This window comes from Microcaecilia unicolor, chromosome 2, assembly GCF_901765095.1.
Source record: "Microcaecilia unicolor chromosome 2, aMicUni1.1, whole genome shotgun sequence".
Taxonomy (NCBI): Eukaryota; Metazoa; Chordata; class Amphibia; order Gymnophiona; family Siphonopidae; genus Microcaecilia; species Microcaecilia unicolor.
The window spans coordinates 53,050,936-53,123,024 of record NC_044032.1 but is presented as its reverse complement, the minus strand read 5'-3'; the positions used below and the strand labels follow the sequence as shown (position 1 = coordinate 53,123,024).

At 41.5% G+C, this 72,089-nt stretch overlaps 1 protein-coding gene across 1 annotated transcript; it reads left to right on the top strand.

Moving 5' to 3' along the window:
- Positions 1 to 25,071: 25,071 nt before the first annotated feature.
- On the top strand, positions 25,072 to 53,454 carry LOC115462888 (RNA-binding E3 ubiquitin-protein ligase MEX3C-like). Its single transcript, XM_030192952.1, has 2 exons — positions 25,072 to 25,844; positions 50,606 to 53,454. The coding sequence occupies exons 1-2, from the start codon at positions 25,334 to 25,336 to the stop codon at positions 51,811 to 51,813; spliced, it is 1,719 nt and encodes a 572-aa protein (XP_030048812.1). The 5' UTR covers positions 25,072 to 25,333; the 3' UTR covers positions 51,814 to 53,454.
- Positions 53,455 to 72,089: the final 18,635 nt, after the last annotated feature.

Here is a 72,089-nt window from a genome sequence, read left to right as displayed (position 1 = left end):
TTCATCGCCTTCAGATCCTCAGATACTATCACCCCAAGATCCCTCTCCCCATCCGTACCTAGCAGACTCTCACCGCCTAACACATACGCCTCTCTTGGATTTCTACTCCCTAAGTGCATCACTTTGCATTTCTTCGCATTGAATTTTAATTGCCAAACCTTAGACCATTCTTCTAGCTTTTTCAGATCCTTTTTCATGTTTTCCACTCCCTCCGGGGTGTCCACTGTGTTACAAATCTTAGTATCATCCGCAAATAGGCAAACTTTACCTTCTAACCCTTCGGCAATGTCACTCACAAATATATTGAACAGAATCGGCCCCAGCACCGATCCCTGAGGCACTCCACTACTCACCTTTCCCTCCTCCGAGCGAACTCCATTCACCACCACCCTCTGGCGCCTGTCCGTCAACCAGTTCCTAATCCAGTTCACCACTTTGGGTCCTATCTTCAGCCCATCCAGTTTATTTAAGAGCCTCCTGTGGGGAACCGTGTCAAAAGCCTTGCTGAAATCTAAGTAGATTACGTCTATAGCACGTCCACGGTTCAATTCTCCGGTCACCCAATCAAAGAATTCAATGAGATTCGTTTGGCACGATTTCCCTTTGGTAAAACCATGTTGTCTTGGATCTTGCAACTCATTTTCTTCCAGGAAATTCACTATCCTTTCCTTCAGCATCGCTTCCATTACTTTTCCAATAATCGAAGTGAGGCTTACTGGCCTGTAGTTTCCAGCTTCTTCCCTATCACCACTTTTGTGAAGAGGGACCACCTCCGCCGTTCTCCAATCCCTCAGAACCTCTCCCATTTCTAAGGATTTATTAAACAAATCTTTAAGAGGACCCACCAGAACCTCTCTGAGCTCCCTCAATATCCTGGGGTGGATCCCGTCCGGTCCCATGGCTTTGTCCACCTTTAGTTTTTCTAGTTGTTGATACACACTCTCTTCCGTGAACGGTGCTATATCCACTCCATTCTCAAATGAACTTTTGCCAGTCCATCGTGGTCCTTCTCCCGGATTTTCTTCAGTAAAAACAGAACAAAAGTATCTATTTAGCAAATTTGCCTTTTCTTCATCATTATCTACATAGCGGTTTGCAGTATCTTTTAGTCTCACAATTCCCTTTTTAGTCATTCTCCTTTCACTAATATACCTGAAGAAATTTTTGTCACCCCTTCTTACCCTTCTAGCCATTTGTTCTTCCGCTTGTGCTTTCGCCAGATGTACCTCTCTCTTGGCTTCTTTCAGTTTCCTCCGGTATTCCTCCCCGTGTTCCTCGTCTTGAGTTTTTTTTGTATTTCTGGAATGCGAACTCTTTAGCCTTTATTTTCTCAGCCACTTGCTTGGAGAACCATATCGGTTTCCTTTTTCTCTTGCTTTTATTTACTTTCCTTACATAAAGGTTTGTGGCCCTATTTATAGCTTCTTTCAGCCTGGACCACTGTCCTTCCACTTCTTGTACGTCCTCCCAGCCCATCAGCTCCCTCCTTAGGTATTCCCCCATTTTACTAAAGTCAGCACTCTTGAAATCCAGGACTTTGAGTTTTGAGTGGTAACCCTCCTCTTCAGCCGTCATATCAAACCAAACCGTTTGATGGTCACTGCCGCCCAGGTGGGCACCCACTCGGACATTTGACACGCTATCTGCATTTGTGAGCACCAGATCCAGCGTCGCTCCCTCCCTCGTGGGTTCCATGACCATTTGTCTGAGCAGAGCACTTTGGAAAGCATCCACAATCTCTCTACTTCTTTCCGATTCCGCAGACGGAACCTTCCAATCTACATCCGGCAGATTGAAATCTCCCAGCAACAGCACCTCTCTCTTCTTTCCCAATTTTTGAATATCTGCGATCAGGTCTTTATCTAATTCTTCCAATTGTGTTGGAGGTCTGTAGACAACACCCACGTGGACAGAGGTTCTATCATCTCTTTTTAAGGTGATCCATATCGCTTCTTCCTTACCCCAGGTCCCTGTCATTTCGGTTGCTGTGATATCATTTCTCACATATAGAGCTACTCCTCCACCTTTATGACCCTCTCTATCCTTCCTAAATAGATTATAGCCTGGTATGTTTGCATCCCATTCATGGGAACCATTGAGCCATGTCTCTGTGATTACAACAACGTCCAAGTCTGCCTCCAACATCAGGGCTTGAAGGTCATGAACTTTGTTGCCAAGACTGTGAGCATTTGTGGTCATCACTTTCCATTTACATTTACATTTCCTGGTATGTGTTTCAACATTTGATATTTTGGTGTGTTTTCTGTCTTTGGGTCCCTCCATATCTTTTTGTTCCACCTTAATTTCTTTTGCTGTTTCTTCTGGCTCAGTTCTATTTTTAGGAACCTCACATTTGAGTAAATCTGTTTGAATAGATGGGTTTTCAATAGTTTCCTAAAGGGAAGGTATTCACTAGTTGATCAAATGTATCTGGGTAGAGCATTCCAGAGTTGGGATCCTAGGTAGGGGAAGTTAGATGCATGATATGTTTTATACTTTAGTCCTTTGCAATTGGGAAGGTGCAGGTTAAGGTATGTCCGTGAAGATGGTGACCTGTTTCTGGATGGAAGATCTAATAGATTGACCATGTAGCTTGGTGATACTCCATGGATGATCTTGTGTATTAGTGTGATGGCCTTAAAGTTGACTCGTTCTCTAATAGGGAGCCAATGAAAATCATACGGAGGGGTGTTGCACTTTCGAATCTAGGCTTCCCATAAATAAGTCTAGCTGCTGTGTTCTGGGCAGTCTGAAGTTTCTACATGATTTGGGCCTTACATCCAACAAAGATACTATTACAGTAATCAGCATGGGTGAGTACCGTGGATTGTACCAAATTGCAGAAGGTATTCAAGAGAAGATAAGGTTTCGCACATTTCAACATCCTCATCATGTTGAACATTTTCTTGGTGATGGATGTTGCGTGGTCTTCAAGGGATAAGTATTTATCCAATGTAACTCCAAGGATTTTCAGATTGTTGGATATAGGAATTGTGATATCAGGAGTGGTGAGAGTGGTTGGATGGAATGTGGAATATTGGGAGGAGAGGATTAAGCATTGAGTTTTGTCTTTGTTCAATTTCATTTTGAAAGTGTTGGCCCAAGAAGTTAGGATATTCATACCATTGGTTATTTTGTCGGAAATTTCTGCCAGGTTAGATTTGAAGGGAATAAATATGGTAACGTCGTCAGCATAGATAAAAGGGTTGAGACCATGTTTGGTCATCATTTAAGGAGGAGCCACGAGTGAGTGGAGAAGGCAGGAATTCTGTAAAGGCCGCAGTCCGGGGTCCGAGGTGTGACAATACAAACATATTCTCCCTTGATCCCCTGGCTGCATCTGAATCTTAAGTTCCTCATTTTGCAAGCTGTGACTACCCCATTCTTTCCACCCAGAACCCTTTTGCACAATAGAACTTGCCCACTGGCACTCCTCTCCCCCAACCCACATCTCAAACACAATGATAACCACAAAACACAGGGATCGGATGGTGGGAATTTTTCCTCACACACTCCCAGCTCTTTTCACCTGCCCTACCACTTGCCCAACAAAGACTGCTCACGACCCACCAAAATCACACACTCTACCTCCAACCAATCCATTTCATTAACACAACCTCATCAATCACAATATTTCCCAGCTATCTTTCCCTTCAGCCCTATCACTACCCTTAAACAATAATTCTAAATCACAACTTCCCCACCTCCAACCCCTCTTATTATCCCTCTCTTTTTGCACAGGATCAGATTCAGTCAATGTTATATTGGCCATCCTCCAGCAGTTAGGCATCGAGTCAAATTTTAATGATAGGTTACAGATAACCATTAGCAGGTCTGTAATTCTGTATTTGAATTCTTTTAGAACTCCAGGATGACAATCATCAGTCCCTGGTGATTTCCTGCGATTTAGCTTTTTAATTTGCTCTAATACATCTTCCAATTTCACAGTCATTTGCTTCAATTTTTCTGAATCATTGTCTTCAGAATTTGCTTCAATTTTTCTGAATCATTGTCTTCAGATCATGCCTCTTTGTGCAAGCTTTCTCTGATTTTACTCAGCCTTCCATATAGTGGCCATGATCTTTGCTGATGCTTTCCTGTCTCCTTACCTTGTGCATTCCACTCCTGAGTTTCTGTGCCTTCTGAGACCTTTATTATGCAATGCATTCCTCTCCTCTTATGTCCCCTCTTTTTGAGTTGGTTACTTTTATTAATCTATTGCTTTATACTGGTGATTGTATACTGCCACGATGCTGATTGGTGAATGATGGTATAAAAAACTACGTTAAATAAATAAATAAATAAATAAATTCTAGTGTATCTCCCCAATATTCTCTGTGGTTAATAGTAAAGTCATTTGTTTTTCTATCCAGTTGTTAGATTTTGGGAATTCTTGGGATGGATGTGGATGGCATTGGAGGGTAAAAAGTAGAGATAACAGGTAAAAGTCAAGAAGGTGGAAAGAAGTTGGTATTGAGTTGCATGTGGGAATCTGTATGCTCATCTACCCAAAGAAGAAAAATCTCAACTGGCCACATTAACTGGACCAATTTGGTCTCTATCTGTTATCAACTATTATGTTACTATGAGTTCCAGGAAAAGCAAGGTTTATGGTACAAAACAACTTTAATGAGAAGAACTGGTCAGACTGTTGCTAATACATTTTCTCTGGTGCTAAGAACTTTTCTATTCCAATGATTCACATTTGAAGTGCCTTCCCCCAAGTACTTTCTAAACAATCCTTCTGAAAAAGAGCCAAGAAGTACCCTTAGAATCTTCATTAAAAATCCTGGGCTGTATCTTTGATTCCCAATTATTATTTTCATCTCAGATTTGGACTGTAGCAAAGTCTTGTTTTTGGTGTTACATTCTATCTAAGCCATTCGCTCACTGCTAGATAAATCAGCTCTTGCAACATTAGTTCTTACCCTTATAATTAATGAAAAGAATGTCTGTTTGCCGGCTGTCTGTCTAGGGGCAAAATAACTGAAAATTTAACAGAATGGGATGAAAAAGCTTGAGTGAAAAACCAGTGAAAAGGCACAACAGGTTTGAAAATGAAGCAATCAGATGGGGGGGGGGTTCCAGAGAAATTAGCTCCCCCCCCCCAAAAAAAAAAAAAATGAGCCAATGCATTTCTATGGAAGAAGGAGTTCCAGCTTTTGTAGCAGAGAAGAATTAACAAAATTAGATGAAACTTGGCATGTGAAAAAATTGGTAAAAAGATACATTGATTAAAAATGTCTTCCCCCTCCAAAAATATGGCCCAATGAATTTCCATGGGCGCTATATCTTCTGCAGCATAGAAACTTTAATAGAGTGAAACGTAGCAGTTTAAAAGGTGGTATTCCCTACCCTTGAAAACCCCCAAACTGCTCTAATCCCTCCCCCCCCAAACCACCCCCTTACAACTTCTGTACCCCCAAACTGCCCCACAGCTAAAAAAAATAAACTACCCCTACAAATGCCATCCCACCCCACAAACTGTCCCACCCACAAAAATACCCCCTGCAACAGCCCCACCATCTCAAAAACTGTTCCATCCTATAAGCTACCCCCAATCTGCAAACTACCCCATCCCAAAAAACCCCTGCAACTCTTCACTGCCCCACAAACTGCTCTAACCACAAAAATTACTCCTTAAAACTTCCCCACACCTAAACTACCCTCTGCAATGGTCACCCCACCCCACAAACTGGTACTACCCCAAAATCTTCTACTGCAATTGTCTCACTCCCCTTACCTCCCCCCACAACTGCACAACCCTTTGCAAAGTGCCCCACCCACAATAATTACCCCTCCCAATTGTACCTGCACCCTGCAAATTTCCTCAACCCAGAAAAATATCCCTCCACAACTGCACCAACCCAAAAGATTGCCCAAAATTCCTCACTGATTCCTACAATCTTATGCCGTGGTAAACAAATCATGTTGTTTCAGTTTGACATAGATGCAGATTTTGATGTCATTGATCACTATCAAATGTTAAGTAAACTTATTCTCTGGGCATGGGAGGTAATGTACTGAAATTGTTTTCAGAATTTTAGAAAAAAAGGAGATACTGTTTTAAGCAACATAGGAGGCTCATTGTGGAATTCCGCAGGGTTCTCCTCTTTCGCCTTTGTTGTTTGGTGTCTATATGAGTTCTCTGGGAGAAATGCTGTCTAATCGGGATATTTTTATGTTATCTTATGTTGATGATATTTTTATTTTAAGTCCTGCATATGTGAATTTTGAAGAAATGAATGGGTTTGCCCAATATGTTTTGAACTTATAACCCAGCAGTGTTGTGTTTGTAGCTCTTGATTCTACCCATTGAAGGTCAGTAATGTATCTCACCTGCATTTGTCAAAATTAATTGATTTTGACAGGTGACACACCCACTTCTGGGTTTTCAGCCAATCAAAAGCGAAAGCACGCCCAAGCCATGCACACTCCCTGCCCCATTGATATCACCACCCAAGCCATACCCACACCATGGGCTGTGCCTGCAAGAGCTGGCCCTCTCCTGTTTTCAAGAGACAATTGTGTGAGATTGTGCACTCACACACACACGCGCGTATCCTAGCCTCCTTTCGGAGGGACTGCAGAAACAATTAGCTTGGCTACAGGCTGTTTGATCTTCACAGGCAACCCCTGTATAACGCTATTTCTGCTCATACTATCCCTGTGTTTTAGAATTCACAGACCAGGATATGGGAGGGCCTGGAGGGCATGATCTCACACAGTTGTCTCTTGAAAACAAGAGGGGGACCAGCTCTTGCAGGCAGAGCCCACGGGCTTCTGTCCCTGTGTGAAAAGCCTAATGAATCAGACCTCTATGGTTTCTTATGTAAGCTAAAAGCAAAGAGGAGGATAGTGGGTCTATTCTTTTCTTTTGAAATGTAAAACAGCTGTCATTCAGTAAAAACTGTTTTAAAGCAAGCACAAAACATCCTTTTGAAAGAAAAAAACTATAAGAAAAAGAAAACAAAAATGTCTATTTTCTTTCCTGTGAGAAAAAAAGGTTAAGCTCAGTATGTGCAACCAAATTTTGCCGAGGCTGTAGAGGGCGGCTAGTGGTAGAAACAGGAAGTGACGTGATACATTGTCAAGAAATGTCTAGCCACCGCCCAGGGTTACCCCGTGGCCACTTAGAGGCTCTATCCCCAGCACAGCTGAGGTCCACCTGCACCTGCCACTCGTGCTCTACACTAGCATCCTCCTCCCATTGACTGGGTCACAACTGCTTCTGGGCGAGTCACCCACTCTCAAATTATCCCCAGTGATTTCTAGTTTATGGGAGGCCACACTCCCAGTGGTCCCACAATTCCCAGAAAGCAATCACAGACCCAACACACAAACCACCAAGATTCTTTCTCAGTCCAGGCGAGCAGGGTGAACAAGCAAATATGTTTATTCTCAGAACTTGAACAGTGGAAAAGAAATGTGCAATCAGCAAACAGTAACAAATAACTGAAAAATGGATCAATTAAAAAACTGTCTAAACAGTATCTGGGGAGATCAGGACATATAATTGTTCACAGAGCCTCAGCAAAGAGATCCTGTTCTCTCTTCTTCCTGGCTAAGGCTGGAGCAAAAGTCAGTACATTCTAGATTAAATTGAGCTCCTAGGCCAACCAGAGCCCAGAACAACAACAATCAAAAAAAGATGCTTACATCACTACATATGGTCAATCTCCCAAACACATAATCTTTCAAATATCTTTCTCAACCTTTATCATCATAGCATATCTAATAATGATGGACATATTAGCATTATAATTTGTTATCCGGGGATCTTCAGATATTTAAAAAGTTTCCACCATATGGGACTTAGCCCCAAACTGTAAATGGTGTCCTTTACATCCTCATGGATCAACCCGTAAAACACAATTTTTTCCTTTTTTTTTTTGTGCTGATTTTCTTTTGTTGTTTAAATCTTAAATGACATTCATCTTCAACTGATTTTTCAAACAATATTACATGACTTAACTTAAAGTAGGTAGCAGCAGCGATTTGTCTTCCAGTTCAAACCTCTGCCGACATCACTACAGGCATTTCCTTTATCTGTGTTAACTAAAGAAGGGAAAGGTCAGTTCTTTGTAACAGCTTAAAACATAACATGCATCACCTGCTGGCCAAACTACAGAAATGCACTTCAAGAATCAATAAAGACAGTTCTACAGGCTTAGAACACACTGTTCTGTCACATACATTCAGTAGTGGTCATCATCTTGAAAAAGGGGTGTAGCTGTGCCATCACCAAAAGGGTTGGGGTTTGGGGCAGGGCCATGCAAAAAAGAAGGTAAAGTTAGGGGCGCAGCTGTGCAAATAAGGTGGGGCAAGGGGGTATGGCTATGCAAAAAGGGTGGTGCTTGGGCAGGGTCAATGTCATATCTGGTGATGTCATCCAAGGGAGTGGGCACTGGGGATGGTTTGGGTGGTAACATAATCAAAGAGGCAGGGATTGGGCGTGGCTTTGGTATATCCTTGCTTCTGATTGGTTGAACATCTAGAAGTGGGAGTGTCATCTGTCAAAATCAATTAATTTTGAGAAATGCAGGTGAGCTACACTGCTAAGGTCTCATAGAGGGGCATTTTGCACTAAATGTCCCAAATCCAAATAGAAAATATGACCATTTTGAAAACCACAAAACGTCTACTTTTTTTCCAAAAATACCATTGTAACAAGTTTTTGTGCTCTGTGCATTTATGTTTTCAGGCCCTTTTAAAATAAAAAAAAGTACAAGAAAATCAAGCATTTTTAGTAGACAGGTCCTCCAGACATCCGAACAGAGCAATAGGGCACCCTATGGGGCACTGCTGTGGACTTCATATAAATGCTCCCAGGTACACATCTCACCATTTCTCCCTTATTTTGTATGCTGAGCCCTCCAAAACCCACCCAAAACCCACTACCCCCAACTGTACACCACTGCAATAGCCCTTATGGATGAAGGGTGCACCTATATGTGGGTACAGTGGGTTTCTGGTGAGTTTTGGAAGGCTCAGAGTTTCCACCACAAGTATAGCAGGTAGGGAGAGGTATGGGCCTGGGTCCACCTGTCTACAGTGCACTGCATCAACCACTAGGCTACTCTAGGGACCTGCATGCTGCTCTAATAGACCTGGCTATAACATCTGAGGCTGTCATAGAGGCTGGTAAGTACTATTTTTATACATTTTGGGGGTGGGAGGGGGTCATCCCTGATTCCCTCCAGTGGTCATCTGGTCATTTAGGGCACCTTTTTGTGCCTTATTAGTTCAAAAACAAGTCTAGACCAAAGCATTTAGATTTTCACTCTGGATGTTTTCTTTTTGTTCCATTATAGCTGTAAAACGACCAGGTGTTAGGCATGCCGTAAATCTGCCCTAATCCCACTTTTGAAATGCCCCAACACACTCCCCCTTTTAATTTGGATGTACTGCAGATGAAAACAGGTTTTGAAAATACCATTTTAAACATTTTGAGAAGATATTCATCCAAATGCTGCTTTATGACACTTTTTAAATGTTTTTCTCCATAGTATATCAAGATGAGGTAGTCAGAAGTCCAGGACTAGCCTAACATCTCCCTCTGGAACTAGGCAACTTGCACTATTCAAAATCTCAGCACTGATGGACAGATCCTGATCTTTGCTCCTATTTTGAGAGCAGTTCAGCCAGGTTTTGAGCAACCTGGTCAGTTTTTGATGGGGAGATGGGGACACAGAGAGGGCACTGTTGGAAAAGGGAGAAGATAGGGACACAGAGAGGGCACTATTTGAAAGGGGAGGAGGAGACAGGAACACAGAGGGGCACTACTGGAAGAGGGAATGGGGATATGGGGACAAAGGGATGGGATGGGGACAAAGAGGTAATTCTGGAAAATCGGGAAGATGGTAACACAGGGGTAATGCTGGAAAAAGGAGGAAGATGGGGACACGGCAATGTTAGAAAAAGGGAGACATGGGGACACCAGGAGGGCAGATGCTAGAAAAGGGGGAGATGAGGAGTCCAGGAAGGCTTGTGCTGAAAAAGGGGGGAGATGGGGAAACAGAAAGGGCAGATGCTGAACTTGGGGGTATGGTAGGGACAAAGGACACAGAAGGGAGATGCTGGACATGACAAATAGTGGTGCAGAGGAAAGAAGGATGGTGCACTTGGAGACAGAAGAAATGTCAGATGGGCAGGAAACCCTGTAAAGGCAGAAGAAACAGAGAAAAACAGAAAAGAGACAGTGGGACCAAAGCAATTGAAAAATAAATTGTTCTAACAGCAGTAGAAAAAGGTATTTTATTTTGAATTTGATATTAGGAATATGACAGTATTTGAAAATGCACATCTCTGAAATCTTCAAATTAGCAACCTTGCAGGGGTCCGAGTGCATTTTCTTTAGTCATTTTGGATGTACTGCAGCACATATTTTGATGGGTAGAATCAAGGACTGCAAATCCCACATGAATGTGGGATATGAGTTCACACTAGGACTGGTTGAAAAATCTCCCTTCTGGAACTGGATCACTTGACAGCTCTATACATAGCTATTTGATAGTGGGGACATAAAATGAAAGATCAGTGCCAAATAGATGTAGAGAAGGAAAGGAAGAAGATGAGAAGAGAGAAGAAATGGAAAGTCCAGCCTGGAAAAGAATTTGTAAGGCTGACTCATGGAACATGGAAAAAAAAGACTGGGACCAGCCAAATTCCCAAACAACAAAGGTAGAAAAAACATTGTTTTTATTTAATACTTTGTAAGGACTGAGATGTACCTGCTTTGTAAAATGTATATTTTTTCTATTTTTATTTTCAAAAAGTACAGGAGAAAATGCTTTTCTGTTTCTTTTTACCAGTATTGCACTGTTTATAGAGTCTGGTTTTTTGGGCAGTCTCTATTTCAACTTTTGTTGTTGTTGGGGTTTTTTTCTGTGGCTCCCTTTTCTGTATTAGATTGGTAGAATGGAATGTTGTCACAATTTGGGTTTCTGCCAGGTGCTTGTGACCTGGGTTGGCCACTGTTGGAAACAGGATACTGGGCTAGATGGACCTTTGGTCTGATCCAGTATGGCTACTCATGTCACCTCAAGATCCTACCAAATTAAATCACCTACTGATATCTCACCCCCTTGGTCACCAATCTGCGGTGTACCTCAAGGATCCCCTTTATCACCGATACTCTTCAATCTAATGATGATCCCACTAGCCAAAGCCCTATTCAGACATGGTCTAAACCCTTTCATTTATGCTGATGACGTTACCATATTCATTCCCTTTAAATCAAATCTAACTGAAATCTCTGACAGAATATCTATGGGCATGAACATCTTAACCTCCTGGGCCAACGCCTTTAGGATGAAATTGAACAAAGAAAAAACACAATGCCTAATCCTCTCATCTCAGCACTCTGCACTCCCCCCATCCAATATCACCACCTCCGGCACTACAATCCCCATTTCTGACAACCTGAAAATCCTTGGAGTGACACTAGACAACCACCTCTCCCTCGAGAACCACGCCACATCCACCACAAAGAAAATGTTCACAATGATGTGGATATTGAAGCGCGTAAAACCATATCTACCCCTGAAAACATTCCAGAACTTGGTGCAATCCACGGTACTTACCCACGTTGATTACTGTAACAGTATTTTCTTAGGCTGCAAAGCCCACATCCTGAAAAAACTTCAGACTGCCCAAAATACAGCAGCAAGACTCATCTTTGGCAAATCACGCTTTGAGAGTGCAACTCCTCTTTGTGCAAAATTACACTGGCTCCCCATCAAACAGCGCATCAACTTCAAAGTCCACACTTTAATCCACAAGATATTACACGGCAAATCTCCGGACTATATGATAAATCTGGTTGACCTCCCAGCAAGAAACATGTCAGTATCTTCGCGAAATTACCTCAACCTGCACTACCCCAACTGTAAAGGTCTCAAGTACAAAACTTATTATGGATCCAATTTCTCCTTCCTGGGCAGCCAACTCTGGAACGCACTCCCTAGACCTATCCAAGCAATCCATGACCATTTACCATTCAGAAAAGCACTAAAACCCCAATTATTCAAGCAAGCCTACCCAAAGGACCCAGATTAATCTTATGAACCCATCTATCTAACATATACCGAAGAGACAACGACATTGACCCAGACTCTATCTCCTACCTTACCCCCCTCTCTATCGCCTATCTCTACCTATCCATATACTTAATTTCTTACCTTATCTAAAAATTCTGTATTACCTACTACTGTGTAAGCCGCATTGAACCTGCTTTTAGTGGGAAAATGCGGGATACAAGTGTAATAATAAATAAATAAATATAGATGAGGTTCTTTCCATGTTCTGCATATGCGACTGAGGTGAAGAATTCTGCTAGCATGCAGTGTCTGTGTAGAAATGTGTAACAGTGCAGCTTGTTCTAGTTTCCCAATAGTAGGTATATTGGTGCTCCAGAACCCAGTTAATACATATAGCACTGTCTTTTCATAGGTGGGTTAGGGCTTACAGCCTTCCTGTGCATCTAAATGAGTTTCTTGAAGAAAGCAAATATCAGAGCTTTTCTTTTTCAAATATACTAGGAGTTTATTTCTTTTGATAGCGTTGGAGATCCCTTTAATATTAACGGAAAGTATTTGTAGTTTCGCCATTAGGTATGTAGAAAGTTTGCATCCAGCTAATCAATTCAATGTCAACAGTTATATGCATGATAAAAAAAAATTGAAGATGATTGGCAAGTTTGTATTCCTCAAGAATAGGAAAAAACTGGAGTATAGAGCAAGATGGATAATCTCAGTATATGTGGGAGATAAAAAAAAGAAGAAAAAGGAGAAAAAGAGATATAATCCAAATAAAAAAAGTGGAACCAATTTTGGGGCACATGCGCCCAGAGCAGACACTCGGAAAGAGCTTAAGCCAGCATATGTTAATATGTTATTGAAAAGGCAATACATATAGCAGTAAATAAATTCTGCATCAAGGAGTTTGCCAGAGATTGGTAGTGAAGCACTTATAAGCGTGTTGATCAGCAATAATGTCATGAGATGCCAGAAGCGCTTTTGTCAAGAAATTTCTGGAAATCAACAGGGTCGGTATAATGTTTGGTATTATTTTGGGAGTGTTACTCGCTTAGTTGCAGGATAAAAGAGACCATACTGAGTGCCTATGGCTTTTAGCTTGGGGCGCATTTCTAGAAACATCTTTCTTTTCTTAGAAGTAAGTTTGGAGAAATGAGGAACCAGGAGACTTTTAGCTCCAGCATACATTAGTGGAGATTTCGATCGAGCAGTTGTTAATATGGACATCAGCTGATCATGATTAACAAATTTAGCAATTATAGGACGCGGATAATTTTTTCCAGGAACAGGCCGTGACGCAATGTTGTGAGCGCGTTCTATATCTATAATTGTATCAGCTGGGAGAGCAGCAATTTTTACAAAAAATGTGCGCAGAAATTGAATTATGTCCTTACCCTCCGTGTGTTCGGGCACTCCTAGTATTCAGAGATTATTCCTTCTCATTCTATTAGATAAGTTCTCGATTTCCCGCTGCATGATTTCAATTTTGATCAACTTCAAGGAATTCGATTCTACCATTAAACTGAGTAAGTTGAGTAGAAATTGCAGTTAGTTTTAATTTCAGAGGCTGCGTTTAAATTTTGTTGCATAAGGATATGTAGCGCTTTAATGTTATCAACGAAAAACTCACTTTGTCGCATGGTAGTGGGAATTGCAAGGCCTTCTCAGGCATGGATCAGTTTTGTTCCTCTTCGAGGCAGAAAGAACAGCGAAAGAACCTTCGTTCCTGTTGGTTTTTGATGCCATCCTGTTTAGGCATGGTGGGAGCGAGGTTGCAGTTCGAAAAAATGATAGTGAACTGCTATACTACAATATCAAGAAAGAAAGCCGGCGGGAGAAAAATCTCTAAGCGTCCATGCTGGATGAGGTCGCATGACTCCCCCCCCCCCCCCCCCCCCCCCAATGAACTGATGTTCTAGGACCAACTGTTATATTTAGGGCACTGTCTTTTGATAGGAAGGAATCTTCTTAGTCAGTGCTAACATATTTGCTGTAGGTTCTGAGTGACATTTTTGTAAAGTATTACTTCACAATATACCTTTATGTTGCTGTTAGCGAGATTACACTAGAATCAGAAATTTCTTTAAATGGTGAGTTTTATGGGGAGATGTCCTAGTTCTGTTCTGCGTCTATTGTTGAGGGTGGGTCAGGGGGAGTTCTGTCGATGCACAATTTGTTGGCTTTAATACCATATAGGAGAAGCATATTATGTTGGAGGACTTTGGCTCAATGGAAACTGAAGAATACAAACTTGTACTTGCCCCACCCTCCCCCACACCTCAATGTGGCCACACTGGTCTTCTTGCTGCAATTATTTGTTAGGGGCAGGTGAGGGCAAGAGGTGGATTTTTCTCTTTGAAAATGATGACAAGCTTAGCTCTGCTCCTCCTGCTTGCAGGGTCTGGACTCCCTGCCACCAATATACTGTATCCTTGCCAACTCAGCTCTTATTCTAGGTAGCCAGCTATAGCGTCTTTGTTGTTCGTTTTTTATTTCCAGTCTTAGTTTATTTATTGAAATATTTTCAAACGATGCCTTAATGAGAAGGTTGGTACACAACAACTGGATATAACATACAATATTAAATCAGAGAAGCAATAAAAACCATTGAACCATAAAATCAGAGAAGCAATAACAAAGAGAACACACATCAACTCACTGGTGATATATCAATTAAGTATGGTCTATATAGGATATCAATGACTGCCATTTTTTAGTAAAAGATTGTATTCTGTTCAGACATTTAGCTAAATAAGCCTCATATTTGTAAGTCTGTAAAATGAAATTCCACCATTTATCATAAACAACCATCTTTAAGTCTTTCCAGTGTGAAACAATGATTTTGATAGCAAACAAGATTAAAATAGAAAATAAGGAACAGTCTTCCGATGAAGATAGGTTATGAATCGCAGGATCTTTTTTAAAATAATAATCTTATAGCTAAGTGGAACATTTAAGTGAAAGATATCATCTATTGTAATCCATATGCCATTCCAAAATGATTGTGTATGTTTACAGTCAAATAATAAATGTTTAATATTACCAATTGCCTCGTTGCAGGTCCAGCACACTTTAGAAATATCTGAGCTAATATAGTGGGATTTTACTGGGGTCCAATTAGCTGTACGGTAAATAAAAAAACATGCATTGAGCAAATGAAGATGAATGAGATACATGAAATGTATTGTACCACAACGATTTCCGGTTCGAATCAGGAATTTCACACTCTAAGGGCCCTGTTTACTAAGCCACGCTAGACATACCCATAGGTGTCTCTAGTGTTAGCACTCACTAATTTTTAGTGCGCACTAAAAAGTTAGCACATCTACAGCATGGCTTAAAGGGCATTAAATTAGTAGCAGAAAGTTGTTTAAGGAGGTAAAACTTAGATGCTGCATGACTGCAGTCAGGAAAGGATGACTGATAGATAATATAGAAGTTACAGAAGTTACATATCATTGTATAAAGTAAGATCAATACCTTTTTTTATTGCCAATTTCAATTGTAAACAAAATGTTTCACTCAATGTGGAAGCTCAAACAAGTGAAACCTTTTTTCCCGAGGGAAATATTTTGCAACTTGGTACAATCCATGGTACTAAGCCATCTAGATTACTGTAATGGAATCTATGTGGGATGTAAAGAACAAATCATAAAGAAACTCCAAACTGCTCAAAACACAGCAGCCAGGTTTATATTCAGAAAAACAAGATTCGAAAGCGTCAAACCTCTACATGAAAAACTACACTGGCTCCCAATCAAAGAACGTATTGCGTTCAAAATCTGCACCCTGGTTCATAAAATCATCTATGGCAATGCCCCGGGATACATGACAGACCTCATAGACTTACCAACCAGAAACACAACAAGATCATCACGAACATACCTAAATTTCCACCACCCAAGCTGCAAAGGACTCAAATACAAATCAACCTATGCATCCAGCTTCTCTTATATAAGCACGCAACTGTGGAACGCACTACCAATCGCTGTGAAAACAACATACGACCACCTAAACTTCTGGAAACTCCTAAAGACTAACCTGTTCGAAAAGGCATACCCTAACGATCCAACCTAAATGCCTTAACCCCGCAACACAACAATATAAAAGTTCGTACTGGACATAACCCAACTCTTCCTCCTTATGACCCCCAATGTGTCTATCACACTGATCATTACTCTGCCATAACCTCACATTGTATTTATTCATACTGGTATTGGTGATCGCCTCTACTGTACTATGTAAGCCACATTGAGCCTGCAAATAGGTGGGAAAATGTGGGATACACAAATAAATAAATAAAATTAATTATTATTCCATAAGGGATTGTGATATGTGATTACTCGTGGATATTGTAACACTTAGAGGGGCATAATTGAACGAAAACGCCTATCTCCATGGGCGTTTATCTCCAAGAACGGGTCCGTGAAGGGGCGGACCGAACCGTATTATGGGAAAAAATAGACGCCCATGTTTTATTCAACAATGTGTGAGCTGGGCGTTTTTGTTTTTCAGCGATAATGGAAAATGAAAGCGCCCAGCTCAAAAACGAATAAATCCAAGGCATTTGTTCGTGGGAGGGGCCAGGATTCGTAGTGCACTGGTCCCCCTCACATGCCAGGACACCAACCGGGCACCCTAGGGGGCACTTTTACAAAAACAAAAAAAAAGGTAAAAGAGCTCCCAGGTGCATAGCACCCTTCCCTTGTGTGTTGAGCCCCCCAAATCCCCCTCAAAACCCACTGCCCACAAGTCTACACCATTACTATAGCCCTAAGAGGTGAAGGGGGGCACCTACATGTGGGTACAGTGGGTTTGGGGGGGTTGGACGACTAATAAGCATTAAGCAGCACAATTGTAACAGGTAGGGGGGATGGGCCTGGGTCCACCTGCCTGAAGTCCACTGCACCCCCTAACAACTCCTCCAGTGACCTGCATACTGCTGTCAGGGAGCTGGGTATGACATTTGAGGGTGAAAATAAAAAGTTGAGAAACTTCATTTTTTGTGGTGGGAGGGGGTTAGTGACCACTGGGGGAGTCAGGGGAGGTCATCCCCGATTCCCTCCAGTGGTCATCTGGTCATTTAGGGCACTTTTTGGGGCCTTATTCGTGAAAAAACAGGGTCCAGGAAAAGTGTCCTAAATTCTAGCTAAAAACACATACTTTTTTCCCATTATCGGTGAAATGCGCCCATCTCTGTTCGGCAGATAACCACGCCCCAGTTCCGCCTTCGCCACACCTCTGACACGCTCCCATCAACTTTGTCCGCATCCGCGACGGATTGCAGTTGAAAACGTCCAAAAATCGGCTTTCGATTATACCGCTTTATTCGTTTTTGTGAGATAAACGTCCATCTCCCGATTTAGGTCGGAACTTGGGCGTTTTTCTCATTCGATTATAAGCAGGTTAGTCTAATAAAGACAGAAGTTTTAAAGACTGAGATATAACTGTGTTATGTAATACTTTCAGAGATAATGTGACACCTAACAATTTATCCAGAAGATGCAGTACAGCTGTTTCAACCTGAAACCATCTGGGAGTATCACTGGAGTCTGGTAGAGGAAACCTGTTTGCACCTTGTCTTAAAATAAATGCTTTATCATAACCCATCAAGTCCAGGAAATTAACACCACTGTCAGTCTTGGTCAGTTTATTGAAAGCTATTCTAGCAGATTTATTAACCCATAACAATTGTAAAGAATGAAAGAAGTTTTTTTGGAGAAAGAATAGGGAACATACTGAGAATGTATGTAATTTTACGAGCTATTATCATTTTTATGGTGTCAAGCCTACCCCACCAAAACAGGTGCAGGGGAGACCATGACTGGAGAAGCATTTTAACTTTTTGAGATATCTTGGATATATTAATAGGGGATGACAACAAAAGATCCCTATCAAAAAATATCCCTAAATATTTAATATCTGAACAAAGTGATCCATTACAAATTTAGTTGAGGAACAGTAAATGGTATACATAAATCATTAAGGGCCCTGTTTACTAAGCAGCATTATAGGCGTGTTAACATTTTTAACATGTGTTAACCATGTACGCGTGTTAACCATGTATGTACCTACAATATCCCTATAGGCGCTAAAAACCCTAACGCACCTTAGTAAACAGGGCTCTAAGAGGCATAAGCTCTGTTTTTTTCCCAATTGACCTTATAATCTGAAAAGGTAGAAAATTTGGTGGTTATATTAATTAACTCTGTAAGGGACTGTTGAAGATCTGAAAGATATAAAAGCACATCATGAGCATACACTGAAAGTTTTATAGTAGTACCAGCCAAATTGATATCCTTATCTTTATCAGACTGTCCAATTGTGATTAAAAGGGGTTCAAGGGCTAAATTAAACAGTAAAGGGAACATAGGGCAATCTGGTTGAGTACTTCTTTGTAATTAAAAAGCAGAACTATTGTTTGCTACAGTTTTTGCTGTGGGAGAGGAATATAATAATTTTCTGCATCTACAAAAAATTCAGGAAAACCATATTGACGTAACACAAAAAAATAAATAATTCCACTCTACCGGTCAAATGCCTTTTCCAAGTCCAATGAAGCTGTTAATAGGGAAGAGGATATTGATCAGGCAGAGTGGAGAACATGGGAAAAGAAACAAGTGTTATCAGAACCAAAGCAACCTTTAATGAAACCAGCCTGATCTCAATGAATTAGGGCTGGAATAAGTTTTACAAGTCTAGACGCCAACAATTTTGCCAAGATTTTATAATTGATATTCAGCAATTGTAAAGCAACCTTTAGAATCCGGATTTAATAATATCTCTTGATACAAAGTATGTAAATGAGGAATCATTATGTCAGAAAATAGCTTATAAAATTCAAACGGTATACCATCTGGACTTGGAGATTTTGAAAAAGGTAGTGATTGCACAGCCATCAGGACTTCTGATTAGGAAAGTGGTTGTGATAGGTATTTCCTGTGATCCTCAGGAACTTTAGGAATGACAATATAAAAAAATCTACCATTTTGTCACCGGCTTGACCACATTCAAAGTATACAGTGATTCATAGAATTTCTTAAACTCAATTAGTATATCAGAAGTGGAAGTAAGGAGTTAATTCCCTGTGGATTGTAGAAAAACAATATGTTGCTTCACATGACAGCCTTTTAAAAAGGATGATAAAAGTTTTCCTGACTTATTGGAGTCAGAATAGTATGTCGAACTACGTGGAAATATATATTAGCCATAGATCTTAAGGTTTCTATAAATTGAAATTTAAGTTTCATCAGCCTATGGACAGCGTCTGGATCTTTTTTGGAGTATACTCCTGTTGATCAATTCATATTCTCAAGGTCTTCCTTTTGTGTGCCTTAAAGCTGATAGTCTCTCCACACAGCCAAGCTTTGTGTGACCCCCATTTGATGGGAAAAGGTGAAGAGCCATTCCTATTAAAGAATTCCTTGGTTTCTGAAGTGATGTGTTGTGTAAATTCTGTGTCGCTCAGAAGAATAGAATTAAGTCTCCAGGGTTTCCAGGAAGAAATTTGTGTATTCCAATAAAATATTCAGGATATAGCTGCATGGTCGGAGATAGTAATATCATGGATTCTGGTCGCACATAAATCTGAAATTAAGTCCTTTGAGGTCAGAAAGTAGTCAATTCTGGAATAGGTTTGATGAGTATTTAAAAAAACATAATAAAATCTTTGCCTTTAGGATTGAGAAGTCTCCAAATGTCAGACCAACTATTGCCTTAAAGCAGCCATTGCTCACAATTTCAACAGACTTTGAGAGGTACTGTCTAGGAAGGGGTCAAGGGAAAATTTTAAATTGCCACCAATGTGAGTAGCGCCTGTGTTTACTAAGGTGCGTTATGGGCACGTTAGCATTTTTAATGCATGTAAATGGTTTACGAGCGTTAAACGCTAACGCATCCATAGAAATGTATAGATGCGTTAGCGTTTATGCGCCTTAATTTTAAGGGCATGTTAGAAATGCTAACGCACCTTAGTAAACATACCCCTATGTATGCTGTGAAGGCTGGAATCCGTTTATTTATACTGTGAAAAAAGGTTCAGGTCATCATTATTTGGAGGGTATATATTCAATATATTGATAGGAATTTTGTCAATCAAGCCCTTCAAACATGGCCAACGACCATCAGTATCAAATTTGTGTGACATTAATTGAAAGTTTAAGGACTTACTTATTAGGGTAAGAACTCAATTTTCTCTCTTCCCCGCTGCAGCTGCAAAGCAGTGAGTATATTGGCCACCAGTCATCTTTTGAGATTCCTCAACAGTTAAATGAATCTCCTGAAGAAGACAAATATCGGTTTCCAGGTGCTTTCTAAACTAGGGTAAGATCTTTTTCCTTTTATTGAGATTAGCAATTCCTTTGACGTTTAAAGATGAAATCTGCAGAGGCATTATAAAGTATAGCAATACTGAAGTTTCCAAACAATAAACTCACAACCTTTGCTCATATTCAGTGGAGGAGTGGCCTAATGGTTAGTGTTCATAATGTATGAATACTTTTTTCTTCCAAAAATTTTTGGAGGACAGATGGATCCACATACCTCATCGAAGCGCACTCTATAACAATGTGTGTAAAATTGTTTAACTAGCTATTCAACACTAATTGGATCTTAAGCAAATGTCAGCACTAATTGGCATTAAGATTTATGCACACAGTTCGCTAAGTGTATTCTGTAACGTGCTGCATGTAAATTCTAAGTTACATAGTTGAAAAGGGGGTGTGGCCATAGGTGGGGAATGGGCATTTCTAAAATCTCTGCGCCTAATTTATGCCAAGTAAAACATGGTGTAAATGGCTGCGTGGAGAGGTGCTCGATGTAATTCTAGGTGTAATTTTCTTCCACACAGAATTTTCAAGTGCCATATATAGAATCTAGCCCAATATCAGCGTTGCCAGGTCTGCGGGTTTCCCGCCCAATTTGGCGGCTTTCCGCGACCTGTTGCGGGCAATTTTTGCGGGCTGCGGGAAATTGGGCAGCTTTTAAAAAGTCGCGTTGCAGATTGGGCGGTTTTCTGGGGCTTCTATTGGTCCAATTTGGTCCAACAGAAGCCCCACAGAGGCTGGGCTAACGACGTCAGCGGCTGCATCAGGGGCGGGGTTAGTGACGTCTGTGGCTACGTCGGGGGCGGGGCTGATTACATCGGGGGGCGGGGTTTACTTTTGTGCCGGTTTTGGGCTCGTTTTGGGTGGGGAAAATTTTTTCAACTTGGCAGCCCAATATTGGGCCAATATGTTTAGTAGCATTTTGATATGTTACATGCATCACCACCGCATATAAAGCCATATTAGGCCCCAATACTTTGTGTGTTGTCGTTTTGGCAAGATCTGTTACAAATAAAATCTTCTCACCTTCAAAAAGCAATGAAAACTTACTTTTTGTTGTTTGTAATATCTGTAAAACTTGAGGGAATCTCAATATTTTCGAGACTATGGGTCAAGGCTGTGAATTTTTAGGATATTTTTGTGCAGGAACCCTATGCACCCTTTCAATTTCTAGGGGCAATTGAAAATGTAAACCCAGACGTTTGGGAATAAAAAATTGTAGGAATAGTATTATCGCCTGACCTTCTGATAATTTGGGCAATTAAAGGCTTCTGATATTAATTTTCCTCATCCGGTTAGCCATGTCCTCCACTTTTTAAGATGTTCCAGTTTAGATACGCTATTGACGCAGATGATTTTGCACCATTTCCTGAGCATTTGCTGTCCTCAAGAAGCATTATTAAGTTGAAAGGCCATATTATTTATTTCATTTTTTATGGCTGCAGTTGCTTCCAAATTTTGTTGAATCAAATTGATGATCCAGACCCTAGATGGCTGCAGTCTTCTCAGGAGTTTGTGGGTCTTGTTTTAAACATTTACTTGAAGATTGAGAAGAATGACCCACCTCCGTTTTGTGTGATTTCGATGACACCTTATTCAAGTGAGTAAGTAAGATGTGCCAAAGAGCTTACAAATAGGCTGTGAATATGCTGAATAACAAGCACGCTGGCAGGCATAGGCGGTCGGTGGCCCAACTGTTTGGGGAGGCTAAAGGGGGCGTGGTTAGGGGTGGGGCCAGGGGTGGAGCTTAAATTCATAATTGTCTGATAACACACAGAAAAAATAAATAAATAAAAAGTCACAATTAATACCTTTTATTAAATTTAGATATTAGATATGTCAAAGAATAAAGTGGTTGCTCAAAGCATATAATAACCACAATAGTAACTACAAAACACTATGCACACCAATATACCACCCATACGGAAAATGCAGACCGTCAACAATATGAAACAAGGATCATAATATCACAATTCTCATGTAGAGCCACAAAACATCCTAATTCATGTTTAATGTGGGATAAAATGCCACACATAAGTAAATAAATATAAACATTTAATGTTGAGCACCTGATTCTCAAAGTGGACATATTCCAAACACTATAATGAAAATACTACTACTACTTATTTCTATAGCGCTACTAGACGTACGCAGCGCTGTACACTTGAACATGAAGAGACAGTCCCTGCTCAACAGAGCTTACAATCTAATTAGGACAGACAGACAGAACAAACAAGAGATAAGGTTCCCTCAACTGTATTATTGGGGGGAGGGGGCAGCGCTGCCAGATGAGAGGTAGTGGGAGCTGGGGAGGAGGAGGGGGGTCAGTGCTGCCAGATGAGGGGTGGTGAGAGCTGGAGGGGGCAGTGCTACCAGATGAGGGGTGGTGGGAGCTGGGGAGAAGGTGGCAATGCTGCCAGATGAGAGGTGGTGGGAGCTGGGGAAGAGGGGGGCCAGTGCTGCCAGATGAGGGGTGGTGGGAGCTGGGGGGGGGGGGGGGGGGGGAGGAGGAGCAGCAATGCCAGATGAGAGGTGGTGGGAGCTGGGGAAGAGGGGGGGCAGTGCTGCCAGATGAGGGGTGGGGGAGCTGGGGAGAAGGTGGCAATGCTGCCAGATGAGGGGTGGTGGAAGCTGGGAGGGGGGAGGAGGAGCAGCAATGCCAGATGAGAGTTGGTGGGAGCTGGGGAAGAGGGGGGCCAGAACTGCCATATGAGGGGTGGTGGGAGCTGGGAAGGGGGGAGGAGGAGCAGCAAAGCCAGATGAGGGGTGGCTGGAGTAGAGGGGGCAGCTGGGAAAAAGAGGGAAGTGCTGTGTTGCCAGAGGAAGGGGATGGGAGCTGGGGGGGAGGAGGCAGCGCTACCAAAAGAAGGGTGGTGGGAGATGAGGGGGTGCAGTTTGGAAGAGGAGGGGAGGAGCGCTGCCAGATGAAGGAGGTGGACCCAGAGACCGCCTCCCAGTCTCTGGCCTCGCTCTCTCTCTCACCTGCGGCGCCGCTGAAATGTTGCTCAGGAGGCAGCTGAGCTCCTGGTACTGGGCCCGGTAGCCCAAGCACAGACGGACAGGCCGAGCAAAGCGCACCAGACACTGGCTCTGCGCCACGCTGCTGTTCGCCACCTCCCCCAGCACCAGCTGACAGGCAGGGTCCAGGTCCGGCAGCACCGAGAAATCCGGGAGTTCGGTCCAGTCACTGCTCGCGCCCGGTACCGACGGCAGCAGCAGACCGAGCCCAAGAGCAACCACTACAGGTGCCGCCATTACTGCTTCCGCCGCCTTCCGGAATAGGCTCTAGCGTTCCCTCGCATGGCTCCGCCCTCTTCTGACGTGTTTCCGCAAGGGCGGAGCCATGCGAGGGAATGCTGGAGCCTGCTGCTGCTTGCAAATATGCCGGCGCCGCCCGCTCAAGGAGGATTACACTATTTTAAGGTAGGGCGAGGGCAGGACGGGAACGACGGCCATCGGGCTGACGTCAGATGATTGACGGAGGGAGCGGGGGATCGGTTGGGCTGGGGAGGCTTAGCCTCCCCAAGCCTCTTATACCGGGCACCTATGCTGGCAGGAGTGTTTCCTTCCGCACGTCCATTCCTGATCGCGGTCACGTGATTTTTCCTCGCTTCTTCTTCGTTACTACTACTACTATTTAGCATTTCTATAGCGCTACAAGGCATACGCAGTGCTGCACAAACATAGAAGAAAGACAGTCCCTGCTCAAAGAGCTTACAATCTAATAGGCAAAAAATAAAGTAAGCAAATCAAATCAATTAATGTGTACAGGAAGGAGGAGAGGAGGGTAGGTGGAGGCGACTGGTTACAAGTGGTTACGAGTCAAAAGCAATGTTAAAGAGGTGGGCTTTCAGTCTAGATTTAAAGGTGGCCAAGGATGGGGCCACATGTCCAACAGGTAATTCTACAAACAGGTGCAGCCATACACACCTATTTTTTGTTTCCATATGTGGAAACATATGCATATGAATGGGCTCTCTCCAATAGGTGATATCAATTAAGCAAAATGTATTTAATACAGGTTGCGCTACAATCATAAAATGTATCAAATCTGCCCAATACAAAAGATACTGCCTTGTGTGCCTCGGTTTGCTTTTATTTATTAACCTTTACTTGTGAGGATCAGTACACGAAGATGAAGACATAACACAACATATAAGCATAGGTGCCGTGCTAACATTTCAAAACGATTGGGAGTGGGGGGGGGGTAGGCTGAGCACCCACAGAGCTAGCTATTATGTACGAAAGTATGACACCTGTGTGCCACTGTGCCTGAGTTTTTTGCGCGTGCATTGCACGCTTCTAACAGGCAGTCAGACGGCATCTCCACGCTAACCTCTGACGTCACAATCCTGGAGCACTAACATTTTCCCCTACCCTACCCATAATCCTGATCTCGTCAGACAGGAAGCCGGGGAAGGAACTGGTGGGCGATTAACCAATCGGCGACCAATAAGATTGTTGGGCTGAGCCGTTCCCAGACAGCCAATAAACGACAGACTAGCAAAGTGCAGACAAATCAGCTGCAGTCTGAAGACAGGGACCTCGCTCTCATACACCAATGAGAATTCGCGAACTGTTTGCACCGGGGCGTCGCCCCTGCGGCTTGTGAAAAAGAAACAAAAGAAACAAAAATAAATAAATAAATTAGAAGCTGCTGCACGTTGGTGTATAAAAAAAAAAAAAAAATCCTCTGGCGCTGGCGCTTTTTTTTTCCTCCTCTCCGTCCCCCTCCCACTTTATCTGTTTTGAGCAAAATGTTTTAATTTTTAATAAGTTTCGTATCCACAGACGTTTAATTTTTTTTTTTAATTGACGTATTTTTTTAAAAGCAAACATGTTAAATTATTACCACAGAAAGTCGACCAAATAGCAAAGGGGATCGAACACAAAAAGGAAGCCTCAGCGCAGGCCGCCGGAGCCCAGCGGGAAGAAAAGCGAAGAGGGGAGCCCCCCCCCCCCCCCGAGCCCATGCCGAGCAGCGCGTCCGTCCTGGCGGAGCCCGAGCGCTTCCGCGAGTGCATGGCCGGGCTGGGCCTGGACGAGCCCGGGCCGCGTGCTGATTGCGAGGTGCCGGTGTTGCCGCAGCTTCCCGCCCGCGAGCCTGCGGCCCAGTCCGGGAACGGAGAGGAGGAGGAGGAGGAAGAAGACGCCGAACCGCCAGAGGAGGAGGAGGAAAGTCATAGTCTGGGGGGCTCCCCGGTGCCGTTGCTCCTGTCTCCGCAGCCGCCGCTGCTTCCGGGGTTGGGCTCGGTGCTGCTGCCTTCGCCCGCCGCCGCCTTTGAGGCACAAGAGGCCGGCGTGGCGTTGCTGTGCGGGGCGGAAGCGGTGAACCCGCAGGCGGTGTTCGCCATGCTGTCCCAGGCCTACAGTGGAGGAGGAGGGGAACAGGCCTCGATGCTCCGCAGAAAGAGCGTCAACACCAATGAGTTCGTCCCGGTGCCCAGTTCCGAGCACGTCGCCGAGATCGTGGGGCGACAGGGTGAGTGAGTGCAGAGGAAGACAATGAGGCTGACGTGGAAAAACGGGCCCGGGGTGGGAAATGTATGAAAACAAGGGAATGAGGTGTAGAGGCAAGATAACGATGGATCGGAAATTGAATTGATGGGTGTCTGTGTGATGGGGGAATTGTAATGGACTCAAAAGTGTGTATGTAGAAGGTAGTGTGGGGGGGGGGGGGTCCTGGAGACGGGTTTGTATTGTAACTACATAAACGGGAAGAGTGTGCAAGCAGGTCGGGGGGGATACGGTGAAGCAGAAATAGATAAAGCATACCACCGTACGGGTAAAACATAAATGATAGGCCTCAGACTATCAGATATCGTTAAAACGAAGCTAATAAGGTAGGCTAGAAGGCTTTAAGGGATCAGAGGTCACATATGAGGTAAACCCATTCGTAGTGCAGAATGAATTATATTCAGGTACTGTAGACATTTTCTGTTCCCAGGGGCTTAATCTAAATTGTATTTGGGGTAATCAAGTGTTAAACGACTTGCCCAAAATCACAAGGAGAAGGAGTGTCCTTGGACTTTTAACCCTGGCTTCCCTGGTTCTCAGCCTTCTGCTCTAACCCCATCATTTCTTATTTTTATCGTCTTGCAAAATACTGTTTGTGCTCTGTCTCCCTTATCTACCTGCCCATTTTGCAGAGTGCATATACACAGTATGCTGGATTTCACTTGGTTTTTTAAAAATCTTATGCCGTTGTTTAAGATTATAAAAAATTGGGGGTCACATGGTTAGGAGTCACCCAACTTCTTAGCTCAATCCTGCACAGGTCTCTCTGATAAGGTACTGCTGGCAGTGATATATGAGAAATGGATTTGTTCAGGGACAGACATTTCACCCATCCCTATTGGAATCTACCCTGTACCCGCAAAGATCCATTCCATCCCCACAATTTCCTCCATCCCTACCCATACTCGGTGCTATTATTGCTTGCAACCCTCCATTTCCTCCTGACCCCAATAGCTGCCAGCGGTTTTTTCTTTGGGTGGTATTCAACTAAGGAGTGCCTCTATGGGCATTCCAAGCTTCATTCTAGTGCTCCAGTTGCCTCTTTCAATTCTTTCTAAGCCTCATTCTCTGCTCCAGTTGCCTTGCTCACTGAATTCTAAGCCTCATTCTAGCATCAGAGATATTGACTATACTCAGGCGGAAATCCTGCAGCAATTTCGTCCATCCCTGCGGGATTCCTTCAGTCCCTGCTCCCAAGCAGCTCTCTATTTTGGATATAGTTCAGTTGCAGACAAGGTGAGTTACTTTCAGGTACAGAAAGTTTTTTTCCTGTCCCTGGAGGGTTTTAAATTTGATTTGGTACCTGAGGCCATGAAGGGGGTAGTTACTTGCCCCAAATCACAAGGAACTACAGTGGGATTTGAATCTGACATCCATAGTTCTCAGCCCCGTACTGTAACCCTAGGCCTTATAAACCTTTAATCTTCTTATTTTTGTGAAATTCTCATATGTCACTGTCCAGCAAAGTAGACACAGTTTGCTGTTTCCCGTTCTGCCACTTAGTCTTCACCAATGTTTCCTCCTTTTAGGTGTATGTTTGTATGTCCTCTTTCCCCTTTCACTGCTCCACCTCTCTTCTACTCATTGGCCTGTCTCCCTTACTAATTTTTTTTCCTTGTGTTTTATCTTTTTTTTTGGTTCTTTTTTTTTTCTCCCATATATATCTTCTGAGCTGCCATCTCTCATTGTTTTCAAAAGTATGAAATAACAGATAACCTTGGGGTCATCTTTGACTCCTCTCTCTCCTTCTCTACTCATATCCAGCAGATCGCCAAGACCTGTCGTTTCTTTCTTTACAACATCCGTAAAATCCTCCCCTTTCTTTCTGAACACTCTACCAGAACCCTCATCCACACCCTTGTCATCTCTCGTTTAGACTACTGTAATCTGCTTCTTGCTGGCCTCCCACTTAGTCACCTCTCCCCTCTCCAGTCGGTTCAAAACTCTGCTGCCCATCTCGTCTTCCGCCAGGGTCGCTTTACTCATACTACCGCTCTCCTCAGGTCGCTTCACTGGCTCCCTATCCGTTTTCGCATCCTGTTTAAACTTCTTCTACAAACCTATAAATGTATTCACTCTGCTGCTCCCCAGTATCTCTCCACACTCGTCCTTCCCTACTCCCCTTCCCATGCGCTCCGATCCATGGATAAATCCTTATCTGTTCCCTTCTCCACTACTGCCAATTCCAGACTTCGCTCCTTCTGTCTCGCTGCACCCTACGCCTGGAATAAATTTCCTGAGCCCCTACGTCTTGCCCCATCCTTGACCATCTTTAAATCTAGATTGAAAGCCCAACTCTTACATTGCTTTTGACTTGTAACCACTTGTAACCTCTCGCTTCTACCTACCCTCCTCTCCTCTTTCCTCTACACATTAATTGATTTGCTTGCTTTATTATTTTTTGTCTATTAGATTGTAAGCTGTTTGAGCAGGGACTGTCTTTCTTCTATGTCTGTGCAGCGCTGCGTACACTTTGTAGCGCTATATAAATGCTAAGTAGTAGTAGTTGTAAAAATAAGTGCAGAGGTACTAATAACCAGACTTCAGGTCCATAATTACACACAATTTTAAGAACAATTTTATATCCAATACAATTTAAAACCTTCCAACCACAAGTCAGATTTTTGTAAATTCTTTATATCTCCTCACTACTTTTCTTGCTCTCTAGCCTGTTTTACCCCTTTATCTTCCCATTTGCCTCTTTATGTGCGCATTAGCCTTCCTTCCATGTATATTTCTCAGCTTTTTTTTTTCTCTTTCTACCATTTCCCCCCTTTCTTTACTACTATTCCTGCATCTCAAGTACATCCACTTTTAGACCTTCACTTTCAAACACGTTCCTCCATTTTGCCCTTTCACCAGTCTGCCAGTGCTTTTGTCACATTTTGTTCTTAACTTCTTCCCTTCAGTTCTCATGCTTTCTCTCCACCTCCTGCGCTCATCTTTCCTTCTTTCAGCTGCTACTGTTTCGGTGTTTTTCATAGATATTCCTCCAGCTGCTTCTGTGATTCTCAGGAATGCAGGCCAGAGGCTGCTTCTCTTGCTTGCAGATGGATTTACAGATGCAAAAAAACTAAGTTCCTATGGCATTCTAACACCTGGAATTTCAACAGTCTTGGTGAGTCCTCTCAATTCCCTATCTTCCATCAAGTGCCCTAATGTGTTTGGTCTATTTAGTGTATCTGTCTCTCTCCCTACAGTTTAAATATCCTCCTCTTTAGCTTTTTCACTACTTCCATCCCTTGGGTTCACTGATTCACCAAGTAGTCTTCCAGGTATAAGTCTTCTGTAACTGGATTTGGACCTAAAGTCTGTGCTGAAAGAGGACAATTCTGGTAACAGAATTTTTACCAGAACCAGGTTAGAGCTGAAAGCCAGATATTAGAGGTAGTATGGAAATAGGTTGAAGTGTATAGTGTTTGTGGAGGTGTAGCCTAGTGGTTAGTGCAGTGGGCTTTGATCCTGGTGAACTGGGTTCAGTTCCCACTGCAGCTCCTTGTGACTCTGGGCAAGTCACCTAACACTCCATTGCCCTAGGTACACAATAATTACCTGAATAGGTACGACTTTGGTCCTGGGGAACTGAGTTCGATTCCCACTTCAGGCACAGGCAGCTCCTTGTGACTCTGGGCAAGTCACTTAACCCTCCATTGCCCCATGTAAGCCGCATTGAGCCTGCCATGAGTGGGAAAGCGCAGGGTACAAATGTAACAAAAATAAAAATAAACCGCTTTGTAACCACAGAAGGGTGGTATATCAAGTCTCATTCTCTTTCCCCTGGCAATGCTTGGAAGGCAGCAGATAGAGTGTTACTCAGCAGAGAACAAAGACAGTGCATTAATGGTCTGTCTTGTATCATAGTAGTGTGTTCCTAAGTCTTTATTAATTTTAATCATGGGGAAGGGGGAAGCTACTTTCTGTAGTTGCAAATTAAGTGTAATGTGTTGGGTAGACATCAGACAGGTCACTGTGAACTGAATAGACCAGAACAGTGGCATGCAAGATGGTCACTAAGAAGGATAATTAGCACTACACTTTACTTAGAGATTTTTCACAATTCGCTTTTTCTTTCCAAGGTTCCACCATCTGTCATGCTAGAATGGGGTCCATACTCTTGGCTTGACCCTGCACTTTGTAGATGAAATGTCTGCTTGAAGAATTTTAGAAAGGGCATTGGACAGCTTTTGTAATCAGCTTTCCCCCCCCCCCCCCCCCCCTTTATTTTGCCCCTGATTTGCACTTCCTTCTATTATTCAACTTGTCTGTCCTCCAGTCTTCACCATTCACACATCCTTTTTCTTTGTTATTCCTAATCATTTTTCTGTTGAAACCTACAATACAATCTTGCAATAAATGAGTATTTTTTTTAGTTTAACAAAGTGACATGGTTATAGTTCAGGTGCACTGAAATAAGAGGAAGGAATTTTTAGATTGTAGGGGAGACAGTGATTAGTTGTGCATTGAGTTTAATACATTCATTAATATCTTGCAGTAATTCACAATATTAAAAAGTACCAGACCCATTTATTTTTTTGTCACTGTTTGTATAACCGTCACAATCAGAAACAACCACCAATGTAGTGTCCAAAAGGTGTCAGAGCAAACAATTATGCATAGTAACTAAAGCAATATAAAGTTTGTAAGGGTAGTGCAATATGAAAACTAGCCATTCAATTTTCAACACGTTGGCCGCTCATGAAATACTGACATACTTAATGCTTCTCCCAGTATCTGCTACCTAATCATCTGTCAAATTTGCTGCCTATCTTTTATAGTATATACCACACATCTGGCATTTATCAGCTCAGCATCCATATCGTATGTGAAAGGGATTGACTTGTTTATAAAAGGGGTGGTGAGGATGAAAATTATCCGAATTTCAAGAAAGCATGGGACGAACAAGGGAGAAGGAACAGTAGAAATTAGTACATAATATGAATAGGCATATTGGGTAAGATGTATGCTCTTTACTGTTATTTTCTATGTTGCAAGGTCTACCCTACTTGTCAACTGTATGTTTCCCAGTGACTGTGAGCAGTGCAAGAGAGCTGGAGCTATGCCGTTTGGGAAGTCTTATGAGATTATTCAGAAAACAGAGCAACACTAAGCTCCTACCTTGGTAGAATGCAGCAGCTCCAGCCTCTCTGGAGCGATGTGCTTCATTGCAGTTCTGCTAGCAAATGCTGACTATAAAAACGTCCTTGCTTCCTTTAGAGCTAGAGTAGGGATCTTTGATGCTACGTGCAGGAAGTTACCCCTCAAGTAGGATCTGCAGTCTTGGTAAACAGAGGGATTTAATGGCATTAGTAATTTATACAAATTATATGTTGATAGCTCATATACAGATTACATCATCAGATTTGCTACAGTGGCAGCATAATATATTGTACACTGTTTACATCGGTAAAATGAGTTTTAGCACATAGAAATAATTTGATTTTTCTATATTTTGTTCCAAGTTGTACTTGCATTGTCGGTAATACATGTTGGATTTGGAGACCTAGGCAGTTGCCTACCTCCTAAAGCCGCCACTGATTGTGGGCAAAATTTGAAACTTCGTGCAGTTGCCCCAGCATTCTGTTCTGCAAGTTGACCAAGGCATACTCCCCAATTCCCCCCCCCCCCCCCCCCCCCCCCCAAAAAAAAAAAAAATACTGAAATGGAATAAACTCAGGAATAATTTAAGGAAGCATTATGTTTCAGAAGGGGCAGTGTCTATGGAACAGCCTCCCAGTAGATGTAGTGGAGATGAAGATGGTATATATCTGAATTCAAGAAAGCATATGATGAGTACAGACTACCTCTGAAGGAGAGGAATTGTATTTCATTTATTTTATTAAAACAATGTTACCAGCTAATCTATAGAGCTTGGTAGTTGATTTAGCTGGCAGACATAGCTTTTATATGTCATTTTCTGTTTCTCCCTATTCATTCATCTCATCCGTTTTGTCCCATCCCACTTTGTCATTTCCCACCTCTCAAGTGTTTTTTCTCTTCCTTCCTCCCCTTCAACGTTTTCCTGCTGTTCTGCAGAAGAGCCCCATAATTCTGGGCAATTGCAAGGGTGAGCTGTGAATGATGGAGGAAGGGTTGTGGTGCTGTGTCCTTTCAAATTGCCTTACCCCACCTGTCTTCACCACAAGTAGCGGGGCAGACTCTCACAGTACCCCACAGTGGCCCGACAGTCAACCTCAGAGTGTTGTGTGCATGTAAGTTAATGTGTCCAAACGTGGCCAGCCAGCCAGCCATGCTGTGCACCTCTGTTGATATATACGTGCTGGAAAACTTAAGTAAAGCATAAAGAGGAAGGGGCAAATGCTCAGGAGCCACACAGAAATCTAACTTGGGCAAAAAAAAAAAATATCTGTTGCTTTCACTGGAGTCAACCAGTAGAAGTCATCAGCCATTTTAAAGAAACGGTGCGGCAGCAAGAGGATCAGCGACAGAAGGCAGGAAAGAGTGGGGATCTTTCTTGCTCCAAAGAATCCACTAGACCACCAGGGTGGCCTGACGTATGTGCCAGGAGAGTACCCTGCAGCTGGGGAGAGGGGAGACAGATCGCTGTGCATTTTCGTGAGGACCCTGCAAGACCCGGGTCCATCCCTGCGGGATCCCTGCAGACCTGGAGGGGATTCCCATGGGAATCCCACCATCCCCGCTCCCGTGCAGTGCTCTATTACAGATCCCTGCAGCACTTAAGTATTCACCCTCCTCCACTGAGAGTAATGTCCATTACACTTTATGCTTTTTCTGTCCAATTACCAATTTCTAATCCACAACAGAGCATTGCCTCCTATCCCATGACTTTAATTTTCTTAGGAGTCTCTCCAGAGGAATTCTGTCAAACTATCTGAAAATCTAGATACACTACATCAACCGGCTCACCTTTATCCACAAGTTTTTAACGCCTTCAAAGAAATGAAGCAAATTGGTGAGGCAAAACTTCCCTTGGCTGAAACCGTGCTGACTCTGTCCCATGAATAGTTCCCCTATTTTACCTGGAATTGTCGTCAGGCTTACCGGTCTGTAATTTCCCAGATCACCCCAGAACCCTTTATAAAAATCAGCATTGGCCACCCTCCAATCTTCAGGTACTACAGACGATTTTAATGACAGGTTAAGATTAACAGCAGGTCAGCAATTTCATGTTTTGAGTTCTTTCAGTACCCTTGGGCGCACACCATCTGGTCCAGATGATTTACTACTCTTAATTTGTTGATTTGGCTCATTACATCTTCCAGGTTCACGGAGATTTCTTTCAGTTCCTCTGCATCATCACCCTTGTAAGAGATCTACCTGTATCAGAAGTGGTTTTCATCATCTTTCGTAAAGACTGAAGCAAAGAATTCATTCAGTCTCTCCACTAAGGCCTTGTCCTCCATGAGTGCCCCTTTTGCTCCTTCATGACATCTGTCCCGTGGATTCCCTTGCAAGCTTGATGCTTCTGATGTCCCTAAAAAACTTGTTGCTGATGAGTTTTTGCCTTTGTGTCAAGTTTTTCATATTCTCTTTTAGCCTTCTTTATCAATGCTTTGCATCTAACTCGCCAGTAATTATGTTGCTTCTTATTTTCTTGATTTGGGTCCACTTATGGTGTCACCTATCAATGTGATTAGTGGTTTCACTGGGGTTTTTGTTTCTTTGTTTTTTAGAGACCATCAGTTTATAGATAAGCTCCTTGTCTCAATCAGGGTTGCTGCCTAGTATGGTCATGATGAATTTTCATGAAAGTATAGTTGTGTACATGCGGTATTAAAACTGGTTAATTTGTAGAGTTCAGCTGTTGAGGGAAATTCTGGATTAGAATATTGGTTTATGATTCAGCTAGAAGTCCTGGAGCATAGATTCAAGAGTTCCGTCTGCTCTATTTAAACATACCATTCGTTGGAGGAAAAAAATGGGTGGACTCTTTAACATTTTATTTTTCTAGGTTAGAGGTCTGTGTTGGATGCTCATTTGTACCTTGACAGAAACATACAAGAGCTAAATGTTGTTGAGCTGCTCATAGAAAGGGTTAACCTAACTTCAGTAGGTGAATGTGTTAAAACTACATTTAGTTAAGTTCATTGTACGAAGGTTAGAAAAATACACTAGTTTCATCTTTGTCATACTTATCACTTGATTTTTTTTATTTGTTTTTGGGTGTTTTTTAGTACACAGCTTTCCAAACCAGTTCTGGGTACCTTGCAGCCAGTCCCCCCCCCCCCCCCCCCCCCCCTTAGTGCCATATACCAAGAAAGATAAACAAGCCTTAATGCAAAGATTTTTGCCATCTATTTTGAGCAGAGATCAACAGTGATCTGTGGCATTGCACCAGGAAGTAGATGGGCTTTATGAGCCTTATCTGTTCTATATTTGAGTTAATAGATTGTAAGCTCTTTGAGCAGGGACTGTCTCTCTATGTCAAATGTTCAGCGCTGCGTGCGTCTGGTAGCGCTATATAAATGCTATTAGTAGTAGTAGTGTGTGTGATAACACAGCCTTTACTTGCTGTCTGGTAATGACAGTCATAGATAAGACTATATAAAAGCCTAAGAATAAAAACCTAGAAAAACGAAAGGCAGATAAAGACCATATGGGCCTATCCAGAATAGAATAAGGTAGATCAAGCCTGTTACTATTTTAAGTAATATTTATTAAGGGTGGGTAATTAGCATGTTAATAATGCTGTTAAATGTGTTAATATTTTAACACATCAATAGCATTCTAATACCAGCTGATTTTTTTTTTTTTTTTTTAACGCAGACCCACCCCACGATTACCTCAACAACTCAGTCTCCAGATTTTCCCTTCTTTCTTCACTGCCTCAAATCTTTTTTCTTTCCCTGCACAGCCAGGCTCTACAGGTGCTTGAGCCGTGCTGTGCAGAAAGTTGGGGAAGTCTCATGATTTCAAGTCCTGCGAGACTTCCCCCAACTTCCTGCACAGCCCAGTCCTTACTTCGGGGGCTGCTTTTGCTGGATTAATCTTGCTCCCCCGTCCCCTTTTCTCTTTTTTTGGCTAGAGGACACCAGCCAACCACTTACATAAAACTGTAAAGTTGTAAAATATAGTGAACCATAACAAAACCAAATTTAATTAGAGATGTCCATAATACATTCCCTGACAATAAGGGAAAAAGCTGCAGCAAGCACAAATCCACCCTCCTTACCCTCTGGAGTTGAGCTCTTCATTGCAGAGAAGCAGGAGCTGTCACTGATACTCACAAGGGACTTTTAGCTTTTGGAAAGTACCCAGAGATTTCTCTTGTAATCAGTGCCATTACTAGTGTGACTGGCGATTTCACATGTCTTCTGAGAAAAACGTACTGCAGGTAAGCAGCTTTGCTTTATGGAAGGCCAGTTTCTGTTGCGTAATCAAGTATACAGAAATAGTATAGAAGTAGTGTAAAATAAGCTGAAGCTGTGTGTGGGCCATGTGGAAACAATTAGGTGGGCATTTGTGGCAAAGTCAATAAAGGTGCATTTCCTTTCTTAGGAATGTCAGTTACCTTAAATCTTATTGGAACTTACTAGGGGTTTTAGTCTAAAATTGAGAGATTGAAATGCAACTTCATTTAGGCGCTTAGTGTCTAGGAAGCATTGCTGCTTTACTGTTCTGCATCTTTAAAAAAAAATGTAAAATAGCTTTAATTGCTGAATTAATGATTACCTCAGTTGCATAAAGACTGAAGTTTTACGTCATCATTGTTTCTGCTATTTGAGGGGAGAGATGATTGAGGTGTGCAAAATCCTGAATGGTGTAGAACAAGTAGAAGTGAATAGATTGTATGAAAAAGACAAAGACTAGGGGACGCTCAATGAAATTACATGGAAATACTTTAAAAACAAATAGGAGGAAATATCTCACCCAACAAATAAGCTCTGGAACTCATTGCCGGAGGATGTAAACAGCAGTTAGCATATCTGGGTTTTAAAAAATTTGGACAAGTTCCTGGAGGAAAAGTCCATAGTCTGCTATTGAGATAGACATGGGGAAGCAACTAATTTCCCTGGGATTGGTAGCAAGGAATGTTGCTACTATCTGGATTTCTGCCAGGTACTTGTGACCTGAATTGGCCACTGTTAGAAACAGGATACTGGGTTAGATGAACCATTGGTCTGACCTAGTATTGCTATTCTTATGTTCTTATGAATCGCATTAATGCATAGTACACATCATTTCCAAAAATGGAGGGGACAAAAATCTATCCATACCATAAGGTTGTAGGAATCCTAGGCCAAGCCATCCTGTTTTTGTCAAAGCTGTCTGTTCTAATTAATAACTATTCCCAGAGTGTATATCCCTGTCAGTTTGCTTCTGGGTTTTTGCAACATAAAGAAATTTTAGGAAGTACAAATTCTGGATCTAATCCCTCTCACTGATTTTTGACGTTTGTATTTTGCATAAGAAAAGCAGACATGCTTTCTGATCACTTAAAATATTGAGAGAAATCTTCTCCAAGAGTAAGTCATTGATAGAGGAAGTAACTCCATATTTGAAGGGAAACTAAAGGATAGGCCACTGAGGGGAAAAAATGCTTCTGCATTTCATATCAAGGTAGTTGATTTTTTTTCTTTGTTCTTTACAGTTGGGAATCTGATTTCCAAAACTGTGTCTGGTTGCTGTTAAAAAGCAAGAGGACATATGTAGATATTTTAATGTTGAGATCTTTTGAAAGTTTCCTTAGTCTTGTTTATAAAATGAAGCTTACAAGTTTGAGCAAATAACTGTAGAAAGATTCTTTTTAACATGTAATGCTTCAAGTAATCATTTTGGTTTCGTTTGATATTTTTTCATGAATCATCTAATATTTTTGTCCCTAATTTGTAATGGCTCGTGTAGCCTTTTATTATGATTATATTCCATGATTTGCACCAGAAGACCCTATATTTAAATTCATAATGTGGCAACTCCCTAATTTAACAAGAGCTTTTGAGTTTTTAAAAGTTCCTTCTGATGTGGGCACCATTGGGATAGTTCTATATAAACAAATCATGTTCTAGTTTTTTATTTGCATATGTGAATACGCATGCATGTAAATAAACCATTTCTGGCCAGCACACTATTCTGTAAGTACACGCCAATATTCAATGGTGTGTACTTTGTAGGTGAGCATTCTAGTGAGCTGTGTATGGGCAAAAAACCCAGTTCCTTGTGTAAATTATAAAACTTTATAATCTATGAGCATGCTTTCTCAGTATAGGGGCTGATGTATATAACTGCATCTAAACGTATAGGTATATTTTTGGCCTGTTAATAAAGTATTCTATAAAAGAAAAGTGCCTACTTTTTTATTTATTTGTTACAATTTTCCCACCTATTTTCAGGCTCAATGTGGCTTACATAATACCGAAAGTCATTCGCCAAGTCCGGTAGGGAACAAATACAATTGGATGTTAGGGTGGAATAGGGAAGATAAGATTCAGGCACGTAGGGTTAAAGAAAGGGAGGCTTTGATAATGTCCAATACGATCTTTGGTATTGATGTGTTGCGGAGTTAAGGCATTTATGTTGGGTCAGTCGGGTATGCCTTTCCGAACAGATGAGTCTTTAGTGATTTTCTGAATTTTAGATGGTCGTAGATTGTTTTCACAGCTTGTGGCAGTGTGTCCACAGTCATGTACTTATGTAAGAGAAGTTGGACGCATGGGTTGAGTTGTATTTAAGTCCTTTGCAATTTGGGTAGTGGAGATTCAGGTAAGTCCGTGATGAATAGGTGCATTTATAGAATATCCTCCCGAGTCTAAATAAATTGGGAAGAGAGAATGTAGGGCCTAGTGGTTAGGGTGGTGGACTTTGGTCCTGGGGAACTGAGGACCTGAGTTCGATTCCCACTTCAGGCACAGGCAGCTCTTTGTGACTCTGGGCAAGTCACTTAACCCTCCATTGCCCCAGGTACAAATAAGTACCTGTATACAATATGTAAGCCGCATTGAGCCTGCCATGAGTGGGAAAGCGCGCGGTACAAATGTAACAAAAAAAAAAATTTGGTAGGCAAAACAAAAAAAGAAGGCTTGACAGGGCAATTGTAAAATGGAACAGAAGATGAATTATGCTCAACTAGACCTGGGTCCATCGAGCCTAATAATCTTGTCTCAAACAGTGGCCAGTTTGTCCAAGTACTATTACAGCTTATTTCCAGGAATAAACAATGACTTTCCCCAAATATACCTGATTAATAAATTTGTATGGTCGTACCTTGTCCAAATCTCTGAACCCCTCTGTTAATTACCTTGACCACACCCTCAAGTAACAGTTTCCTCAATTTTTGTATACAGTGAAAGACATTTTCTAAGATTTGTTTTTTGCTGGTAAACTTCATGGGATGTCCTCTAATGGGATGGGCCCTTTTACAGGGAGGCGGTAAGCCCAACGCGGCTTACCGCTTGCTGTTCCGGGACTACTGCCAGCCCAGCGCAGCCACCATCGGTAGTCCTGCCTTGGGTGTGTGTGCCATTTCTGGGGGGGAAAGAAAAACCCTGGAAATAACTTGGCAGCGGTAATCGGACGTCAGCAAGCGCTGCCTGGTTACCGCCGGGTTAGCACAAGAGCCCTTATTACCACCTCAGTGGATGATGGTAAGGGCTCCCTGTCGCATGGCCATGTGTCTGGGGGCTTTTTTTTTCCCCTCTGCACTAAAAGGGCCCTGGCACATAGAAAAAAGTGCCCCGCTGTTATCGCGGGACCCTTTTTCCCCGCAGCTTGGTAAAAGGACCGCTTAGTGTTCAAAAAGTTAGTTGTGCCCGATTGAGCCAAACCACTCCACTCATAAATTTCAATAGTATCCTCTCACAGTTTTCTCTGTGCCCCCCCCCCCCCCTTCCACCTTTCCCGGTGGTCATCTTTCTTTTCAACTTCCCTTATATTCTTAATTAAAACACAAACAAATTGAGGGATACAATATAAAGTAGTTTCAATAATAATAAAATATCTAGTAAACTACGCACTTCTTAACGATCTATTATTTTTATCAATATATCACAGAACTAATATAAATCACAGTAAATGGGGGGGGGGATCTATATATAGCACTTTAAAAAATCCACGCAGAAAACATTTCTGCCTTTGTATTCTATAAATGATGCCTAGATTTAGGTGCAGTATATAGAATATGCTTAGTTGATATCCCAGCACCTAAAATTATGTGTGTCCATTTACACCAACGAAAACATGGTGGAAATTTTCTGTGCGTAGAGGTAGGCGCACTGGGCTATATTCTGTAACTACACATGTAAATTTTGGCCCCCACCCATGACATGCCCCTTTTTGCCTGCACACTGAGATTCAGAATACTCTTAGTGAGTTGTGCGCATAAATTCTAATTATTGCCAATTAGTGGTCATTATTGCTTAAATGCTGTTAATGCTGATTGGCTTGTTAAATTATGCCTGTTATAGCATAGCTTGGATTTCAGCGCAAAACGCTAGGCGCGCCATATAGAATCTGGGGGATACTGACCATATATAGCGACCATAAACATCAGTTATGCAGCATATGCATCCAGTGTTCTCATAAGATGCAAATCTAGTGTTCACTTTTATCCAGTTGGTAGGTGGTCCAAAACTGTGGTAAAGGTGAAGTCTTATGCAAAGAGGGACTTTAAATAAAGATTGCGTTGGAGGCAAAAACACATAGTAAAAATTTGTTTAGGTATTGTTGCAGGAATTACCACTATTGTTAGCAGAATCTGTGGTACTTCAGGAGTCAAATACCACACACCAGAATGAGAGAGAAATCTTCTTTATTTGCCAGCAAACAAAGTAGGACATCAGCGCTAGCTCTCTCCTTCTCTTCAGCTCTCTGTGTCTTGTGTCTCCTGTCTTGGTTCCTTCTCGTCTAACGTAAGCTGCTTCTGTTCTCATTTATATATTGTCCTAAACCCCTCTAGCCCCCCTTTCTCACCAGATGGTAAAGAATAGATTGATTACCCTGTCTTGAACTAATTATCTCTACACATTTACTCAAAAATATCAGTTACATAGGTTTGAGATATTTCCTAAACTGACCTTTGACCTGGGGCCTCTCAAACTAGACAATGTGGCACCTATCTCCTGCATTTTATTATTATTAAATTCTCAGATTCCCAGTTAACTTAAAATACTAACCGGACTCTGGCATTCATTAAGGGGCCAATCTTGCTTAATGGCACACAGACATGGTTTGTTATTACTTTCAGGAGACCAGTCCTACACTTAGCTATAATCCATCAAGGAGAAGAGTTGACTTTTCCTGACCTCTTTCACCTAGCTAGGACTGTGGATAATTCAAACCAGATGATGACCTCTTAAACTGCAGACAAATCTCACTTGAAAGTCAGACACTGAATTGAAAAGATATTTTACAGGGAGAAATAAAACTTATTAATTAAACAGAATAAAACATATTTTAAAATAAGCAAAAATCAGAATTCCTTATAAGACAAAATCTAAATTATCTAGAATTATTTAAATCTACTCTATCTCCTTCTAAACAGCATTCAGCCTAATCTTTTAAAACAGCTTGCTTGCTGATCCCCTCGAGATTGTCCAGTATGCCTTACTTAGAATGGCATCCAGATGTGGTTTATTATGCCTTTGAACAATCCATCACTCAAAAAGGGACAAAGAAAGTTTCATTTCTCTCTGACCTTTCTAACCTCTAGTCTAGCAAAAGCTAGACATTTGAGTAATTAAACCCAGATGGCATTCTATCACTTGCAGGACTGAACCAAACTTAAACAGAATTAACAAATTAATATGATTTCTCTGTCCAAGCTGCCTCAGTATATTAAAAGCAAGAAGCCGGCAAAAAAATCGGTTGGACTGCTAGATGACCGAGGGGTAGAAGGGGCAATCAGAGAAGACAAAGCCATAGTGGAGAGATTAAATGAATTCTTCGGTCTTCACCAAGGAAGATTTGGGAGAGATACCAGTGCCAGAAATGGTATTCAAAGCTGACGAGTCGTAGAAATTGAATGAAATCTCTCTAAACCTAGAGGATGTAATGGGGCAATATGACAAATTTGAAGAGTAGCAAATCTGGACCAGATGATATTCATCCCAGAGTACTGATAGAATTGAAAACTGAACTGGTGGAACTATTAGTAATATGTAATTTATCTTTAAAATCAAGTGTGGTACTGGGAGATGGGAGGGTAGCCCGTGTAGCGCCAATATTTTAAAAAAGGTTCCAGAGAGGATCCGGGAAATTATAGACCAGTGAGCCTGACATCGGTGCTGGGCAAAATGGTAGAGACTATTGTAAAGAACAAAATTACAGAGCATATTCAAAAGCATGGATTAATGAGACAAAGCCAACATGGATTTAGTGAAGGGAAATCTTGCCTCACTAATCTATTACATTTCTTTGAAGCGGTGAACAAACATGTGGATAAAGGCGAGCGGTTGATATTGTATATCTGGATTTTTCAAAAGACGTTTGACAAAGTATCTCATGAAAAAACTCCAGAGGAAATTGGAAAGTCATGGGATAGGAGGTAGTGTCCTATTATGGATTAAAAACTGGTTAAAGGATAGAAAACAGAGAGTAGGGTTAAATGGTCAGTATTGGAGAAGGTTCCCCAGGGTTCCCCAGGGGTCTATGCTGGGACTGCTGCTTTAACATATTTATAAATGATCTAGAGATGGGAGTAACTAGTGAGGTAATTAAATTTGTTCACGACACAAAGTTATTCAAAGTTGTTAAATCGTGAGAGGATTGTGAAAAATTACAAGAGGACCTTACGAGACTGAGTGTCTAAATGGCAGATGATGTTTAATGTGAGCAAGTGCAAAGTGGTGCATGTGAGAGGAACCCGAACTATAGCTTCATAATACAAGGTTCCACGTTAGGAGTCACTGACCAAGAAAGGGATCTCGGCGGCGTCATTGATATGTTGACACCTTCTGCTCAGTGTGCTGCGGTGGCTAAGAAAGCAAACAGAATGTTAGGTATTATTAGGAAAGGAATGGAAAACAAAAGTGAGGATGTTATGCCTTTGTAGCAGTCCATGGTGCGACCACACCTCGAATATTGAATTCAATTCTGGTCTCCGCATGTCAAGATATAGTGGAATTAGAAAAGGTACAGAGAAGGGGCGACGAAAATGGTAAAGGGGATGGGACGACTTCCCTATGAGGAAAGGCTGAACCGGCTAGGGCTCTTCAGCTTGGAGAAAAGACGGCTGAGGGGAGATATGATAGAGGTCTATAAAATAATGAGAGGAGTGGAACGGGTAGACGTGAGTTGTTTACTGTTTCCAAAAATACTAGGACTAGAGGGCATGCGATGAAGCTATAAGGTAGTAAATTCAAAACTAGTCTGAGAATTTTTCTCCACTCAACACTGTAATTAAACTTTGGAATTCGTTGCCAGAGAATATGGTAAAGGCGGTTAGCTTAGCTGAGTTTAAAAAAGGTCTGGATGGCTTCCTAAAGGAAAAGTCCATAGACCATTATTAAATTGACTTAGGGAAAATCCACTGCTATTTCTGGAATAAGCAGCATAAAATGTATTGAACATTTTCGGGATCGTGCCAGGTATTTATGACCTGGATTGGCCACTGTTGAAAACAGTATGCTGGGCTTGATGGACCTTTGGTCTGTTCCAGTGTGGTAATACTTAAGTACTCCCAGTGTGGGAAAAAGTCTCCACAATTTTGAGTAAAATCCATGTATTTTATTTATTGGGATTTATTGACCGCCTTTATGAAGATTCAGCCAAGGCGGTGTACAGTAGGTACGATTGTTAATAGCATAATATTAATAAAATAACCAAGAATAAATGAGGTAAACTTGAAAACAATAAATTTGAAACTTAGAACTACTGTGAAACAGTATCAAAAATATAACACTGGAATTCAAATACCAAAGATATAATACAGTGTTTGCATAATGCTAATAATACACCTAATAAGCATGCATTAGAGCATTCAACTAAAATAGATATATGATACAAGATTTTCTGCCTAAGATCCAGTGGACCTGTATAAATCTTTTGTTCCTGCACCTGGCCTTTCCTTCTGACTCGTCCCATTCCCTTTTGAAAACAGGAAATTGAGGTAAAAGGGGGTGGGATGGGTCAGAGGGAAAGGCCCCATGTAAGCAGAGGCAGCATTTCAATATGGCTGCTTGCAGGGTGAAGACTTACTGAAAATGAAAAGGTAAACCGGGAGAAGAGGGGAGGGGGAGAGAGAGCTGCTGGCAGTCCGGAGGAGGGGGGGGAGAGAGAGAGATGCTGGGCCGACTGCAGGGGAGGGAGGGCGGTTAATTGTTAATTGCAATTAACGTGCAGCCCGATTTTTTTTTTTTTTTTTTTTTCAAGAAGTACAAAGACTAGGGTATTGCATTTAGTTACTAAGTAGTACATTTATTTTATTTATTTTATTTATTGCATTTGTATCCCACATTATCCCACCTCTTTGCAGGCTCAATGTGGCTTACAATTCTTCATGGATGCTGGAGGTAGAAGAGAACATACAATTGGTTTTACAGAGGGTTTTGGGTTACATGGTGATGAAATACATGATGGTTTTAAAGCAAGAGACATAAAAGAACATTTCTGGATATATTAGAGATACATAAAATGGAGAAAATATATTTTTTGTCACTCAATACAGTTAATCTCTGGAATTTGTTATCAGAGAATATGGTAAAAGCAATTAGTATAGCTGAGTTTAAAAAAAAAAAAAGTTTGGACAGATATCTGAAAGTAAGTAGCATGGAAGCTATGTACTTATTGGGATCTTGCCAGGTATTTGTGTCTTGGATTGGCCTCTGGTGGAAATACGATGCTTGGTCTGACCCAGTGTGGCAAGTCTTATTTTTGTATCCACAACGACTGGAGCATTATCTTACTCTCCCACTTGGCTGGCATAGCCACAGCCACGTTATAGCACAATTATCTGGAACTGATGTAGAACGCTATGGACTAAACTTTAAAAAAAAAAAAATTTATCCTGGTGTGAAAAGCAAATTCATGAATGAAATGGAAACATAAATTGGACTACTAGATTGCTTTTTAAAAAAACAAATTTTCTTGAAACAGGTCCTTTTTGGACTAGCACAAAATAGAAGTAATCATGCAGTCCTCATAACCGGATGGAAAATGGTCCTGAGGGGCACTATACAGAACCACTACCAGAAGACTTACTTTAATCTGATTATTTCTTCCATAACATCATGGAAAAGGATTTGGCCTAATCTTGTCCTTCTAATGTAAAGACACAAAGATTTTTGCATGATTTCTTCCTTTAATTTGTTTTGATCTTAAGATGCTCTTCATTCTTTCTATTTAGCGTAAAATATCAGGGCCCTGTTTACTAAGGTGTGCTAGTGTTTTTAGCATTTGCTAATTCTAGATACGCCCATAGGAATATATGGGTATTTCTAGCGTTAGCGCACATAAAAGAAAAGCTAGCATGCTTACAGAGCGGCTTAGCAAATGGGGCCCTAAGTGAATTAAGATGTGACTTTAGTGTCCAGTAGATACTGAAAACATATACACACAGAATAAGCCCCTTGTAAAGTAAGGATTATGCCATTAGAAAGCCATTGTAAAGTGATGTGGATGAGGAAGGAAATGGATAGCAGCAGCAAAAATCTCTCTAACCCCACACAGATTAATACAATAAAATAAATGGCTGCCTTCCAACCACACTGCCATACCCCTGTCCCTACTGGGCTGGCTATTAGAGAATCTCTGTATATTCCCGATCAGACACATACAGAGGGAAATACTTCCATAAGGGTGCTCTGCATGCTTTTTCCATCATACCTGCTCTTCCGTCCCAAGTTTCTGTGTTTGATATGCTGCCTCTTAATGATTTAGATTTGTATTTTAATTTTCTTTAATTCTACTGTGAAACTTACTGATTAAGAAAGCTGTAAAGTAGTGGTGAAGCATAGCAATGCCTATTGATAAGAGATGGTAGCACCCTGTGGTTAAACTGTGAAATCTATCCTTTGATTTATTTATTTATTGCATTTGTATCCCACATTTTCCCACCTATTTGCAGGCTCATTGTGGCTTACAGAGTTTATGACATTGTCATTCCATGATATCACATACACTTAGTATTGTATAGAGATTAAGTAAGGGAAGACAGAAGAAAGGTGTTAGGCAGGATAGTATGGAAGGTGGACTTTAGAGATTGGATGGATTGGTGAGGTAGTTCTGTGAGGCTATGGGTTCTCTTTGTAGGCTTTGTTGAAGAGATGTGTCTTCAAAGATTTGCGGAAGTTAGTTATTTCGTCAGTAGCTTTCAGGGCTGTAGGTAATGCATTCCACAGCTGCGTGCTCATGTAAGAGAAGGTGGTAGCGTGTATCAGCTTGTATTTTAGTCCTTTACAGCTGGGGAAGTGCAAATTGAGAAATTTGCGGGATGATCTTATGGCGTTCTTGGGAGGCAAGTCCACGAGGTTTAGCATGTAGATTGGGGCTTCTGCGTGAATGATTTTGTGTACAATCATGCAGATCTTGAACGCAATGATAGTTTTACTTATTATCACAGTTGGTTTCACTTTATTATTCTTTCCAAACCTGTGACATGTTTGTACTCCAAACACGGCCTCCCCTCTTCCCTCTAGATTAAAAAAAAAAAAACTCGGTTAGTGGTTTTCAGCCCAATCTTTGGGGCCTACCTGGCCAGACAGGTATTCAGGATACTCACAGTGAAGTGCATGCTAATACATATCTTCACTGCATGCAAATCTCTCTCATGATTATTTATTGTAGATATCCTGAAAACCTGACTAGCGGGGTGTGTGGGAATTGTGTCAATAAGAGGTTTCATAGTTTGATCTTTGAAAACTTTTTTTAAAGGCTTATATACCGCTCTATACCAGTTGATTCTGAGTGGTTTACAATAAGGCAATTACATACATGTAAAAAAAAAATACAAAACGGTAGACAAAAGTTTTTAAAAAAAATAGTATAGTTATTAGCAATTTTCATCATAAATTCTGTGTTAGGGAGTGGAGGAGTAGCCTAGTGGTTAGTGCAGTGGACTTTGATCCTGGGGAACTGAGTTCCCACTGCAGCTCCTTGTGACTCTGGGCAAGTCACTTAACCCGCCATTGCCCCTGGTACAAATAAGTACATGAATATATGTAAACCGCTTTGAATGTAGTTGCAAAAACCTCAGAAAGGCGGTATATCAAGTCCCATTTCCCTTTCCCATTATAATGAATCCAGATATCTCTTGAAGAATGTTTTGAAATTTTTCCTAAATATTGCATAATTAGAAAACTGATTAAAATAGGAGGATATCAGCTTCCAAATCTTGGTATATTGCACAGCAAGTACTTTAGTTTATCATATACTACTACGACTCCTAGATCACTTCGGGATTGGTGGAAATATACTTAGTTGGATCAAGGGTTTTCTAACCACCAGAACATACCAAGTAAAATCAAATTAAAACATATCACCACCGTGGAAAGCAGACTGCGGAGTACCTCAAGGATCACCATTATCACCAATACTGTTCAACATAATGATGATCCCACTGGCCAAGTCCTTATCCAATCAAGGCCTCAACCCGTTCATCTATGCAGACGATGTCACAATTTACATTCCCTTCAGACACGATCTGACAGAAATCACCAAATGAAATCAAGCTCAGTCTAAACGGGCAAATTCATTTCAACTGAACACTGAAAAAACACACTGCCTCATCCTCTCATCCCAACACAATAAGTACAAACCCACAACCATAAACACCCCAGACCATACCCTCCCTATCTCAGCCTAAAAATACTCTGTGTTACAATCGACCGCAATCTTGCACTTGAGAGCCAAGTAAACTCCACTACAAAGAAAATGTTCCACTCCATGTGGAAACTTAAATGCGTAAAATCTTTCTTCCCAAGGGAAATATTTCGTAACCTAATACAATCAATGGTACTAAGCCATGCAGATTACTGCAATGGAATCTATGCGGGATGTAAAGAACAACTCACAAACTCCAGACCGCCCAAAACACAGCAGCCAGGCTGATATTCGGCAAAAAACGATTCAAAAGTGCATTGGCACCCAATCAAAACATATTACCTTCAAAATCTGCACCCTGGTCCATAAGATTATCTACGGCAAAGTTCCAGGATGCATGACAGACCTCGTAGATCTACCAACCAGAAACAGAACCGGATCATCACGAACATACCTAAATCTCCACTACCCAAATTGCAAAGGACTCGAATACAAAGCAACCTATGCATCCAGCTTCTCCTATATAAGCACACAACTATGGAACGCATTGCCAAAAGCTGTGAAAACAATCTACGACCATCTAAACTTCAGGAAATCGCTAAAAACCAACCTGTTCAAAAAGGCATACCCTACCGACCCAATATAAATGACTAAACTCTGCAACACAGCAAAACCAAAGATCGTATTGGACACTATATAACCTTCCCTCTCTTCGACCCCAATTGTGCCTGAAACACACGTACCTTTATTCGACCACATCACCACCTTGTATTTGTTTCCCTACTGGACTTGGGCGAACACCTTTACGGTACTATGTAAGCCACATTGAGCCTGCAAATAGGTGGGAAAATGTGGGATACAAATGTAATAAATAAATGTTGCTCTTAATAGGAGGTAAAGCAAAGTAAGAAAGATACAGGTTCTTCAAAGCTTATTAAATTTCCCAAATTCAGTAAGAGGAACTAGATAGTCTGGACAGACCCCTTATAAAATTTTAAATAACATACAGCATAATTTATAGTGAATTCTAGCTTGTATAGTCAGCCGGTGTAACTTATTAAGCAGAGATCTTATTTATTTGGATTTATTTACTTCCTTTTTGAAAGAATCCACTCAAAGCAGTGTACAGTAAGAATAAATCATAAGCCATAGACAATTACAGCAGTAAAAATATTCAAATAATACGAAGTATAGCATAGTATACTACTTACAATGTCAACACAATATGAATAGAACATTTTAAACTAGTGGAACCATGCCCATTTCCTCAACAATGAAACGGGCCCTAGGAAGGCTGTCTTGTAAGCTTTTTTTTTTTCTCTCTCTCTCTCTCTCTCTCCCCTGTCCTCCTCTCCATGTCCAGCGATTCTTCCCCTCCCCTCGATTTGTACTGGAACGTTCTCTGGCTGGCTTCCGTTCCGTTCGTAACATCCCTCCTGACGTCATTGCGTCTTGACGCAAGGGTGGGACAGTGAAGGTGAATGAAACGCTGGAGGCTGGCTGACATCAGGAGATGTTACGAACCCAGGCAGACAGACATGGAACGTTTGAGGTGCAAATTATTATATAGGAGAAAATTAATCTGACTGCAATGTTCTGAATAGTTAGAATTTTTGGATTGACTGCTTCAGTGAACCCAGATTAATAGTCTAGTTTAGAGAGTAGCAAGGCCTGTACTAATTGCTGGCCATGATGGAAGTTTGGTGATAACACAAATATAATAGGATTACTGTGTAATAGATGTTTGAAATGCATAACCTTTTTTTTTTTCATTGGGGAAAGGGAGTGGGACTTGATATCTCCTTTCAGTGGTTACACTCAAAGTGGTTTACATATTATATACAGGTACTTATTTTTTACCTGGGGCAGGGGTGTGACTGATTAAAGTCCTGTCTTCTTAGATGTTGAGGGCAGTTTCAGCTAAATCTCTTCTCTGTGGTACAATTGTGAGAAACTATGTGACTAAGGGGTTCTATCATGTGGGAACTCCTCAGTCTAAACTTTTTCCATAGGCACGGAATTGTGGTTACCTCAGTTACTATCTTTATTTTCCTTATTTTATTTCAGCTGTCCTGCCTCTGCCATGTGATTCACTTCACAAGTTCCCTGGTAGATCCTTAGGTTTTCTGTCACTTTCAAGTTTTGCTTCTTTTTTTCTTATTTAGTGTGGGACATCTATAGGCCTTGAGCTCCCAGCCAGCGAATTCTTATTGAGTCATTTGATTTTGCCGCAACTTATTTTTCTAGATGAGAAATATCAAAAGAAGACTCTCGGCATCTTCAAAAGGTGTTCACAGTGCAACAGGACTGTATCTTTTAAGGATACCTACACCTGGTGCCCTGCAATACCTGGAACTCCAGGAGTTGCATTAGACTATGGGGAATATTTTTGATTTGATTTACTTACTGCTATATTTTTAAAAAATGCGTTCTAGCAGTTTACAGTAAAATGGCTTTGACGGCAACTCCAATACTTGGAACATAAGGACAGAGCTGGGTGGACTTCTACGGTCTACGTCCCAGAAACACCAAAGAGAGACCATGATGAAGTATATAATATCAAGTTCATTGTTGATGTTAATCTTGAATTGATAATGAATATGACTGTTGGCCAGACTGGATGGAACGTTCAGATCTTTCCGTCTTACTGTTTTACTGTGTAAGTTGTTCTACTTCAAAGAATTTCCTAATTCTCCTCCTCATCAACAAAAAAGAACCTTTTTATTAGATCATTAACATGATGGGCTGATCCAAATAGACTCCAAAGATTTTAATTGTAGGGCAAAAAGAATATTTTGTTTGAGAATATGACCTAAGTTAAGAACTGGGTTAACGAATTATATAAATTTTGTTTTTATCAGTGTTTAAGCTTAAATTTGTTCATCCAGCAACTAGTTAAGTCTAGACAATCCTGCACCTTAGGTAACTTCTTTGTCAAGGTGGAAATTGCAGGTATACCTCTGGATTCTATATAGATAGCCCGGCGCGGATTCTGTAACAGTAGTTGTAATTTAACAAGCTCAATAAGCTAATGAGGGCTGATAACAGCACTTATTAACAAGCAATAATGAGCATTAATTGGTGTTAGGCGCACAACTCGCTGTGTATTGTGTAACGATGTGCACTGAACTTCTAATGCTTGTAGGCAAAAAGGGGCGGGGAAGTGGGCATTTCATGGGCATTCTGAAATTTACGCACCTAGTTATAGAATGTGGCCCAGTGCGCCTAAATCTGCACGCTGGGATTTATGCCACATTTTTGTTGGTGTAAATGGATGGGCATATTTAGGCGCCGAAATATCAACTAAGCACATTTTATAATCGGTGCCTAAATCTAGGCACCAATTATCAGGCTTAAACCAGCACCAATTTTGTTTTTCTTTAGTTGCTATATATAAAATCTCTCCCATAATGACTGAAAAACTTGTTATATAGCAAGTCCTCAGTAGGACCTTCAGCAGGAAAAATGCTTGATTTCTACTGATCCACAACTGTGTGTGTTAAAACTTCTTGGATAATCCTGGTTATATTCTAAGAGCCTAGATTTCCAGTATTCTGTTTACTTCAGAATTACTTTACTCCATTGTAAAGGTCTTCAGAAGAATAAACAACCAATTTAAAATTAGTTTTTGCCCTTCCTTTTAAATTTAAAATTCCTCTGGTAAGAGGGTAGGGAATTACTGGATTGATTGTCAGAATAGTATTGGGAAGAGTATATTTTTCATGATTGTGTTTGTTTACTTATTTTATGAATGTGTTTGGGTAAGTGACCAAACTTTGTGGTGCAGGATGCGCTCAAATTGAAATAAGCATAATATCTGGGAATGGAGATAATTACCAGTGTTTCAGATCAGCTGGAGACTCTCAACTCTGCATGACGACAGTAATCAGGAAATATCCTTCCTGTCTATGATTTGGTATTTAAATGGCTATGGGCTATTACCTGACCAGTAACACATGATTGGTGGGAAAAGGAGAGAAGACTGATAATGACATTGAAATGTTTCTGAAATATAAATTCTTACAAATGTTTTCTGTTTTTCATATTTTTAAATAGGTTGCAAAATCAAAGCACTAAGAGCCAAGACAAACACTTACATTAAAACACCTGTTCGTGGAGAAGAACCAGTTTTTGTAGTCACTGGACGGAAAGAAGATGTAGCCATGGCCAAACGGGAGATTCTGTCAGCTGCTGAGCACTTTTCCATGATCAGAGCATCTCGTAACAAAAATGGTCCTGCCCTTGGGGGTACACCATGCACACCCAACCTGCCAGGGCAGACCACTGTCCAGGTCAGGGTGCCTTATCGTGTAGTTGGACTCGTGGTTGGACCCAAAGGCGCTACCATCAAACGAATTCAGCAGCAGACACACACATACATAGTAACTCCTAGTAGAGACAAGGAGCCAGTCTTTGAGGTGACAGGAATGCCCGAAAATGTAGATCGAGCACGTGAAGAAATAGAAATGCATATTGCCATGCGCACAGGAAACTATATTGAGCTGAATGAAGAAAATGATTTCCATTACAACGGTACAGATGTCAGCATTGAAAGTGGCAACTTTACATCTGTTTGGCTGACCTCTAATCCAGCAGCTCCTGGCCGTACTAGAATGATTTCAAATTATCGAAATGATAGCTCTAGCTCTCTAGGAAGTGGTTCTACAGATTCTTTCTTTGGAAGCAATAGGTTGGCAGATTTCAGCCCAACTAGCCCATTTAGCACAGGAAGCTTCTGGTTTGGAGATACAATCCAATCTGTAGGCTCAGAAGATCTGGTGGTTGACCCTCCTGCCTTTGACTCTTTGCCAGCACCTTCCCAAACCATCTGGGCACCATTTGAGCCAGCAAATCCACTCTCAGGGTTTGGCAGTGATCCCACAGCATGCATGAAGGCTCAACGCAGAGGAAGTCTGTCACCTACTTTTCTTGAAAGTATGGAACATCCACTTGCCAGGAGGGTAAGAAGTGACCCTCTTGCTATGAACAACCAGGCTGGCCTTCCAATCTACATCCCTGCTTTTTCCAATGGTAGCAACAGCTACTCTTCTTCCAATGGTGGCTCCACCTCAAGTTCACCTCCAGAGTCGAGACGAAAGCATGACTGTGTGATATGCTTTGAAAATGAAATCATTGCAGCCCTGGTTCCATGTGGCCACAACCTCTTCTGCATTGAATGTGCTAACAAAATCTGTGAAAGAGAAACACCAATGTGTCCTGTCTGCCAGACCGCTGTTACTCAGGCAATCCGAATCCATTCTTAGATCTGTGGACTCTTAAACTTTTAATGGCATGGGTATAACAGACCCCCCTCTTACTAAATTTCCTTACAGATTCTTATAACTGTCATTGAACTGTCTTAGAATTAGGCTAATGTTCATCCATTTATTATCTAAAAAAAGCTGCTATTGTAACACTAAACCCTTGTTTGGTCTCTGGTCCACTTTTGATTTGCTAGACACCTGGTTTATGATTTGAGAATAAGGAGGAAAAATTAATAAGAGCATATAAATTATGACTTTCACAAGAACTGTATTAGATTCTTAACTCCTTTTTCTTTTTATTTCTTTTTTTTTAATTAGACCATTAACCTTATAGTTCTAACAGAGATATAATGTGCTGTGAAGGGTTATGCCATTTTCAGTTTATCAAGATAACTTTAAATACTGCCTTGTTTCTACTGCCATTCTTGTAAAACAGTTTCTTCCTTTTAACTTATAATAACTTCTGCCTAATTATGCAGTTTTTTTGTAAATTTTTCACTAATTGTGAGTTCTTACCCACTGCTTTTCTTAACCTAATGGAAAAGAAATCTGCCAATAGGATTTCTTCCATTTCAACAAGGGCATTGGGACGTGCATATTTTTGACTAATAGGAAGGATGCTTTTATTCCTTTCCTTAGTCTTACCAAACTACTCTTAAAAGTTACACTTTTAACTGGTATATATAAGTTTAATGTGAAGCAGTTTTTATGTCCCGTCCATCTTGCATATTATGTATACATTTTATTTTAGCAATCATAGGGAAAGTGGGAACAGGGTTAGCTGTGTGCCCTCCCAAAATTTACAAAAGCAGCTGTGACCTCAGCCTGCAATCAGTTTATTAAATATCAAAAGTCAAATGTCCAGTCACAAGGAATAATCTTACTTTATCATGCTCCTTTTTACTTTTGCATTTCAACCTGTGGGACACCAATTGCTTTGTTAAATCTGAACTCAGATTGAAATTATAATGATTTCCTGATGGATTTTTTTCTACTAATTATTTTTTGGAAGCATTATTTTCCCATGGCAAAAGAAAAGATTTTCTGTCAGTATAACTTTAAAATTCTATGTTTATTGAACTAGTATATATATATATAGAAATTTTATTTTTTATTTCCACTTGAAGAGTTACATTTCGTATAAAAGTTTACAAATAACGGTTTTTATTTTTTTCAAGTATAAGAGTTGCCTTGATGGCATATTATGATGTAATGCATAACTTTAATGCTAATTGCTTGTAGAATAGTTTAAATGTCAGTATTGAAATGTAATCTCTAGCTGCCGTCTTGTAGTATGAACGAATGTTCGCCAAGCATGTATTTTATATTGTATTGCATCGTACACTGCAACTAATAAGCCAAGGAATATACATTAGATGAGTGTACCGTTTCTATAAACCACAAACTATCGATATAGTTTAGTATTTGCTAATTTTACTACACTTTTGTTATGTATATGTAGGGAGGTCATAGGGGTTATAAATTCAATTTGAGTAAAGTTTAAAAACCATATATTTTATGATAAAGGGCCTTTAACTTATGATGGCCAAAGCACTGATATATATTTGCTGTAAAGAGAATTATAAGAGTTTTATTTTTCTGATATTAAAAGTTCCTTAATAAAGACTTGTTTCCATTTAACATGTCCTGCTTGCTTTGTTTTGATGTTAAGCCTCATCTTTATTTTCATTTTGTATTCCTTTATTAGCTCAGACTTGGTTGACACATTACCAAAACCGCTTAGAGCATTTTTAAAATGCAAGCAAATATATTGAAACCAAGTCAACTAAAACAAAATTCACACGTAAAAGATTTTTTAAAATATTTTATTTTCTGTTTCCTAAACAGGTAGGTACAAACTTAGGGCCTCTTGTTTAATCTGCACTAGTGATTCCCACATGGTAAATGCGACGCATCCCATAGGCTGCAGTGCATTTGCTGTGCCAGGAATCGCTAGCGCGGTTTAGTAAGAGAGGCCCTTAAATTGTGAGTCCTCCAGGGACAGAAAAGTACCTGCTGTACCCGATGTACACCATTTCAATAGCTCTCAGACTTGCAGTCTGTAGTTTAAAAAAAAATTAATCTCCCATATGTTGTACACTAAAAGTTCCACAAAGTAAGCATATCACTAGAAACGGCACTTGTTTTAGTACTCTTTAGCCCAGTTCTTTTCAGCTCAGTCTTTGGAGTACATCGGCCAGTCAGGTTTTTAGGATAAGCTCAATACATATGAATTGATACAGATTTGCATGCATTACCTCGGTGTAATGCAAATCTTTCTCTAGCATATTCATTGGCTGGTGTGCCATGATGGCTAAAGAGAACCATTGCTTTAGCCAAGCCTTCCATGAAAAAAAAACAGTGATATGCCACCATCCAAAGGCAGGAGTTCTCAACTCACTCCTCGAGACAGACCAAGCCAGTCTGGTTTTCAAGATATCCATAATGAATATGCATGAGGTAGATTTGCATATAATAGCTTGTTGTGTCACAAAGACTGGGTTGAGAATCCCTGGCTGAAGGTAACTATAGTGGACAGAGCATTCTCTCAAATACAATGGCAGCTTTTAAAAGCAAAGAACAATGTACATTTATGCCAATACTTTACAGAGAGCCAATGTAAGAAAGATGAAATTCAGTCACATCAGGGAATTAACACTAAAGTTGCTAAATTTTTGATTGTGTTGCAGCGTACCCCAAGGATACTTGCGTAACTGAAATACGGTCTAGTGCTAATGAGAAAGTGAATTCAGGTGGCCAAATCATTCCTCTCCAGGAATGGGCAGATCATTCATAACTGACTAGTAAAAAGAAAGCCTTAGAAAATTTGTAGTACAAGAATTTCATAGACCAAACCTGGTCCTGGAAGCACCCTAGCCAGTCATGTTTTCAAGGTACCCTCAGTGAATGTTCATGAGAGAGATTTGCATTCACTGCCTCCACAGCATGCAAATCTATCTCATGAATATTCATTGTGGATATTCTGAAAACCTGACTGCTGGGGTGCCACCAGGACCAGGTTTGGGAACCACTGTCATAGTCCATTCCAAATCCATGACGCTATCCATGATGTGCATTCATCACCATAGGGCAGGGATTCCCAAACCTGGTCCTGGAGGCACCCCAGCCAGTTTTTTTCAGGATATCCATATGCAAATCCTTCTCATGAATATTCATTATGAATATCTTGAAAGCCGCACTGGCTGGGGTGCCTCCAGGACCAGGTTTGGGAGCTACTGCCATAGGGCTAAGTATGTGGATAGATTTCCTAACTCAGTTCAGACTTCCCTCAGTTAAGCTTCAAGCTATTGCCTGATACCTAACCCTGCAATCGCCTGCAGGCTAGTGCTTCAGTCTTCCATGGACAGAACTCAGGATCAAGCTAAATATCATTTGCATATATTTTAGAAAATCTCTTGCCCTAATAATAAACCTATTCAGATTATATGTATAGGTTGGGGGAGGAGGGAAGAATAGAACACTTCGTTCTTTTTCAGCCGTCTAGGAATTATATTGGATCTGCTGAGTTCAGGTGGACAATATTTTGATGCAGGGTATACACAGGCACTAGTGAATTTAAAAAAAACTACAGTTTTCTCTAATGAATATTAGAATAGAGGAGCTATTTATGATCTAGTTCTTGGAATATAAAACAATGCAATGATGCTGAATCTACTAGTGATCATAATGCACTTATTGGCCTTTTACTAGAAGGCGTTAAGCCGTAATGTGCACTTAGCACGTGAGAAAACACATCCTGCAAAACACGTCAAAGCATTTTGTGGTAATTAGATTGTGAGCCCTCTAGGGACAGAAAAATACCCCGTGTAGCTGAATGTAACTCACCTTGAGCTACTACTGAAAAAGGTATGAGCAAAACATCCTATATAATAATTCTCACCTCCAACGTTCTATGCGTCTTGCTGCCTGTGTCCGTGGCTTCTTCGGAGTTGGTCTGCTAGGCTCCGTAGCCCAGGCTGATGTCATGTAGAACGCCAGAGGAGGAGGAGCAAAAGGGGCAGGGCACAGGGGCAGAGGCAGAGCTTGAAAGAGAAACGAGCGTTGGGCGGAGCAGCCAAGAGCCTCGCAACGTCGGAGTCCTCCTTGGGCATGAGCGGAGGGGGCAGAACCACGGAGAGTGTGCTGCTGTGTTGCACGTTCCTGCACTGGGGGAGGGGGAATCTCAGGAGTTGGAGCGGCGCTGCAGAGGAGGAAAGCAGGCGGCGGCTGCCCCTCCGTGCCCCATGGAAGGGTGTGTGGGCAGCTGCCACGAATCCTCGGGAGGGAGGGACCCTGAAAGTCGGAGGGAGGAAGGGAACGACCCTGAAAGTCGGAGGGAGGGAACGACCCTGGAACTGGGAGGGAGGTGGGGGGCGACCCTGGAACTGGGAGGGGGGCCCCTGGCACACACTTTCTCACACACACAGACACACTCGCACCCAGTCTCACTCAGACACACTCGCACCCAATCTCACTCTGTCACACAGTCACTCTCAAACATACACACTCCAAGGAAAACCTTGCTAGTGACCGTTTAATTTGTGTCAGAAACGGGCCTTTTTTTACTAGTAAATAAATAAAGTAAATGTGGCGTTTCCCTCATGCTAAGTGCACTTTTTTTGGAGGGAGCATGCCATGGGCTTGGAAGTGTTGTTCAGACTGCAGGAGCATTTACTGCCTCATAAATAAGGGGTGGTAACTGCTCCTGTGCTAAGTATTTGCATTTGCTGTACGCTAGTAACAGCTCATGACCTGCAAATAAGGCCTTGTTTTACTGATGCGTTAAATATGGGCTTAGCGTATTAGAAAGTCCCAAATGAAAATATGCTAAGCCTGTTTTTAAACACGTTAGTAAAAGTGGTCCTTAATTTTGAAATAAGTGACAGAAGGTAAATTTTACTGTGGTGGTTTTATTAACTTGAAAAAAAGATGACTCATTTCTTAGGATTTAGCTTGTAACTTGTTGAAGGGCTTACAATTTAATCTTGTTACTTGAGGCAGTGAAAGGTTGCCTAAGGTTACAAGGAGCGTCAACAGGATCTGAACCCTGGCGTTCCTGGTTCATAGTCTACTACTGTAATTGTTATATTACTACAATGAAATGAGGACATTTGGGGGGAGGGAGGTTAATGTTTTGCACAAGGCATGTATATGGCATTTATCACCAGTTTTAGAAGCCTACAAATTGTTTTCTAAAGCTCTTAAACACCAGCATGTTTAAGTGGTGCTGTGAAAGAGGCTATTAAAGGCAAGAAAAGCATTTTTCAAAAAATGGGTAATCTAATGAGCATAAGCACTAGTACATGTAAAACAACAAAATAGAGTAAAGAATTTGAAGAGAGATACTTGTTTGACAAAAAAAAAAATCTTTTTTTTCAAGTACAAAAAAAGATGTCTGCAAGGGTAGTCATACCATTATGTGGGCAATTCAACTATTCAGGTTGTATAGCTGGGTTTAACTTGCATGCTTTGAGACTGAAAATGATCAAGTGCAAAGGAAATTTGTTAAACGTCCATTTTCCTGCTTGATTGCACCAGGTGGCCAATGGTGTGTAAAATAATATATGTATGAAGATCAAATGTACATGTGGCATTTTTTTTCTCTCCCAATCTCAACACACACATTTTCTTTTTTTTAATGTAGCTTAAAGTTTGCCTGCTATGTAATCAATGCATACTTTTTTGTTTTTACACAAAGGATGCAGTATGCTCGGTATCTAATTCTAAATTACCCCTGCCAGAAGTATATTTTGAAATGTCTATATGCAAATGCTAGAAGTCTTTAAAAACAAATTGAGCGAGTTAGAATATATGGTAGTGAATGAATTACTAGGATACAAACTATATTGATGGGGGTGGGTCAAACTGGATGGAGGAGTAATGCAATATTTTAAGGAGGGCACTGAGTCAGAGGATGGGAACACGATGTATTGTGAAATATTTATGGAGTGGAGGAGTAGTCTAGTGGTTAGGTCTTCTGGCTTTGATCCTGGTGAACTGGGTTCAATTCCCACTGCAGCTCCTTGTGATTCTGAGCAAGTCACTTAACCCTCCATTGCCCCAGGTACAAAATAATACTGGAATATAATATGTTAAACTATTTTGATTGTATCCACAGGTATGTCAAGTCCCATCCCCTTTTCCTTTCCTCTTTTCCAAAGAGGAAGAGAATAGTAATAGATGATATATTATTGTCTACTGTGTCAGTCAACAGACAGGTGATCTGCTATCAGAAATTAGGAATGCTAACAAATTTGACATCACAGTAATAATGTGACCTCAATTGCCATGAAAATCTATTTACAGTTTCAAAGAATGTTTTTGTGTTGTCAGGGGAAATGGAGTGGAGGAGTGGGCTAGTGGTTAGGGTGGTGGACTTTGGTCCTGGGGAATTGAGGAACTGAGTTCAATTCCCACTTCAGGCAGCTCCTTGTGACTCTGGGCAAGTCACTTAACCCTCCATTGCCCCATGTAAGCCACATTGAGCCTGCCATGAGTGGGAAAAACACGGGGTACAAATGTAAAATAAAAACAAAATGTGTAAAATTGTGGGCATCAAAGATGTGGAGAAAAAAGACCTCAGTCAAAAATACTAAAAAGCTGTTAATATAGAAGGCTACAGTTTTTGTCACCCCCCCCCCCCCCTAAAAAAAAAAACCCTCCACAATAATAATACAATAAGCCCCATAATCTTCAAAAGGACACTTGTTCAAAATAATCCCCTTCAGTGCCAAAAATCAATCAGTGATGTCTGGAGGTGTATCAAATTACCAATTAAACCACATAAAGATGCATAGCCACTATCTATAATTCACTAAAATAATAAATCCACAGATCTCACAGAAAAAGTTCTTAGCCTTCAAACTTGTTATACATGCCAGTAGGACATTTCCCTACAATAGCCCCTTGTTTTGTGGACTCGCCTCTTCAAGGGAATTCACTGCACCTCTCACTTTAGCCAAAATTACTTTTGGGGGGAGGGAGATGCTAAAAATATGTCCAAATATATTACCCTTCCTCCTACCTTCTGGATATTGCATAAGAACATAAGTGTTGCCATACTGGGATAGACTGAAGGTCCATAAAGCCCAATATCTTGTTTCCAACAGTGGCCAATTCAGGTCACAAGTACCTGGAAAGATCTGAAAACAGGGGAGGAGTGGCCTAGTGGTTAGGGTGGTGGACTTTGGTCCTGAGGAACTGAGTTCAATTCCCAGCACAGGCAGCTCCTTGTGACTCTGGGCAAGTCACTTAATCCCTCCATTGCCTGCCGCATTGAGCCTGCCATGAGTGGGAAAGCGCGGGGTACAAATGTAACAAAAAAAAAAAATGCTGTTATTCTAGAAATAAGCAATGGATTTTCCCAAGTCCATCTTAATAATGGCTTATAGACATTTCCTTTAGGAAGATATCCAAACCTTTTTTAAACCCCGCTAAGCTAACTGCTTTTTCTGTCAACAAATTCCACAGTTTAATGACACGTTGAGTGAAGAAATATTTTCTCCGATTTGTTTTAAATTTACTACTTTGTAGCTTCATTGTGTGCCCCCTACTCCTAGTATATTTGGAAAGAGTAAACAAGTGATTCATGTCCACCCATTTCACTCCACTTATTATTTTATAGACCTCTATCGTATCTCCCCTCAGCTGTCTTTTTTTTTCCCATGCTAAAGAGCCCTAGCTGCTTCAGCCTTTCCTCATAGGGAAGTCATCTCATCCCCTTTATCGTTTTCATCGCCCTTCTTTATTCCTTTTCTAATTCCACTTTATGCAGTGACCAGAATTGCACACAGTATTTGAGGTGTGGTCGCACCATAGAGCGATACAAAGGCATTATGACATCCTCATTTTTGTTTTCCATTCCTTTCTTAATATTATCTAACATTTTATTTGCTTTCTTTGCCGCCGCTACACACTGAGCAGAGGGTTTCAACGTATCTTCAATGATGACACTTAGATATTTTTCCTAGGTGGTGACTCCTAATGTGGAACCTTGTAGAATTTTGCTGACTTCTGAAAAGAAGCCAGACAGTTGGCAATCCTATCTTTGAGTCCTGAGCACATTTCATAGGGCTTCCCCTAGACCTAGTCCCCTGAATTCTACATATTGTGCCCAAATTTCTGTGCAAATTGACTAATGAACTTGGAAATATCAATAATTGGGTGTTAACTAATTACCAATGTTAATTGGAAGTCCTTTGAAAAATGTATATGTGCATCTCACTGCACATTATTTTATAATGTCTAACTTTAATCACTTGTATCTGAAAAGGGGGCATGGCTAGGAGTGTTCCAAAATGTTGCACGTGGATTTACAGAATTCACCTGAAGCATTCCTAAGTTGAGCACCAGCATTTACACCTGCTTTTAGCAGCCATAAGTATGGCACTGGATCTGTGATGAATACTGTTAATTAATAAAAGCCTAAAACATATTACTAAACAGACTGAAATAAAATCATATTTGAAGCCATAAAAATTTTTAAATGTTCACAAGCCAGTGGACCTAATGTAGTCATGTTAAACCTGTAGAATATATAAATACAGTGCAATCCGCTTAAGTGCAAGGGTCTGGGACCAAAGAAATACATGCAGTTAACCGGAGCGTGCACTTAACCGTTGTGACCCAAAAAGGAAGCTTGACATCTGATAAGCATATGTACAGTACTGTTATATGTACAGTATACAGTCTCCGTTAACTGATGTTAGGCTTACTTGAAATAATCAGTCATAGTCCTCTGTACTCTCTTGTCTGTGAGTTCCATAGACTACGTCTGCCAGATGGTAAAAACTGTCATAGCACTGACATCCAGTGGCCTCCAGATAGGCCTGCACAGTGTTGAGACTCTCCAGCGCTCTTGCAAAAGTGACAGGAGGTTGTTGAATTTCGTCAGCATGTGCCTCGCTGCTCATTTCATCATCTGTTCCATCATCAGCCGTTGCCTGCATGTAGGCGCATATCTGGACATCAGTGCTGTCATCAGCTCTTTGTAGATCGTAATCAACAGCTATGTAGTGATGAAACTGGGATGTCATCAGCCTGTTCATCTGACGCGTTTGCAACAGCTCCATCTGTTTCGTCCCGCTCCACATCCCTAACAAAGCTTGCCCGCTTGTAGCAGTCCACCATGTTTGCATGTGTAACATGATTCCAGGCTTCTTTCTGCATATGTAGGGAATCCAACAGTGATAGATTATGAGCCAGTTCAACAGCACGTTTATCCTTGCCAGTCTGGTCATCCATAACGCTCATCAGACGACATAGCACAAGAGCACGATAATGTTGTTTGAAATTGGCTTATTATGCCCTGATCCATAGGTTGGATCAGAGAGGTAGTGTTTGGTGGCAGGAAGACCACCTTGACGTTAGACAGCCTGACATCATCATTGTGTGCAGCACAATAATGTTACAACTTTGTTACAACTATATGTTACAACTTTGCCTTACCCTTCACTACCAATTATAATGTTCTATTATGTATTGTGTTGACATTGCTAGTATACCATGCCATACTTTGTATTGTTTTCGAATATTTTTACTGCTGTAATTGCCTATTGCTCATGTTTGATCTATTCTTGCTGTACACCACCTTGGGTGAACTCCTTCAAAAAGGCGGTAAATAAATCCTAATAATAAATTATCACAAAGCAACAAAATCTGACGCTTTTGTGCCCGCATTCTAGTGTCTAACTTGTTTATCCACTGCTTCCAAATTTCCCCAGTCATCCATGAATTTGCGTTAGCCTCGTATGACACAGGAAGTCGCTTAATTATTCTTGAAGCAACGGGGCTATTTGCTCTTTCCAATGACGAGTGGTTCCAACTTCTCACTCCCATCCATATTGCAGCAAAGGAGGATTGTCAGTCAGTCCTTCGACGTTTTACTTCCTGTAGTTTTGGCTTGTTTGAATGCAAGTGTTCCATCAGGAATCACTCGCCAGTAGAGTCCATTTTCATCAGCATTGAAAATGTCACGAGGTGCAAACTTGTTCAAGATGGTAGGAAGAACTGAAACAACCCAATTTTCAGCACCAAACTCATCAGCGTCTGTTTCTTGAATTTTATGTTGTTTCTCTCCTTCCATCTTTCCAATCATCCAACAGTGGCTTTGAATTCAGTTAGTCCAAGACTTTCAGCTAGCTGATTAGTTTTCTCCATGTGCAGTGGACCACTGACAGGAAACTGTCTGCTCCTGACTTGAGAAAACCACCGAAGAAGAGCATCTTCTACCTCCTCAGCTTTTCCCGCCCGTTTTCGTTTCCGGTGTGGATTTGTATTGTTTTGCCAGTCTTCCAGAAGCTGGTCTTTCTGCTTCAAGATACATGAAATTTGACTGGGATTGACACCATATTCTTTAGCAATAGATACTTGACTTTGTTTTCTAATTTTTTAAGAACTTCTATTCGTTCAGCCAGTGTTAAAGTCTTACAGTTGCGCGACGACGACGACTTCAGTGTACACTCTAACAACATTCTTTCACTTATTCTGCCTGTGGCAGTTAACCAACGAGATTTCAAATTTACCGCCCCTTTGTCACTCGCCAATTGGCTTCCATATTCTGTGTGCGCGCTTATGCGGAGTCTTTCCTGCAGAGGAGCGGTCTTGAACCATGCATATAAGTGAATCTTGCACTTATCAGTGGTGCACTAAACTGAAGTCTGTCCTCATAGAAATTGATGGCGCCAAAAACGGGACCGAAGTACGGCATGCAGTTAAACAGAGCACGCACTTATCCAATGTGCACTTAAATGGAGTGCACTGTATATAAAAAGTGAATAATAAATGTAATATGGGATCAAATTAAATCTATGATATATTGGCTTTTAAAAACAGATGTTTATATAAAATGAAATATACCATAAATATACATAAAACAATAAGATAAAATAAATTGAAGTATGACACTAATATATGCAAAGGCTATAATACTTTTATAAAAAGAATGACATATCTATTTCACAGTTGAGGCCGGTTGGACAGTGTCCAGTTCAAAAATCAGTCTTTGTGCAAGGCGTTGAAGGGATAGTAACATAGTAGATGACGGCAGAAAAAGACCTGCACGGTCCATCCAGTCTGCCCAACAAGATAACTCATATTTGCTGCTTTTTGTGTATACCCTACTTTGATTTGTACCTGTGCTCTTCAGGGCACAGACCGTATAAGTCTGCCCAGCACCATCCCCGCCTCCCAGTCACCAGCCCCGCCTCCTGCCACCAGCTCTGGCACAGACCGTATAAGTCTGCCCAGCACTATCCCCGCCTCCCAACCAACAGTCCCGCCAGATATAGATCTCCCCCTCTCCATCTTGGTTTGACGGTTTTAATTGCAAAGAAGTTTAAATCTTCCACAGTATGCTATAACTGTATCCAGTGCTCTACTATTGGAGCTGATTCTACTTTTCTCACAATGCAATTTCAATGTTCTGTGCTAGTTTTCAATAATCTCTTCATTTTCCTGATATAAAGTAAATTGCAAGGGTAGATGATATCATACACCACACAAGTGGATGTACAAGTGCTAGAGAAATTGAGATTATATATATTTTTTTTGCCTGTAACAGGATGAGTAAAACAGGACAATTGCATTGAATGCTTACACAGTAAACATGATCCACATGGATTATGACCCAGAGATAGTTGGCTTTCCATTAATGTATCTGGTAACACAGATGGGACCAATTTGTTCATAAGAGTTGAGTTACAGGAATAAGCTATAACAGACTGCTTATTTTAAAACATTCATGTATTTGTGACATGCCATTGTTTCCTATATTTATACATTTTAGTGGATATCCCCTGTATTTAAACCTATGAGCCATAAGAGTGGCCTGATTCTTAAAAACTGATTGTTTGGAGCATAAACTATACAGCCTTAAAAATTGACAGTATGGCAAGTTTGTTATAAGATGTCTTTGTGAAAATTGTTGAAGTGTAGAAATTATTTCTATCAGTGGGTTTCTAGCACTGGTTTTTTTTATCAGTGGGTTTTTTGTATAAAGATGTGATAATACAGTATATATATATATTTATCTTTCATAATCTGAATATCCAAAAAAGGTGTACTATCTCTGTCAAATAGCATTTTGGATCTGAGGTTTGCACCTCTGGTGTTTATCCAGTTGACAAATTTCCATAGCTGATCTTCATTAACCTTCTGTAAGATGTAACTGTTTGAATTCAGCCACACAGAAATTTGCTGTGTCAGGCACCATAGAGGCATCCGTTGCTGTTCCTTTGACATTGATAAAATTTACCATTAAAATAGAAAGAGTTATTTGTGAGACCAATTGTGGCCAAGGTTAAAATAAAGTGATTAGGAATTCAGTCAGGGCTTCCATTTGGGGAATATTTGTACATAGAGAATCTATATCCATAGATACTAAGTATGCATCAGCTAGGTCTCCATCAAATTGATCTAGCAGATGGAATAAATGCCTTATATATGATGCAATTGGTGGTATATTGGCCTCAAAAACCTATGAAAGCTCACAAGGGTTCCACAACTGAGCCATTCCCCAAAACTATAGGTCTTCCTGGGGGGGGGGGGGGGGGTCTATCAGAGACTTATGAATCTTGGCTACCATGTAGATTGTGGGAATGACAGGGTGGTCCATGATGAAAAATGATCATTCTTTGAGGGTTAAATAATTATGACTCTATGCATAATTTACTACTTCTTTAATATCAAACTTTAGGCTTTCTGTGGGATTGGAATCAAGAGAAGCATAAAACTCCCTATCTATGATCTGCCTTTCTACCTCTTGTATATATTTACTCCAATCTTGTATCATGCTCCCACCATCCTTGTCTGCTGGTTTTATGATAATGTCATGATTAGAAGATAATGTGCGGATGGCATTACTTTCATTCCTAGTCATGTTTTTAAAAAAAAAAAAAGGCTTTTTCGTACTATCTCACTCATGCTTTAATATAATTGAGTACAAGCTCAGTGAAAGCAGCTATCAACGGGTCAGGTGGACCAAGGGGGATCCATTTTTAATTGCTTTTAACCACAGATACATCTGTATCCTGGTTTGAAAAAAAGTGTTTTATCTGAAGTTTCCAATTCAATTTAAAAAGATCTATATGTATTTGACAAAAGTCCTAAGTCATGGTAAAAACAAACAACAATCCCTTCATTAGGACCTCCATCTCAACCGCAGATAGGGAAATAGATCATAGCTTGGGGAAGCTAAGCCTCCCAAGTCACAAGCCCTCAAACCTTATGTCAAGTACCAGGTTCTCCATATCAGGTCTGCTCCAGGTGCTGGCATCCCTCGCTTTCTGGATCCAGACCTCTTTCCATTACTTTGGGTCCAGCATCTCTCTCATTTCCCCCTCCTCTCCCATTGCAGCATCTATCCCTCTCCCTCCCTCCCCACGGTCTCTCTAACTTGATTAGATCATCACCATAGCAGCACTGTACTAACTAAAACAGCCTGCTCTGGAGCTTCAACCTTCCTTGTGATGCGTCTCGCCACCTCTGATGCAAATCCCTGCTTCCATGAGGGCAGGACACTTCACAAGGAAGACTGAAGCAGGCAGTTTTAGTTAGTGCAGTGCTGCTATGGTGATGATCTAATCAAGTTAGAGGGACCGCAGCAAGGGAGGGAGAGGGATAAATGCTGCATCTGGGGGGGGGGGAGAATGAGGGAGAGTGATAGACTGCAGTGGGGGGGAGAGAAGCAAGGGAGAGGGATAGATGCAAAGGGGGAGAGAAATGAGGGCGAGGGATAGACACTGCAATGGGGGGAAATGAGGGAGGGAGACTGCAATGGGGGGGTAGAAATGAAGGCGAAGGATAGACACTGCAACAGGGGGGGAGAAACAAGGGTGACGGATAGATTCTACACTGAGGAGAGAAATGAGGTTGAGGGATAGTTGCTGCAATGGGAGAGAATTGAGGGAGAGGGCTAGATGCTGCAACAGGATAAATGAAGGAGAGGGATAGATTCCCGCAAAGGGGAGAAGAAATGAAGGAGAGGGATAGATGCTGCAATGGGGGGGGGGGAGAAATAAAGGAGAGGGATAGACGCTGTAATGGGGAAGAATGAGGGAGAGGGATAGATGCTGCAATGGGGGAGAGAAACAAGGTAAAAGGATAAACCCTTCAATGGGGGGGAGGAGAAATGAGGCTGAGGGATAGGCACTGCAATGGGTGGGAGAAATGAGGAAGAGGGATAGACATTGCAAGGGAGAGGGATAGATGCTACAAGGGGAGAGAAATGAGGGAGAAGGATAGATGAGAATGATGCTAGACCAGAAGTAATGGAGGAGAAAAGAGGTGCTGGATCCAGGGAGAGTCAGATGTAGTAGGTGCTGCTCCACTGAACCTGGGGGCGGGGAACACACAGGAAGAGAGGTACAGGACCCAGGAGGGAGAGGGGTCTGGAAGAAGGTAGAGAGACTGGACTAGAAGAGGGGTCAAAGGGGAAGACACTAGACCCAGGAGGGGAGACGCTGGAAGGGGGGCAAGGAAAGAGGAGAGATGCTGATCCGTGGAATGGAGGGAGAGAGAAATAGAAACTGGAGGGGAGAGATGGAGGGAAGGGGAAATGAGAGAGAGACTGAGATTGACTGGACTGGAGGAAAGGAAGAGGGGGAGGGTGGGGAGAGAGAGAGAGACTGAGATTAACTGGACTGGAGGAGAAGTATAGAGGGGAAAGACACTGGAGGGGGAGGTGGAGGGGATGGATATATATATAGAGAGAGACTGACTGGAAGAGAGGTTATAAAGACACTGGACCATAGGGGAGGAGCAGGAAGGAAAAGAGGAGGAAAGATATTGGCCCCATGGGTGGGAGGAAGGGGACAGGGAGAGAAGAGATGCTGGGCATGGAGGGAGCATAGGGGCAGGGACACAGAGGGGCAATGCTGGACAGAGAGGGAATAGGGACACACAGGGGCAGTATTGGACACAGGGAGGATAGGGACGCACAGGAGCTATGCTGATCACAGGGGAAGGGATATGGACACAGGGTCAACCTAGAGACACACAAGAGAAATGATGAATATAGAGGATAGGGGCGCTGAGAGGTCACTCTGAACATGGAGGGAGACAGGGAGGGACAAGGACACAGAGGAAAGATGGATAGAGAACATGGTAAGAAAAGAAATGTCAAATGGACAGGAGACCCTGAAAAGTTGGGGGAAAAAACAGAGAAAAGCAGAAAAGACACATCAGGACCAAATCAAATAGAAAATTGAAATACCCAGAAAACAAAGGAAGAAAAAAACAAAAAAGCATTTTGTTCTGAATTTATTATTGGAATATGTCAGCTTTTAGAAATGCATATATCTGCTATTTTGCATTTGAGTTTCTATTTCTCTGTTAATGCTGTGTGCAGAGTTTGATTTTCTGAGGTTCCCAGTTCAGTTTTTTGTCTTCATATCCCTAGATGTATGGTCCCTTTTCACATTTGTTGAGGGGTCTGTATGTGTTTTGTGTGTGACCAAAGTATGGCATTCTGCTAGCTTGTAGAGTCTGTGTAGAGATCTTGTTGCAGTCCTGTTTGTTGTTGTTGGGGGGGGGGGGGGTTCACTAGATGGTGTATCAGTGTTTTAGGGCATGGTGGAATATTTACAGTGCTGCTTTTCCATGCATAAGATTGTTGATTTTTGAGTCCTGGGAGTTAGTATTGTTGTGCAAAAAAACACTCAGAAGCTTACCATACTATAAGTTTGCATATAGTGTTTTGCAGTGGAGGAATTATATGTTGGCCTTTCTGAGGTGACATCAAAACTTTATGTAATCCCTGGTTAGGTTGGGATTACTGAAAACAGTAGGCCCTGGTACAGAGTCACTGGGGGGGGGGGGGGGGGTTGGCTGGAAGGTCCCTGGGTAGGAGGAAGTGTCCCTGGGTAGGAGGAAGCCCAGTCTTTGGGAGGGTTTATAGAATAAAGTGTACAAACATAGTGCCCATGTTGGGGTGAATAACAGATTTGGGAGGAATTAAGAGGAAATGAAAGAGGAGAATTAGAGCTGGAAAGTGTCCTTGTTTATGCCTCAAGCCTTGTTTACTTAGTGGTCTTTGGTTGCCTGCAAGCCCCTGTCAAGGACCTGGAATGAGAAAGAGGATCCTGAAGTGCGAAATTGCAGTTGGGCTGAGATTAAAGAGCAGTTGTTGCCACAATTACAACAACTGAAGAAGGAGACAGAGCTTCAGGTGGATTGTGGAGTCCAGCCCGCAAGCAGGGTTTAGGCAGGAAGTTGCTTGCTCAAGGCCGGGTGTAGCCCTGGGAGGTGCACTGATGGAAGGAGCCTGGGGGAAGTAGCTGAGCAACTTGATGGAGAACAACAGCCCTGAGGTGTCATCTGGCAAACAGGATAGGCATGGACAGGAGTTCTTGTCTATATATAAATAGCTCTGCCTAATGACTCTCCCTGTATATAAACCCAGAAAAAAAAGTGGTACAGGTTAGAGAATGACACAGATGCCAGATTTTCCACCAACTCCCTTGTCATTAAAGACCAGACCCTCCCTATTTCACAGAGCCTTAGACTTCTGGGTGTTGAGCTGGACCTTCACCTGCACCTGGATCCGCAAGTGCGAGCGGTCACCAAGCGGATGTTCTATGCAATGTGGAGGCTGCGGCGTGTTAGGTTTTGTCTCACCAGAGAGCTCTTCCGCGCTCTCGTTCACTGGCTAGTTCTGTCTCACCTGGACTACTGCAGTGGGATTTATGCAGGCTGCCAGGAGCATCTACTGAGGAAATTCCAGACTGCCCAGAATACTGCTGCAAGACTCATCTTGGGCAAACCGCGCTTGGTTTCTGCGCAGCCCCTACGTTTCAATCTACACTGGCTACCTGTGAGAGAACGAATCGTATTCAAGATCTGCACTCTGACACATAAAATAATCTACGGCTTAGCTCCGGAATATATGATTCCGCTCATAGATCTTCCACCTAGAAATGTCATCACAACAGCACGCACCTTTTTACAACTACATTATCCATCTTGCAGGGGTGTTAAATACAAGCTTCTTTTTGCCTCTACTTTCCACTTCTCCAGCCCGAAGACTTGGAACGCTCTTCCTCTGTACCTAAAATCGCAAGCTGACCACCTTCTTTTCAAGAAGCTGCTGAAAACGTACCATTTTAAACAAGTGTATTCCATTAGTAATTCTGCTGTTTAGCCATCCTAATTGCTGCTAACGTTTTATCCTTATTCTACTGCTAAATTCATGTGTTGTATCTTTTAACTTTTGTAATTCATGGAAGCCACATTGTGTCTGCATTTGTGGGAAAATGTGGGGTAGAAATGAACCGTAAATAAATAAATAAATAAACAGTAGTAATCTGTGGTAAAAGAAAAAAATCTGGCTATTTACCGCAGATGCAGGAGCAAACATTTTACCGCCCTGTGGAAGCAGTAAAAAGCTTTGCTTCTGTAGTAACAAAAAAAAAAAAAAACAGTTGCAGTTACTATTCCTGGTCCCGTTTCTCTGTGCCTGCCTCCCGCCATCCCTCCCTTCCGTCCACAGAAGCTCTGCCTTATGCAGCCAGATAGTGGTGTGCTGGAGCCAACTTGCACGATCTGTTTGTTCATTTTTAAAAGAATTTTGGGAACCAGTTATTAAGTTTGGGCTCAGGTCCCTTCTCAGTATCGTTGTCCTCCTCCTCCCCTGTGACTTATTCCAGTGGCATAGCTACAGGGAGCCTCGGGGGCTGTTACCAATAACCTACCCTTCAATTATGGGCTGCTCATGTCTTTGTCAGTGGGCAAACTTACAAAATCAGCAAGGGATCAAATACTTATTTCCCCCACTGTATTTAAATCCTGGGTGTTGATATTTTATCAAATCCTAAGCTTTCAAGCTCATGTCTCTCATATTGTTAGACAATCTTTCTTTAAGTTTTGCTTGATCTGTTCGGTCCATAGATCATTTACTGAAACAGCCTAACAAATCCTCACACATTCACTTGTCATCTACAGCTTAGACTATTGTAACAATCTTTTCCAAGGCCTAAGAGTTATTGACCTCTGTCGACTTCAAAGGTTCCAAAGCTCAGCCATACAACTACTCACAGGCTCAAATAAATTAGACCTTGTCACCACACCACCCCCACCATGAGAGGAGCATTGGCTACCAGTAACTCACAAAATTTTTAACCATGGTTCACAAAGTTCATTACTCCAGCTCCCCACTGTATGTGTCCTGAATATTGATGCCCTACTTATGAGCTTACTAATTCTCTTGCAGTTCCCTCTTTATCTTTACAACATATTTGCTATGATTTTGTCAGAACATGAATTTTCAGTGTGGTCAGCCCCTCCCTTTGGAACTTCTTCCCTCAGCACCTCCACCTAGAATGTTCCTTTAAGAAGTTTAAAACTGGATTAAAAACCTTAGATTGAAAGAAACAACAAATCAAGAAAATCAATCTAAACAAATTGATCGGAAAAGAAAAGTTAGTGCTAGGTAGGGATCCAGTCTCCACATTTTCTGATTTAAAGAAGTATCAAACGCAATGTCAATGTCACCCTTTCTCACACACCCCTCAACAAAACACCCCAGTCACACTCATCTGTTCTCATACACCCTTCAGCAAAACAACCCCAATCACTCTCACTCATTCTCACACACTCCTCAGCAAAACACTCACCCATTCTCACACACCCCTTGGCAAAACACCGCCACTCACACTCACCCATTCTCACACCCCTCGGCAAAATACCCCCACTCACACTCATACCCCAGAATAGCACACCCACTCATATTCACCCCTCAGTACCACACTCCCACTGACATTCACCCATTCTAACACACCCCAGAGTAGCACACCTCCATGCACGCTCACTCCTCAGCAGTACACCCCCCACTCACACACCACAGAATAGAACACCCCCACCCACACTCATCCGTTCTCACACACCCCTCAGCAAAACACCCTCACTCACTCTCACCCATTCTCACACACTCCTCAGCAAAACACTCACCCATTCTCACACACCCCTTGGCAAAACACCGCCACTCACACTCACCCATTCTCACACCCCTCGGCAAAATACCCCCACTCACACTCACCCATTCTCACACACCGCTCAGCAGAAAACCCCACTCAAACCCTCTTCACCAGTGCACCCCCATTCACACTCGTTCATTCTCACACTCATTCCTCAGCAGTACACCCCCCACTCACCAAATACCTGATAAAAATAAAGACCCAATACTGTTCGATATAATAATAAAAAACATGATACATGGCCCATGTGGCTGTCTCAATCCACAATCTATATGCATGCAAGAAGGAACATGTTCAAAAAGTATTGAAAGAACTTTTGTCCTGAAACTCAAATGGCACAAGGTGGCTATCTTTTCTACTGATGACGAAGCATACTTGACAATGGCTATTCCGCTAATGCATAAAACGTCACCGCTAAATACATAAAATGCCACCACATCAACTACACTTAAAAATTGGTTTGCCAACCATACTGCTATGAAATCTAAATGCTCCAAAGCTATGTAATGGCACACGTTTAGCTCTTCAAACTCTAATGCCACACGTTGTTGAAGCTATAATCTTGACAGGTTGTGCTAAAGGACTGCATGTTTTTATACTTAAAATTGCTTTTACTCCATCTGACTATCAGATACAGTTCAAAAGACTGCAGTTTCTAGTTCAACTAGCCATTGCAATGTCTATAAATAAGGCTCAAGGTCAAACGTTAAAAGTCACAGGTGTCAACTTAAAAAAAAACCATGTTTTTCACATGGCCAATTATATGTCACCTGTTCACGAGTTGGCTCAAATGCCTTTATACATATATGCTCCAAATTGAAAAACAAAAAATGATATCTATCAAAATGCGCTCGAATAAGAACTTATTACAAATTATATTAAACATATTTAAAATTTATCTACTCCTGTGTATTTTATTTCTGTTTGTACAAATAAAAAAATATCTATATACATATATCTATACCCAGTGCTTTTTTTGTGCCAGTAGGCAACGGTATGGCATACTGGCACCTTTTTGTTTTGCCCCCCCCCCCCCCGGGAGACTGCGGGCGAGTCCTGCACTTACTTTTTTTTTTTTTTTTAAGACTCAGAAAGCGTGAACAATGCAGCCGGTAGCGATTGAAAGAGGCTGTCTGGCATCTGCGTCGGAGCTTCCCTCACCCTCTGCGAGTCCCGCCTTCGTTGTTACAACTTCCTATTTCCGCATAGGCGGGACTCGCACAGGGTGAGGGAAGCTCCGACGCAGACGCCAGACAGCCTCTTTCAATTGCTGCCGGCTGCATCGTTCGCGCGTTCTGAGTCTTAAAA

Excerpts from the sequence above, each read along its gene's own strand:
- LOC115462888 (XM_030192952.1), top strand. The coding sequence starts at position 25,334 with ATGCCGAGCAGCGCGTCCGTCCTGGCGGAGCCCGAGCGCTTCCGCGAG. Across the intron at positions 25,845-50,605 it reads CGAGATCGTGGGGCGACAGG|GTTGCAAAATCAAAGCACTA; the intron begins GTGAGTGAGTGC and ends ATTTTTAAATAG.